The sequence below is a fragment of the Hordeum vulgare genome, chromosome 3H, assembly GCF_904849725.1.
Source record: "Hordeum vulgare subsp. vulgare chromosome 3H, MorexV3_pseudomolecules_assembly, whole genome shotgun sequence".
NCBI classification, from domain to species: Eukaryota; Viridiplantae; Streptophyta; class Magnoliopsida; order Poales; family Poaceae; genus Hordeum; species Hordeum vulgare.
The window spans coordinates 72,788,372-72,860,460 of NC_058520.1; the positions used below are offsets into that span (position 1 = coordinate 72,788,372).

Genomic DNA, 72,089 nt, shown 5'->3' on the forward strand with positions numbered 1-72,089 from the left:
GTGCATACCGGGCATTTATCCATATTCTCGTACTTCTCACCGCGGTAGAGGATGCAGTCATTAGGGCATGCATGTATCTTCTGCACGTCTAACCCTAGAGGACAGACAATCTTCTTTGCTTCGTACGTGCTGGCGGGCAATTCGTTCTTTCTTGGAAGCATCTTCTTCATCAGTACCAGCAACTTTTCGAATGACGAGTCAGTCACACCGGTCTCTGCCTTCCACTTCAGCAATTCCAGTGTGCTACCCAGCTTCTTCTGGCCATCTTCACAAGTTGGGTACAACAATTTGTTGTGGTCCTGTAACATCTGCTCGAACTGCAACCTCTCCTTTTCTGTGTCGCAACTCGCCGTGCATCAGAAATGACCCGGCCAAGATCATCAGCGGGCTCATCCGGTTCCCGTTCTTCATCCTGATCTTCTTCTTCATTGTCTTCCATTGCGGTATCAGCATACTCAGGGAACATAGATCGGTAGTTGTCATCATCGTTCTCTTCTTCTTCATCGTCGTCTTCCATCATAACCCCTCTTTCTCCGTGCTTGGTCCAAACATTATAGCCCGACATAAAACCGGACCGAAGCAGGTGGCTCTGAATGACTCTTGAGGAAGTGTAATCCTTCTCATTCCGACATTCAACACATGGACAAAACATAAAGCCACCACCATGCTTGTTCGCATCGGCTGCATCTCGAAAAGAATGCACGCCTTCTCTGTAAGCGGCTGTGCATCGATCACCGTACATCCATGGATGGCTCATCTGCGTTATAAGACAGTATATCAAATACAATCACGATCCTAAAAATTAGTACTGCACGGTCTAAACGAGGAAATATAGTTGCTAACCTTTTAGAATAAGTAGAAATAAAGAGGAAGAGGTTTAAGCGTGGCTCAGGCATCTCATATCGTAGTTGTGTTCGGTGAACTGAAGCGGCATCGCTCTAACACACATTTCAACAAACACCTCTAGTGCATGAAAAAAATAGAGAGCTAGCACACACCCACACTCTTCCATCCAAGAAAAATGCAAGGAAGAGGGGAGAGGGGGGCTGTGCTATATATAGGCAGAGGACTTTAGTCCCGGTTTGAGACACAAACCGGGACTAAAGGTGGCGCACATACGGGATGCACACCGCGTAGCCCTTCAGTCTCGGTTTGGGACACAAACCGGGACTAAAGGCTCCTTACGAGCCGGGACCAAAGCCTCGTGGGAGGCAATGCGATTTGGGACGACGTGGCCGGGCCTTTAGTCCCGGCCCAGAGGAAGGCCGGGACTAAAGGGTCCAGGCCAAAGGCCCGTTTTCCACTAGTGTGTGTAGACACGGGATGCAGCCAATACGTACATCTTACATCAGAGAAACGCATGGAAATGCCGCTGGCCAGTACTCACTATCGGCTCATCGAGCAAGGGTGCCCTCATCGACTCATCGACTAATTAAGCCTACGCAGTCCGGTCTTCTTTTGCATCCAATGTACATGTTACATCAAAGAAGCTAATGGATCTTCCTCCGGCCAGTAGTCACCATCGGCTCCTCGGCCAATGACACTTTCATCGGAGCATCACCTCAGCCAACACAGTCCCGTCCTCTTTCGCATCCAATCTGTAGGTTTTTCCAATCGTCGATGCACTATACGTACACCTCTCGTTTCTTGATGGAAAAGTACTATACGTATAATCATTACAGTTTATTTCCTTATAACTTTTATTATTGCCGTGAGGAACACGATAATAAGCAATTGAATCAGAATGGAAAGGAAAAGTTATGATAGAAAGACAATGAAAAAAAATCTCCATAAAATAATGTGCGAAATGAACCAGCTGATGTAGATAATGAAAACAAATTTGGAGGAAATAAGCCCCTTTGCCCATGCCAGATCCATGCCTTAACTTCTTTGCATCAGTTTGAGAGAGTCCGTGGCATTGATTTCCATGAGGGAAAGCGAGATTTCCATCAGCTATCCAAAAATCATACGTGAGTAAATTTTGGGATTCAATCTGAATCTAACAAATAAATACCTAATTAGGCCACGTAAAATTTATGCCCTAACGTCTTTGCATCAGTTTGAGAATGACCATGGCATTGCTTTTCAAGCGGGGAGAGAGAAAGAACCCATGCGGGAGAGAGATTGGAGAGAGGACAGACGATGGAATAATTTTATTGGGAGGAGAGAGAAAAGATAGGGAGGTGTGATTTGTGATGGAATGATATGGCGGTTAGGATCAATCTATTCTGTCACAAATTTAAGAAAGTCACGTCAGCCTTTAAAGGAAAAATCTCTTCGTAGAATTGAACAAACAGAAGGTTATATTGGTTGATCTACACCTATTAACATGGTCCTACCTGATAAATCTCTTTTATTTTTTGAATAAATATGGATATTTTATCAGCTGATCTAAACCATAATAACTCGGTCCCACCATATTGACGGCTCCTATTTTCTGATTAACGTGATAATTTCTCGGAAGTCTCTAATTAGTATACGTATAGATAGATTGTATGTGTCCAAACAAGAATATGCAATGAAACAGACCAAGTAGTGGTTGGTTGTTCAATGTATGAGATATCATATTAACTGGAGTACTACATACATTGAATGGACTAATATCCAAACAAGAACTATAGTGGTAAAGAGGCAGATCCACGAGGTAGTTCTCCACTGTCGACTCACGTACAGTTTCTTGTCATGTACAAGACCGCCAAGACGCCGATCATGTTCATGCTGTCTATGTACATTTGTATGGCAGCACACATGCAACGGGGGAGCTGAGCCTAGATGAGGGGAAAATTAGCCTTTTCCACACATGTACTCGCCGCGACTATACATCTTCACCATCTTCTTTGTGTCATCCACCAAAAAAACACACAACACGACCGTGGAGATGCAAGCGAATAAGGTGCTGCCAATTGTCCCAATCTATCAGGTGATGTCCATCCCTAGTTAGAATTAAAATGGATATATCAAATTTGAAACACAAAACGGGCGGAGCTTCACTAGGGACGAGGGGGGCTATGCCACCCTACCCTAGAGAAATTATGTGAAATATCATTAGTTCTTAAGCTAATTCTTTGAAGATTATCAAAGTTTAAGCAGAATTTGTCCCTTTGGCACCTCAACCCTGCTTTGCCCGTTCGACAATTTCTGTTAATCTCAGCCACTGGTAATGGTGCAACAATGTTCTGTCAATTGCTTGGTAGTAAATGTGGGTAAGAGAAGGTTTGTCGAAGCTCTAATCTTTGGTGTGTACTGCATAGTGAAACCAGGTTTGTTCTATTTCCTGCAGTTTACAACTTTCATATGTTCGACCCCGTACCCTAGTTAATATTTGAATTTGACGAACTTAACATTGAGCTACTTCTAATATTGATGACCATGCTTGTTCATGATTGTTCAGTAAGTCTCGACACTTCTTATGAAACATCCATTTTGTTTATGTGCTTTTATTACACCATGGTTTGTTTGAAGTTATTCATACCTCTTTGTGCCTCCACTTGCTAAGATAAACATACATTTATCCGGAAAATTAGTTTAGAAGATAAAAATGCATATTTGGATGGATTTTGGCAGCTAGGGGCACTAGCCAGCACATTCAAAACAATATATTTTCCTCACTACTCTTGAGTTTGACCCTTTAGCTATTTTTCATATAAACAGGACAAGACAACCTTGTTGTACTATAGGCTCTTTCCCTTTATGTTCACACTGGAAAAGATATCTTATAACCATCTGTATCAAGCATGTACATCCGTCTTGTTTCCCATTTCTTGAATCAATAGCCTTGTGTTGTTATATGAAGAACCTTCCTCATCGAAAGCCCTCCTTGCCTTAATGGCACACTCTTTTGCTCTCACCCTCAACTCCTTTGCAGTCTCCCCCTCATCCATCAGGGTGTTCACTCCACGGCATCTCTTGTAACCATAACCTCTTGGTTTTCACTTCCCCACTGTGTAACTCCTTGCACTCCAACCTCCACCCCGATTTTTAGCACATCCACCACTAACTTCTCATTCACAAACTGCTCCGCAAAGTGCGGCCATGTGATCATGGGCACACCTGCGCAACTGCCCTCTATTGTTGAGTTCCACCCACAGGCCACAGTGCGTAACAAATCCTCCAATGGCTTGGTGCCACAGGATCATCACTTGTGGCGCCCAGCCCCTTAGGATCATGCCTCTGTTTTTGACACGCTCCTCAAACCCATTTGCGAGCCATTCCTCGACTTCTGGAAGCTTAGCTCCTGCTTTTTGTTAGACGACATGTGTTTGTATCATACATGACTTGTATAACACGTATAGGTGTACGTGTATGTTAGGATCTCTCTCTATCCCATTGTGTTTAAACTGTAGATAGATAAGAGTAGATTGATCTTAAACCACCCTTGATGTATATCTCTTCGGCTTATGCCGCCTATATAAACATGCACGCGTCCCTGCTAAGAGCATACGCTTCCAGCCTTTTCCACATGGTATAAGAGCCTACCTCTTGCCATCGACATGTCTTCTTACTCCTCGAGCTCCACCATGGCTGCTTCCCTTGCTGCGCTAGGCCACACCATCACCGAAAAGCTAGCTAGGGACAATTTTTTGGTGTGGAAGGCACAAGTTCTTCCACATATGCGCGCTGATGGTCTCATGGGCTACCTTGATGGCACCATGGCCGAGCCGCCCGCTGTTTTAACCACCGAGACTGATGTTGCAGGGAAGAAGGAGATCTCGTCGACTCCAAACCCTGCCCATGTCCTCTGGTACACGCAGGATCAACATGTCCTCACTTTTCTCCTTGCTTCCATGTCCCGTGATGTTCTCCTTCACGTGCACTCCCTGGTCTCTGCAACCGGCGTCTGGACAGTGATTCAGCAAATGTTAGCGTCCCACTCCAGGGCGCGCCACATCCAGCTCCGGGGGCAACTCGGCAACACCAAGAAGGGGGACTCACCCGTCGCCCTCTACTTCACCAAGATGAAGGGGTTTGCGGATGAGATGGCGGCAGCAGGGAAACCCATCGACGACGACGAGTTGGTCTCCTATATCCGGCAAGGACTGGACTCCGACTACAACTCGTACGTTGCCGCCCTCTCTTCTCGTCCCGAGGCTGATCAAAAGATCGGCCTTACGGAACTATTTTATCTGCTCAACACGGCGGAGGCGCGCATCGAAGCACAAAACGACAACATCACCAACTCCTTCTCCATCAACCTCGCCTCCAAGGGGGGCTCCCGCAACAACACCGATGCCCACTCGTCTGGCCACGAGGGTGGAAACAACCCTGGTTCCGTCTACCGTGGTGGCGGCGGTGGCTTCTTTCCCAACGCTGGTGCTCCTCCTCCTTCCGGCGGAAGGGATGAGACGTGCCAGATCTGCAAGCACCAGGGGCATGCTGCCTGGCGTTGTTTCAAGCGCTATGACAAGAACTTCAACCCTCCTCCCAAGCGTCAGGGTGGTGGTGGTGGAAACAGCGGCGGTGGTGGAAACAACGGCGGCGGTGGCACCAAATCCACCAATACCGTCTCTGCTGCCTACGGTGTCGATACCAATTGGTATCTCGACACCGGAGCTACGGATCATGTGACCGGTGAGTTGGAGAAGCTTGTTGTTCATGATCGCTACACTGAACCGGAGCAAATCCACACCGCAAGTGGTCAAGGCATGGAGATTAAACATGTTGGTCATTCGCTGCTTCCTACTCCACATAAACCTTTACACTTAATCAACATCCTTCATGTTCCCAAGTCCAAGAATCTTCTCTCTGGTTTTCAACTCACAAAAGATAATGATGCTTATCTTGTTGTTTACCCGGAATTCTTTTCTATTCACGATCAGGAAACGGGGGGCACAATTCTTCATGGGCCGAGTAAGGATGGGTTGTACCCTGTTGCTACTGGCCAACCGGTTGCTCATGGACGTCATATCCTTGGAGCAATCAAGCCATCCACGTCTAGGTGGCATAGACGCCTAGGCCATCCCTCCTTTCCTGTGGTGCAGCAGATTCTTCGCAATAATAGTCTTCAAGTGTCAAATAAAGTAGATCATCATCTTGTGTGTGATGCTTGTCAAATGGCTAAAAGCCATCAATTACCTTACTCTCGTTCAACTAGTGTTTCTCAAGCTCCTTTAGAGCTCATTTATTCTGATGTTTGGGGCCTTGGGCCTCTTTCAGTTGGTAGAAAAAAACACTATGTCAGCTTCACCGATGATTTCAGCAAATTTAGTTGGCTTTATCTTATCAAACAAAAATTAGATGTCTTCCAAAAATTTCATCTTTTTCAAGCACTTGTTGAACGTTTGTTTGCCCGCAAAATCATTGCTATGCAAACCGACTGGGGTGGTGAGTATCAAAAGTTGAATCAATTCTTTCAACGTCTTGGCATTACACACCATGTATCATGCCCTCATGCTCACCAACAAAATGGTTCTGCCGAACGTAAGCATCGCCACATTGTAGAAGTTGGTCTTTGCCTCCTTGCTCATGCATCCATGCCTCTAAAATTTTGGGATGAGCCCTTCTCTACGGCGGTCTATCTTATAAATCGTGTTCCTAGTCGTGTTATTCACAATCAAACTCCTTTGGAACGTCTTTTTGGTCTCACACCAAACTACACCTTTCTTCGTATATTTGGCTGTTCTGTTTGGCCTAATTTGCGTCCTTTCAATAAACATAAACTTGAGTGTCATTCAAAACAATGTGTTTTCATTGGCTACAGTGATCTAGATAAAGGATATAAATGCCTTGATGTCTCAACAGGGCGGGTCTATGTGTCTCGGGATGTTATTTTTGATGAGCACATTTTTCCCTTTGCATCTTTACATCCCAATGTCGGAGCTCAACTCCGTGCTGAACTCGTGCTTCTTCCACCCACCCTTCTAAATCCATCAAGTCATCTTACACCTCCAGCAGTCCAGAATGACCCCATGGCAATTTCCAATACTTATGCACCCACCTCTACTAACAATCTGCAGGATTCGGTAGGTGCTTCTCATGATTTTATGCACACTAACCCTCCTGCAGATATGGTGGCCGCAGAAAATCCAGTGTTGCAGGTCTCGGGATCGTCAGCCGCAGCACCTGTATCAGAAAATCCGGGGCTACCGGCCTCGGGATCGGCTGCTGCAGCACCTGGATCCACTCCGGGTTTCGTGCGCCAATCTGGTGCGGGTGCCGACCGGTCCCCCACGTCGACAACGCGTCAGGACTCGACGCGTTCGTCACGCGCCGCAGCAGCGGGGCCAGCGCTGTCCCCTGCCTCGGGCTCGGGCGACTCCTCCAGACGTGGCGAACCGATGCTGGCCGACACGGCCGATTCTTGTGCGGGGCCCGCTATCTCGCCTGGCGCGTCGCCTGTGCACTCCGAGATGGATTCTCCCGCGCCCGCTGTCTCCTCTGGATCGCTGCCTGCCTCCGATTTGCCATCCGACGCGGTATCCTCTGATTCTGCGCTGGCACATCGTGTCCGGCAACACATGCAACTAACGCCACCAGCGCCTCGACCTCCTCGTGCTCACACTCGATCCCAAAGTGGTATTCTCAAACCCAAAGTTCATACCGATGGTTGTATTCGTTGGGGCTCTTTCTGTGCTACAGGTGAACCAGAAAAATCTCAAGGAGGCTATTGTTGATCCTAAGTGGAAAGCTGCTATGGATGAAGAATTTGGTGCACTCTTGTCAAATAAAACATGGCATTTGGTTCCACCACATCACGGACAGAATATCATTGACTGCAAATGGGTTTATAAGGTAAAAAGGCATTATGATGGTACCATTGATAGATATAAAGCTCGTCTAGTTGCAAAAGGTTTTAAGCAACGCTATTGAAAGGATCGATATGGTTGACTAGAGGGGGGGGGGGGTGAATAGGCAACAACCACTTTTTAATTAATCTTAACAAGTTAGGGTAAGCAACATAAGGGTTCACTAAAATGACAACAAAGAGGTGAACCTAGATGATGTTAACAACAAAGATAACTAAGACAAGTAAGAGATACACAACAACATAAGCATACACAATGTAAAGGTTAGAGATAACCACAAGTGGAACCAATGAAGACGAGGATGTGTTACCGAAGTTCCTCCCCTTTGACAGGAAGTACGTCTCCGTTGGAGCGGTGTGGAGGCACAATGCTCCCCAATAAGCCACTAGGGCCACCGTATTCTCCTCACGCCCTCACACGATGCGAGGTACCATGATTCCACTATAGGTGCCCTTGAAGGCGGCGACCGAACCTTTACAAACAAGGTTGGGGCAAACTCCACACAAAGCTTGGAGGCTCCCAACAAGACCACGAAGCTTCAGCACAATGGAATGTGGCTCCGAGGTGACCTCAACCGTCTAGGGTGCTCAAACACCCAGGAGTAACAAGATACGCAAGGGATTGGTGGGGGAATCAACTTTTCTCTTGGTGGAAGTGTAGATCTAGGCCTTCTCAACCAATCCCTAGAGAATCAACAAGTTTGATTGGCTAGGGAGAGAGATCGAGCACTTTTGAGCTTAGGGAGCAACAATGGAGCTTGGGAGGGTAAAAGGTGGGGTTCTAGAGCAAGAAGAACCCCTTATATAGTGGGGGGGAAATCCAACCATTTTCCCACTCACAGCCCGAGCCTAGTGGTACTACCGCTGGCAGCAGCGGTACTACCACTAGGCCCATGGTAGTGTAGATGCACTACCGGGCCAACCACCGCCAAGAAAGTCTTCGCAAAAAGTCCGACGAAGTACAGCCGCTAGGAAGGCGGTACTAAGTTCCTGGAGCGGTACTACCGCCAGCACAGGGGTACTACCGCCAGCTCCAGCGGTACTACCGCTGAGAGACCTTTTTGCTTAGAGGAGATAAACAGAGGCGGGAACCATTCCAAAGTTGCAGGGAAAGGGAAAGGAGGTAAAGTGTGTGCGTGCAAAATTGATTCCACCCAAACCTTTCCACTACGGGTCCCCTCTTAATAGTACGATGTTCCTATGACTCAAAGCACGAGAATCGTAGAGAACACCGTGCTTCTGTTCCACGGAGGGGGGGCGAGTCGTCTTGTGCCGTTGACATGTGTTATCTGAAATCTCAACACACACGATTAGTCCTTTGCGGTAGTGTCATCAATCACCAAAATTACTTAGGCATAAATATGCCCTAACAATCTCCCCTTTTTTGGTGGATTGATGACAATACCGGATTTGCACAGTAAATAGCATGTGAACATAAAGATAGTGATAGAGAAAATTAAAGAGCATATGACTCACAACATATGATATAAATAAGTCTCACACTAGTCCAATACTCACATCACACAAAGCAAAGATAGCAGATAAGATCAAACCAAGTTCAATGCAAACATGATGAATATAAGCAAAGCTAAAGCAAAGCGCAAATCCAGCTCCTAGAAGCTAAAGCAAAGCGCTAATCTAGCTCCTAGACTCTCTCCCCCTTTGTCACAAGACACAAAAAAGGGGCACACCTAACGACACAGGTGGTCACTCCGCATCCTCATCATCCCCAGACTCGTCCGTGGCATCCGGATCGTCCTGCTCCTCCTCATTGTCCTCCTCAGACGCCTCCTCCTCTGCATCAGACCACTGATAACCTTGAGCCCACTTCCAATCAGACTCTGGAGTGATGTCGTCCTCTGAGCCGTTGGAGATATCAACATCAAGGGTCCTCAAGACACGCTTGTGCCTCTGACGGTTCTCCTTCTGGGCCACATGAGACTGATATTGTCCCTTGGCCTGCATACAGAAGAGAGCCTTCATTTTATCCTTCAGTTTCACTGGCCAAGATGGCATAACAGAAGAGCAGGACTGAGAAGTGGGGCCTCCTTCAGCAGCAGTCTCTGTGTCAGTGTCCATGTGATGAGACGAAGTGGATGGGTTGGCCCATTTGTCTTTGATACAGAGCTTGATAGGATCATGCACAAAGTAATCAGCCTGAATCGGGAACTCATTGATCAGATAGACTTCGTGCCACCTCTGGCGAATATAGGCAAACAAGTAGGGCCCGTAGATGGGAACCTTGCGGTTCATGATGCAGTTCCAGAGCTCATTGAACATCACGTGGGCAATATCGAGAGGGGCAGATTCCTTAGTCTTAGCCTCCTCACAGAGCAGAAGCATCTCAGCTAGATGACCATGCACCTCGTCAAAGTTGCCAATGCGAGGAAAGAGAGTGTTGCGGAAGATCCGATGCATGATATCCAGATGCTTGGGGAGCACACCTTTCTTCACATAAAGTTGTTGCAGCCTGTCCTTGGGGTGGCAGCAGATGAAGATGGAGCATGAGGACGCAACCCAAGAGGAGTTTCATCTCCGTGAAAGTCGACCTTGAGAAGCTTCATGAATTCTGACCAGGAACCTGTCATCTTCTGAGTACCGGTCATCCAAGTCATGGTGCGTTCGTCATCAGGTGCAAAGTGAACAGTGACATAGAATTGGGCCACAACATCTGGATCAAAGTCGCGCTTGAAGGTGATGATCTCTTTAATGCCAAGCTTGTCAATCAAAGAGAGAGCCTCACCAAAGTAATCCGGGTTCCGCTGAAGGTGAGCAAAGTCAATCCACTGCACTGGAACAAACATCTTCTTGAAGTGCTTGATGATGTCGTGATAGATCATGCAGTGATCCCGTGACCAAACATGCTCGACATTCTTGATCTGAGCCTTCTCTTCTAGATAGTGATTGCGGGTGCGGAACCGCAAAAAATCCCTAGGGGCATATTGCGAACGTTGATCCCCTTGGTCTTGTGAGCTGCCTTCTTGAAAGACTTCTTTTTGGGATTCAGACCGGAAGTGGCGGAGCCCTCTGGAGCATCTGGAGTGCGATACTGCTACGGTTGGGTCTCCCGTGGGGGATTCGAGCGGCGAGCACCACCTGTGACACACAATACACACACCGAAAAAAGAGCGATAGGAGGAGTCAAGGCAATGATCAAAAAGAAACAAAAGAATAAAAACACATTGCCAAACAAAACGGAAAATACCCTCGTGGCGGTAGTACCGCTACCCCTGGCGGTAGTACCGCTGGGGTCCTAGCGGTAGTACCACTACCCGTGGCGGTAGTACCGCTGGGGTCCTAGCGGTAGTACCGTCAGGCTGGCGATAGTACCGCTAGGGGGTTGACTTTCAGATCTGAATATAGAAAGACTCATAAGAACGACTAGATTGGATTTACGAGGGCCATGGCTACTACATAGAATCACTACAAGAACCACCATAGCCCTAATCGCATGGGGACCTCAGGAACATCTAGATAGAGGCATGCCTAGTCAAGAGGATTCAAGTTTTAGATCTAATCCAAAATAAGAGAAAAAGTACTTGATCTAAAACATGAAGAACCTAGGGCATGTCAAGATAAAAGCAATGAATCATAGGGCCTAAACTCCCCTAGAATATCTCCTTCATTCCATCCAAGAACAAAGCACAAACCATACCCATGGATCCAAATCACCAAGCTCCTAACCCTAGAACAAGAAAACACCAATCAAGAGAATAAAGGTAGGAGCTTTACCGGTGTCCATGGCACTTGATGGAGGAAGGAGGAGTGGAGCAAATCCTCCACTCAAGGGAGAGAAGGGGCTCCGCAGATAGAGATCCAAACGGGGGGACTTCGGGGTAGAGGGAGGAAGAGCCACGAGGAAGAAGATAGAGGGCAAAGAAAATGGGCTCCCCCTCCTTTATATAGCCGAAGGGGTACGGGCCAGCGGTAGTACCGCTGGGGACCTAGCGGTAGTACCGCTGACCTAGCGGTGCTACCGCTAGCCCTAGCTGTAGTACCGCTGGGGTCCTGGCGGTAGTACCGCTCCCCCTTGTGACAGCCCTAATAGCCCTAGTCAAGTCGTGGTAGACTGGGGTCCTGGCGGTAGAACCGCTATCCCTAGCGGTAGTACCGCTGGGGTCCTGGCGGTAGTACCGCTACCCTAGTGGTAGTACTGCTACCCCTGGCGGTAGTACCGCTCAAAATGGCACAACGAGACATATGATTCCATGGAAAAGACGTGGGCAACTACTAGTTAGTGTAATAAAAAGATAGCACCAGCAAGGTATACCGACTAGTCATTTTGTATCCTTTCTTCCATATGAGAGAAAGGTGGGGGTGGTGGCCGAGGCCACCTATGTTTGAGGCAAAGGTATGACACCGCGAAGAATTATCCTTGGGTTCATGACCAACGCTCGTCTTTGAAGCACAAGTGCCACTTAGTAATGGCCAACATGAAAGACTTGATCAATTTATGCATAATGGGTGCGAGGGAAAGTTCATTGAGAGAACAACACTCCCCCTATGTCCGTGCCTACATATAGATCAAGATCTAATGCATAGTGAGGTGCAAAGTGCCTAGTTTCAATCCACATTACTTGAATCAATGATATTTAGCTCATGCCTTAACTCCCAGAACCTTGCTTCATCTAGGGCTTAGTGAAAATATCTGCAACTTGCTCTTCAGTGTGGATGAAGTGAACCTCAATATCACCAAGCTTGATATGTTCACAAATGAAGTGATGGCGAATATCAATATGCTTGGTCTTGCTATGTTGCACCGGGTTGAGGGAAATCTTGATAGCACGTTGATTGTCACATAGAAGAGGCACTTTCTCACAAGTGACACCGTAATCCTTTAAAGTTTGCCTCATCCATAGCAACTGTGCACAACAACTTGCATCTGCCACATACTCAGCTTCGATAGATGATAGTGAGACATAATTCTGCTTCTTTGAAGACCAACTTACCAGTAAGTGACCAAGGAATTGGCATCCTCCAGAAGTTGACTTCCTCTCCACACAATATCCTGCCCAATCTGAGTCAGAATAGCCCACTAGGTTGAAGTTTGCTCCTTTGGGAAACCATAGACTAAAGTTGGGGGTATGAGCCAAATATCAAAAGATTCGCTTAACAGCCATATAATGACTTTCTTTTGGTGCGGATTGAAACCGTGCACAAATCCCTACACTCAACATAATATCTAGTCTAGATGCACAAAGCTAAAGGAGGGATCCAATCATGGAGCGATATACCTTTTGATCCACTGCTTTACCATTGGGATCACTGTCAAGCTTGCATCATGTTGGCATGAGAACTTGACCGGCTTGACATCTTCGAGCTCGAACCTTTTGAGCATGTCTTGAGTGTACTTGGCTTGTTTGATGAAGGTCCCTTCTAAGCCTTGTTTAATCTCGAATCCGAGGAAAAAGTTCAACTCTCCCATCATGGACATCTCAAATTTCTCGGTCATTAGTGCAGCAAATTCTTCATTGAAAGAAATGTTAGGAGAACCAAAAATGATATCATCAACATATAGTTGGCATATGAACAAATCCCCTTTAACCCTCTTAGTAAAAAGAGTGGGATCTATCTTCCCAATTTCAAACCCACGATCTTGTAACAACTCAGTAAGATACTCATACCACGCACGTGGGGCTTGTTTAAGGACATAGAGTGCCTTATTAAGTTTGTACACATGATTGGGGAGCTTGGGATGTTCGAATCCCGAGGGTTGTTTGACATAGACCAACTCATTTAAAGGACCATTAAGAAAAACACTGTTCACATCCATTTGCCGTAATTTGAAATTATGATGAGAAGCAAATGCAAGTAGCATGCAAATAGATTCTAGATGAGCAACAGGGGCAAAGGTTTCACCGTAGTCGATACCCTCGACTTGGGAGTAGCCTTGAGCCACCAATCTTGCCTTGTTTCGAATCACAATCCCATTGGCATCTTGCTTGTTTTTGAAAATCCATTTGGTCCCGATGACATTATGTTCCTCCTTTGTTCTTGGCACTAAATCCCAGACTTGATTACGCTCGAATTTGTTGAGTTCTTCATGCATGGCCATAAGCCAATCCTCATCATCGAGCGCTTCCTGTATCTATTGAGGTTCACAATACGAAACAAGTGCGTGATGCTCACAATAATTCCAAATCTGTTAACGGGTGGATAGTCCCTTTTTTAAACTGCCAAGTACATTCTTCATAAGATGTGACTTGACTCTCAGCTTGTTCGCAATCTTGGCTGCTCGACGCTCCAAGAGTTCTTCATTGGATAACTGGGGGGCATCGACTTGTTTACTTTGCTTGCCCTTGCGTCTTGGACCTCCCTTGGCACCAGCTTTTGGTGCTGCAGAAGGGAATTGCGAGACAGTATCCTGATCAACTTGATTTTTGACTTGAGCAGGTTCACTTGTTTGTCCTTGTACTTGTGGTTGCTCTTGATCTTGATCTTGTGCTTCTATTTGGTATGGATCTTGTAGTTGCACTTGATCTTGATCTTGATCTTGAGCAGGTTCGGAACCTTGGGGAAGTGCTTGTACATCATGGGACACATCACTATCGTTGGGCAATTGATCTTGACCTTGAGCTTGTTCAACTTGTTGAGGGTCTTCTCTTTGTTCATCGGAAGCGTGTGGGGCTTGTGAGGGTGATGGCTCCACTTGAGTAGAGCATTGTCCTTCTCCTTCGGCCACAAGGGGTTCCTCAATGGGGGGTATTTGACCAATCCCCATTCTTCTTATGGCTTGTGGAGGAATTTCATCACCTACATCACAAAGACCACTTTGCTCCACTTGGGAGCCATTATTTTCATCAAACTCCACGTTACACGTCTCCTCAATGAGTCCGGTGGACTTGTTGAGGACACGGTAAGCATGAGAGTTTGTAGCATAACCAACAAAGATGCCCTCTTGTGCTCTAGAATCAAATTTAGCTAAACGTGCACCTTTCTTGAGAATGAAACACTTACAACCAATTACTCAGAAGTACTTGAGATTGGGTTTGTTTCCGGTGAGAATCTCATATGGAGTCTTGTTCAAGCCTTTGCGGATATAGAGCCGATTGGACGCGTGACATGCTATGTTGATGGCCTCAGCCCAAAAGTTATATGGAGATTTGAATTCCGCCATCATTGTTCTTGCAGCATCCATCAAAGTCCGGTTCTTCCTTTCTGCCACGCCATTTTGCTGAGGGGTATATGGTGGTGAATATTGATGTTTTATTCCCTCATCACCTAGAAACTCGTCCAAGGTGTAGTTCTCGAACTCGGTGGCGTTGTCACTTCTAATCATCAAAATCTTTGCTTCATGTTGACGTTGAGCTTCATTAGCAAAGTTGATGACAGTTTGTTGAGTCTCACTCTTCCTCTTGAAGAAATATAACCAGGTGTATCTTGAGTAGTCATCAACAATCACCAAGCAGTACTTTCTACCTCCAAGACTATCAAATGATGGAGGATCGAAAAGATCCATATGGAGGAGCTCCAATGGCCTCTTAGTGTAAATGAGAGTCGTTGGACGATGAGAAATTTCATGAATCTTTCCTTCAATGCAGGAACTGCAAGCACGATCTCTAGCAAAACTCACATTTGTTAGTCCACGAATATGGTCCCCTTTGAGAAGACTTTGCAAACATCTCATATTGACATGGGCTAGTCGGCGATGCCAAAGCCAGCCCACATCAAATTTAGCCATTAGACAAGTCACAGTCTTAGTGGGTCGCTTTGAAAAGTTCACCACATAAAGACCATTTTCGACATATCCAACATAGGCTACTTTAAGAGTCTTGATTAAAGAAAGTGGAAAAACCCATAATTGCAAGTTGACGAACCGAAAGTAAATTGTAGGCAAGAGACTCAACAAGCATGACCTTCTCAATAGATAACTCTTGAGAGATGACCACCTTACCAAATCCCAATACCTTTGACGAGGATGCATCAGCGAGTTGGACATGGGTGGGCATGGATGGAGAAGGATGCACATCCACCACTAAGTCCTTGCTTCCGGTCATATGATTTGTTGCTCCACTATCGAGCAACCATGACACCCCACCGGAAGCAAACTCCTGCAATAGATCAAGGCTTGGTTTTAGGTACCCATTTTTGAATGGGTCCTTTAATGTTAGAGACAAGGGTCTTAGGAACCCAAATAGCCCATTCAATGGACTCATAGTAAGAACCAACAAATCTGGCATAAACATGCCCATCACCAGCACGACATAAAACATAGGAAGGATTGAGTTTGCCGGCTGTGTTAGTAGGAATGGTTTTGCCCTTCTTGACGTTACCATCGTCCACCTTGTTCCTGTTCACCTCCTGAGTCCCTTCGCCCTCTTTGACAAAGATGTCCATGAGGGTAGGGGATCGTTTGTTCCTGTTCCTCCGTTTTCCTTTTGACTTGGAGGTAAGTCCAAGTCCCTCCTTTCCTACAACTGTTAGAGCATATATCTCCATATGTGGTTTTGGTAATTGATGACAATTCCTATCGACTAATGGTTGGCTTAAGTTATATTTATAGGATTTGTCCATAGGCACTTCTTGAAGTCCATCTGTTGGGTTCAAGGAGTTTATATGATGACCAAGATGGTATTCAAGGTATTATCCAAAGAATGGTCATAGAGACACTAGGTTGATCAAGATCTCAGACAAAGAGTAAATCAAGATGATCAACACACAAAACGTATAAGATGTACCGAGAGGGATCAAGAGATCCCATGGTATGGTAAGCATTGTCTATTACGTGTTTTTGTACTAACCCATGGTCTTTGTGAGACTCCTATGTGGGGGTTAGGTGTGCTTCCATGGACTTGCGTCAAAAGGAAGGTCTCATACAACTCATGAAGGATGACGTCAAGTGGTGATCGTCATCAAGATTGTGGTGTGCAAGTTCAAGTGGATCATCACGAATATATCATTGAAACTATTGTTAATGATCATGTGTTAATAAGGATAAGCTCATGTGCTAACAAGGACAAGATCAAGATAAGCATTCCTGAGCACTACATGCTTGATTCTTGTGGATGTTCACATGGTGGACAAATGAAGATGAATACATAAGCTAGGTTTTCCACATTGTGTATGGGAGAGCTACTTGAAGACTGCACCATGTCTTGCTTTCAACTTGGGCCAAGAAGGAACAACAACATCAAGCTCAAGTGAAAGGGCTAACTCAAAGGTATCAGTCCCTTTGACGTTAGTGGTGCGGAGTGATGATGAGCGAATAAAAGTATACACTCAAGTATGGATCATCGGTACCCCTTTTACAATTCTTGAGTCTTTAGGGATCCCGCACTATTAAGAGGGGATCACAGGTTTTGCGATGAACTTGCTCAAACTACATCTCCACTGTTCTGCTCAGACCACATATTCTCTACTCTGTTCCTATCTCAAAACAGGTCTATTGCCTCGGACTTCCGGCTCCCTCCGGACGTCCGAGGGCCGGACGACCGGCAGGCTTCGGAAATCCGGAGCCCTCCACCAGAAGTATTTGAGTCATATAACTCGGAATTCCGGCTCCCTTCGGACATCCGAGGGCCGGACGTCCGACCAGCTTCAGAAATCTGGAGCCCGGCACCAGAAGAACATGAGCTCTATAACTTGGATTTCCGGCTCCCTCCGGACGTCCGAGGGCCGAACGTCCGTCCCCTTTCGGAAATCCGGAACCTCCCACCAGAAGAAGTTGAGTCGAATAACTCGGATTTCCGGCTTCTCCGGACGTCCGGTCGCTGTTCAATTCACAGTGTTTCCAGTCATAGCTACAGTCCTCGGACGACCGACCCCTGTCGGACGTCCGACCCCTTGCGAACGCCCAGACTTCCGAGAACTGTTGGATGTCCGGATCCTGTGTGACTTAAAGTGTCCCCAACGGCTGTTTTTCTCTCCCCACTATAAATACCCCCCTCCCACTTCGTGAGAGCTTGCCCCAACACAGCCTTATTCTCATATGAACACATTTCTACCTCACACGCATTTGCTCACACCAAATCTTAGATCCCAAGAGCATTTGTGAGCCCCTTTGAGAGTTGTTCCAATCAAAAGATAGATCGTCTCCCTCTCCTCCTCTCAACCCAAGCTATTTGAGATTTGAGCAAGTTTTGAGCATTCCCCGTGATCTTGTTACTCTTGGAGGTTGGAGACTCCTAGGCGGTAGGAGTTCTTCGGAGAGGAATCAATCCGTGTGATTAGCCCCTGGAAAAGTTTGTGGGGGTTTGGAAGCCACCTCAAAGGCTTACCACTAGTGGTTGAGAAACGCCTTCGTGGTGTTATCTCAAAGGGAGAATAGGGTGAGCCTTCGTGGCGTTGGTGTGCCTTCGTGGTAACATCCACCTCTCTAACGGTGACTAGCTTCCCTCCAAGGAAGTGAACATCGGGATACATCTTCGTCTCAGTGACCTTGGTTATCCTTAACCCTAACTCCTTACTTGTGGTTTACTTGTGTTACTTGAGCATACATACATTGCATATTGTTTGTGCTCATTATATTGTGTTGGCTATTTCTTCTACAAGATTAATCATTCAAGCATACCTTCTATATCCACACGTTCATACTGGCAACTTTTGATATATCGTGTGATATAGTGTGATCTAGTATCTTGTGTTGTTCACCTACTTATCGTGTGATATAGCTCAAGTAAGTTTCTGTAACTTACTTGTGCTTGTTAGTAACTGTATTGTGTCCATCTTGGTAGATCATGTTGTTGATACACGTTGCAGTGCCTAGTGCATTTAGGATTTGTGCTTGACAAGTACCCTCTTAGTTTATCTCCGCATTAGTTTCAAGCCAAATCCGAAGAAGTTTTTAAATAGCCTATTCACCCCCCTCTAGGCGTCATCGAGGTCTTTTCAATTGGTATCAGAGCTAGGTATCTCTTTAATTAGGTTTCACGACCTAGAGAGTATCGATGTCAACTATTGGATTAGTGCACAATGGCACCTTTGACTTTGATGGCACAAATTATACCCTATGGAGAATCCGTATGCTTCATCACTTTCGGGCCATGGGCCCAAATACTTTACGAATTGTTCTTGTAGGGATTGCCGACAAAAAGGATGATGCATCGTCATCTACTAATGAAATGTATCTTGATTGTGAGGCTTTTCTTGCCATTCATCGAACCATAAGTCCTGAAGTGTTTAAGTCTATCTCAACTTGCAAGTCAGCTCATGAAGTTTGGACTAAACTTGAAGTTATATATGGTGGGTCCAATCTTGATGAAGACGGTATTATGATGAAGGAGTTGGTGCATGATCTCTTCACTCTTTTCGATCTTAAAGAGTCCACCACTACTTCCATATCCGATTGCTTGCACACCTCAGCATCTTCAATCTCACAAGGTAATGACATGGTGAGTGAAGAAATATATGTTGATGAAAATGTCATAGCCTCTATGGACACGAGCATATCAAGCACCACACATAGTGTAAATTATTGTGCTGATAGGTCATGCATTTCACCTAACGATCCCTCGACAAATGTCTGTGGTGATATGCCTGCTTCCTCGTGTCCTCTTGATCAAAATATCTTGTTTCTCCCTAGTTGCTCTATGACTAATAATTTAGGGGAAATCAAGAAATATGAAGTACTTTTGACTAATGAAGAATCTGATTCACCAAAAGAATCATCATCAACTCCTCCAGTTCACATGTGCCTCATGGCAAGAGGTAATAATGAGGTATCATCTTCCCTGTGCAATAACGATGATATTTGCGATGAGGATGATGATGATGACTTGACTGAAAATATCTAAGTGATCAGTAAAATTCTTCATAAAGCTAAAAATAACGCTCTTCAAAGATTCCAAGATGTTCTTGCTTACTTTGAAAATTGTAATGATTCACTTAATCATGAACAAGCTAAAAGTGAACAACTTGAACATGAACTTGAGAAGAGTCATCAAGCATGTAGAGACTTAAGATCTTCAAAAGGAGAGATTGAAGTTACTCATGATAAACTTAAAAAGGATTTTGAGGTCCTTCTCCTTGAATGCAATAATGTCAACGGAGAGCTCATCAAAACCTCTAAGATCTATGAGGAGCTTCAATCTACTCATGAGAAGTCTCTATTTGCTACTTACTCCTCTCATATTGTTGATGATACTTGTACATCTAACTCTACCTCATTTGAAGTATCAACATTGAAGGAGAATATTGAGCTACATCTCAACTTGATTTACTAACTAGCAATTATGGGAAGTTGGAAGAAAACCATGTAATGCTCACAAGCTCTCATGCCGATCTTCTAACATCCTATAATGTGCAAAGGTTAGCTCATGAGGCTATCATCACCAAGGTAACATCAAGTGAGCCTCATGTGGACAATGGCACTACTTCTAGTCAAAGTACTATATTTCCATGTGCTTGTCCTCGTAATTCGTCTACTTATAATATTGCTACCTCGTGTGATGAATTACTTTCCTTTCCTTGTTGCTCTAACATTGAAGCTTACACTTCCTCTAGTACTTGCATTGATACTAACCCTGCAGAGGAAATCGAAGAGCTCAAGGCCCAAGTCACTTCTTTGAAGAAAGACTTGGAACAATGTCATGAAGGGATGTCCACACTCAACAACGTCCTGTGTGAGCAAACATCTCTGAATGACAAAAATGATGTTGGAGTAAACTCAAACAAGAACAAGAGGGGCCTAGAACAAGTCAAGAATTCGGCCAAAATCATTTGCTTCAAGTGCAAAGTTAAAGGGCACCATGTCAGATCTTGCCCTCTAAAGACGAAGTCTCAAAGTCACAAGCAACAAGGTAAGCGGCCACAAACTCAATCACATATTCAACTACAAGTTGAAGGAAGGCCTCTTCCCAATAAGACCCAAGCCAACACTCCCCGAGGTGAGAAATCAATTGGGAAGAAAGCAAAGGGTAGATGTTGCTACTTATGTCGTGAGAAGGGTCACGTCGCTTCGTCTTGCACAAGAGGTAACTTATCCAACCCAATCACTATTGATGATATCTATTCCCTTGGGAAGGATAAGGTTGGCAATGTGTTTGCCAAGTTTGTTGGTACTCAAAATGGTGTCAAGAAAAGAACCATTTGGGTTGCCAAGCCTATTGTGATTAACCTCTTAGGACCCAACGTAGTTGGGGACCAACAAGTTCAAACTTGATCAATAGGTGACTATGGAGGACATTAGAGACTTGGATACATAATGAAGAATTAAAGGGTCTTCATCATTCATATTATCTCAAGCCAAGTCATTTGGATTATCGAGTTTCTATCTTATATCCAATGGGCCTCCTTACGGTAACTTATACTTAAACTGTTTACATTGTTAGGTGCTTGCCCCTTTGCATGTTGTGGTTTTGTACGTTGCATGCGTTTGTATATGTTGTGCTTCCAACTTGCTTATCTTGAGTAATTGAGTATGTGTATGTTGGTTTGCATATCATGTACATGTGAGTCTTGTATTGAGCCTTTTTGCGTCTTGTTTGTATTTTTGTTAGCTCTTGTGAGAGATTAATGGATTATCCCATTGTGGGGGAGTGATGTGCTTTGCACACCTCACAATCCTATAAATGTGTATACATGGGGAATACCACTTAGTTTTGATATTTCAAGATTATCTAGTTTCTATCTGGCATGTCTTACTCATGAGAAATTCAAATTCTATATGGTCCATTAAGCATCTCTTGTTGGTTTTAATTTGCCACTTGTTAATATTGATGGTTTATCACATTATGGGGGAGTAATATGCTATGTGCATATTACAAAACTAGAAAATGTGTACATTTGAGGTGTTGCCACTTAGTGTTGATATTGTAAATTATCTTGTTCCTAGGTGGCATGTTAAATCTACAAGTGTCATTTGCTTGCATTTTATGGGTAAAGATGATCTTGGATATATATTTCCGATTTACCAATGAGTATCACTTCCAAAATACTTCTTGTCCTTGACAATTGGTATTCCCATCATGTGATAGGAATTGCTAATCGTCTTTACATCGAATTTTGTGTTTCCTTTGTCTTCCTTGCCTCTTATGGATCTATTTTAACATGTCTAGTGTTTTTATAGATATAGAGAAAGTGATGATCCCATCGTGTGCATTTTGTATTTAAATGCAAATTCTATATAATGCACACCCCTTGGGGGAGCTATCCTATTTTCTTTAGAACACTCTCTTTATTCACCCATCATAAAATCTTTTCATCCCCATCAAGTGTGTGTTGATGGGAGACAAGTCTTGCTCTTTATGATGCTTTGTGCCATCATGAAAATTTGTCGAGGGCTTGGTTTGTTGGAACCTAGCTCTCTTTTGGAAATTAGATACCTCGTGTTTGTTTTCCTTCAATTGGTTTCTTGTTTCCTTTTATTTGGCATGTGTCAATGGATATCTCATTCCTTGAGGTATCTTTTAGTTGATATCCTTCAAGTGATATTTCTTTTTTTTAAGATCTTATTATCACTTGATACCTTGTCTTTTGGTGACTTATCAACTTTGTGTTGAGTTGATTCTTGAGAGTCTTGAGCATGCATATCTACTATATACAACTTCTTTTGCTTGCTTTCCTTCTTTGACCCAATATATAGGGGAAACTCCACCTTGTCATAAATTGGCTAAAGTGTGCATGAAATTCAAATTCATATCTATATGCACATATGTATGTGGAGTTTGTCCTATTATTGCTGGTTTTCTAACTCTTTGGTCCCAATGAGTTTGGGCACCATTTTGTTTGTTTTTGCTCTTCCAGGAACAACTGGAGATGCATTGGATGCTCGGCTCACCTATAAGGAAGGTGTTGAGACCATGTGATTATTGGAGCCAAGTTAGGATGATCAAAGAACAACTATCTACTACATCAATCCAATGTTGTCTCGGTAACAAGTATCCACTTCATGCATTCTTTTCTTGCAAAGGCCCCAACCTGTCTTTTCTTTTCCAGGTTGCATCATGGCATGAATCTCTTGATTCGTTCTTGTAGTACTTGTTTGCTTTCTCAAAGCATCCGAACGATGATGTCTTACTACTAGTTGGGATGTCTTTGATGTTCGTATGTTGGAAGTTCATATTGTACAATAAGAAAATATTAGGCCATGTGCTATGCTTCCAAGCAAAAGATCTCATTGATATATTTATGACTTCCTTTTGGATATCTAGTTTGTTCCTTCTTGTAACCATTTCGTGTGTACATCCTTCTTTGTGGATATATATCATCATGATTGTCTTCTACTTAGAATCTTTTACACATGAGAGAAGTTACACCTCTAATTGATATCCTCTTTTCTTTCACGTCCATCGTTGCATTTCCTTTTTCAGTTTTTGGTGGCTTCGTGAAAGGATTTGTTTTGAGTGCGTATCTTATTTTCCTACATCTTGATGCACTCTTTGGCCGTGAAGATTATTTTTCCTCATGCTTGTCTTGATGATGGTTTTGCCATTTCAGTTAGTATCCCTCCTCTTGACAAGGTTCTTACTTCCTATCTTCACAATGGGTTGTCACAAGCGTTGGTTCTTATTTTGTTTATTAGTAAGCTTGTGAACCCATTTTCTAGTATGTGTGTGTGGGAATGATATGTCTTGCACTTTGTATCGCATTTCATCAAGACTATGTTGATGAGTAATGCTCATCCTTATCTTAGTCTTCTCAAGTGCTTTGCCATGACTCACACACATTACTTTGGTAGAGCCTATTCTCAAGTTGCTTCTGTTACATGTTGCTCAACCATTTGTTTTGTGAAATTGATATGCTTATTGTCTCATCTATCTTCTTGCACTCGTTGTGTGTTTTTATAAATTCTGGGGGAGCAATGATCCTATTTTGTGCACCTGTGTCAAATACAAAAATCTCGTATTAGTGCACAAATCATGGGGAGCTTCTCTAGTTTTTGATAAAACACTCTGTTGCCTTTATCATAATATCTTTTATTCATGTGGTTCGAAGGACCATATGATTGTTTGTTCCATCTGGAATCTTTTGATTGCTTGCCTCTATCTTTGTATGTCTTTGTGGCATACGATCCTTTTATTTGCAATCTTTGGGTCCTCAATATAGTTTGTTTTCCTCCAACTACTTATCATTGTATTTGTGTATTTTTCTGCACTCATTTTCTGAGAAGTACACACTTTTGGAGGACCACCTACTATATTGGCTTTCTAAACTTTTCGTCCATTTTGGCAATCGATGCCAATGGGGGAGAAGTTTAGAGAGTTTACTTTGGATATGTTTAGAGGGTTTTGCTTTTATTGCGTAAGCATTTACATCTTGCACACATGCATTATTACCTTGTATGTGTGCGCTTGGTTATGCTTATTTCCTTATATAAACTCTCTTGAAGTGGTTGTCTTCAATTACCAAAATGGGGGAGATTGTTAGAGCATATATCTCCATATGTGGTTTTGGTAATTGATGACAATTCCTGTAGACTAATGGTTGCCTTAAGTTATATTTATAGGATTTGTCCATAGGCACTTCTTGAAGTCCATCTGTTGGGTTCAAGGAGTTTATATGATGACCAAGATGGTATTCAAGGTATTATCCAAAGAATGGTCATAGAGACACTAGGTTGATCAAGATCTCAGACAAAGAGTAAATCAAGATGATCAACACACAAAACGTATAAGATGTACCGAGAGGGATCAAGTGATCCCATGGTATGGTAAGCATTGTCCATTACGTGTTTGTGTACTAACCCATGGTCTTTGTGAGACTCCTATGTGGGGGTTAGGTGTGCTTCCATGGACTTGCGTCAAAAGGAAGATCTCATACAACTCATGAAGGATGACGTCAAGTGGTGATCGTCATCAAGACTGTGGTGTGCAAGTTCAAGTGGATCAGCACGAATATATCATTGAAACTATTGTTAATGATCATGTGTTAATAAGGACAAGCTCATGCGCTAACAAGGACAAGATCAAGATAAGCATTCCTGAGCACTACATGCTTGATTCTTGTGGATGTTCACATGGTGGACAAATGAAGATGAATACATAAGCTAGGCTTTCCACATTGTGTATGGGAGAGCTACTTGAAGACCGCTTCATGTCTTGCTTTCAACTTGGGCCAAGAAGGAACAACAACATCAAGCTCAAGTGAAAGGGCTAACTCAAAGGTATCAGTCCCTTTGACGTTAGTGGTGCGGAGTGATGATGAGCGAATAAAAGTATACACTCAAGTATGGATCATCGGTACCCCTTTTACAATTCTTGAGTCTTTAGGGATCCCACACTATTAAGAGGGGATCACAGGTTTTGCGATGAACTTGCTCAAACTACATCTCCACTGTTCTGCTCAGACCACATATTCTCTACTCTGTTCCTATCTCAAAACAGGTCTATTGCCTCGGACTTCCGGCTCCCTCCAGACGTCCGAGGGCCGGACGACCGGCAGGCTTCGGAAATCCGGAGCCCTCCACCAGAAGTATTTGAGTCATATAACTCGGAATTCCGGATCCCTCCGGACATCCGAGGGCCGGACGTCCGACCAGCTTCGGAAATCCGGAGCCCTGCACCAGAAGAACATGAGCTCTATAACTCGGATTTCCGGCTCCCTCCGGACATCCGAGGGCCGGACGTCCGTCCCCTTTCGGAAATCCAGAACCTCCCACCAGAAGAAGTTGAGTCGAATAACTCGGATTTCCGGCCTTCTCCGGACGTCCGGTCGCTGTTCAATTTACAGTGTTTCCAGTCATAGCTACAACCCTCGGACGACAGACCCGTGTCGAACGTCCGACCCCTTGCGAACGACCGGACTTCCGAGAACTGCCGGATGTCCGGACCCTGTGTGACTTAAAGTGTCCCCAACGGGTGTTTGTCTCTCCCCACTAAAAATACCCCCTCCCACTTCGTGAGAGCGTGCCCCAAACAGCCTTATCCTCATAAGAACACATTTCTACCTCACACACATTTGCTCACACCAAATCTTAGATCCCAAGAGAATTTGTGAGCCACTTTGAGAGTTGTTCCAATCAAAAGATAGATCGTCTCCCTCTCCTCCTCTCAACCCAAGCTATTTGAGATTTGAGCAAGTTTTGAGCATTCCCCGTGATCTTGTTACTCTTGGAGGTTGGAGACTCCTAGGCGGTAAGAGTTCTTCGGAGAGGAATCAATCCATGTGATTACCCCCGGGAAAAGTTTGTGAGGGTTTGGAAGCCACCTCAAAGGCTTACCACTAGTGGTTGAGAAACGCCTTCGTGGTGTTATCTCAAAGGGAGAATAGGGTGAGCCTTCGTGGCGTTGGTGTGCCTTCGTGATAACATCCACCTCTCTAATGGTGACTAGCTTCCCTCCAAGGAAGTGAACATCGGGATACATCTTCGTCTCAGTGACCTTGGTTATCCTTAACGCTAACTCCTTACTTGTGGTTTACTTGTGTTACTTGATCATACATACATTGCATATTGTTTGTGCTCATTATATTGTGTTGGCTATTTCTTGTACAAGATTAATCATTCAAGCATACCTTCTATATCCACACGTTCATACTTGCAGCTTTTGATATATCGTGTGATCTAGTATCTTGTGTTGTTCACCTACTTGTCGTGTGATATAGCTCAAGTAAGTTTCTGTAACTTACTTGTGCTTGTTAGTAACTGTATTGTGTCCATCTTGGTAGATCGTGTTGTTGATACACGTTGCACTGCCTAGTGCATTTAGGATTTGTGCTTGACAAGCACCCTCTTAGTTTATCTCCGCATTAGTTTCAAGCCAAATCCGAAGAAGTTTTTAAATAGCCTATTCACCCCCCCCCCGCCCTCTAGGCGTCATCGAGGTCTTTTCAACAACACCCTTTTGATTTCTCAAGAGGTCGTTCAGGCTCTTCTCGCCTTGTATGCATGACACAAGGCCCTTCTCAAGTCTCTCTTTTAACCTGGCATTTTCCTCCACAAGATGTACATGCTCACAACAAGGGTTAGTTGTATAAGCATTATCAATTAACACAAAGGGAGTACAAGTAGAGATTTCCTTGGTAAGCTTTGCTTGGAGTTGATCATGAGACTCTTTCAGAGAGAAATGAACACCTTTCAAGACCTTGCGAGCCTTGTCAAGTGTGTCAAACTCCACTTTGAGTCTGTCATGGCCAACCCCAAGAGCATACTTTTCAGACTTAAGTATACGAGTAAGAACAGTATCATGATCTAGTTTCTTTTGCATTTTAGCGCAGTCATCGTTGTATGACTCCTCAAGATCCAAACGAGGAGTGCACTCCTTTTCTAGTGCAATAGATAGTTCAGCAATCTCATCGGCATAGTCACGACTATGTCCCTGAAGCTCGGAGATGGGCTCCTCATGAGAATCGATGAGGTCATTAGCCTCACCCAGTTGTTCCAAGAGAGCAACAAAGTGCTTCTTGGATTCTCCCTTAATAGTGCACAGAAATTTGTCAAGATCATGCTCATTAAGTTCCCCAACATCACTATCATCAACACAATTCAACAATGAAGGAGCAGTAGCGATTTTGGTCTTAATGATGGGGGTTACCTGATCGGTACCTTTTTCCATGAGGCACTTGGCGATGTGGTTCTCGTTGGGGGCGTTGAAGAGAGACACCTTCTTGGGAGAGGGGGTGGCAATAGCAATAGTTGCAGTTGCCACCATATCATCATCGTCAGCATCATCGGAAGGGTACTCTTCAAGGGCCACCATACCCTTTGGGTGGGGTTTCTTCACAAAGTTGTTCTTGATTGGGAATGACTTGGTTTTGTCTTTGCGAATAAGCTTGCCCCCGTTGTCTTCCCTTTTCTCATAGGGACATTCGGCCACGAAGTGACTCACATTACCACAGTTATAGCATGTCCTCACTCGTTGCTTGGGTTTGAACCCACTTGAGTTGTTCTTGGTGAAGGTGGGTCTTGAGTTCCTCTTGTTGCCCCAGAATTGCCTTGACGCAAGAGCCATGTGCTCATGATAAGCATACTTCATGTCTTCAGGGCAACTCTCCTCTTCTTCATCCTCTTCTTCTTCTTCAAAAGCCGCTTTTGCCTTTAACACAAGGTTGGGTGAAGCTGTCTTTGAACGAACTCGAGCAAGTGCATTGTCAGCTGTCTCGTTCATGATTGACATTGCAATGAATTCATCCAATACCTCACTGGAAGACAAGGAGTGGAAATCTGGTCGTTGGCGAATGACAGATGACATGGCTTTATTGAAAGGCATGATGGCCTTGAGAAACTTGCGCTTGACCCATGTATCATCCACATCCTTGCTCCCATGGTCCTTGAGTGCCACATCAATAGCATTTACCCTTCGATAGAGATCACGAGGGTCCTCGTCTTCCTTCATCACAAACTCATCGGCCTTATCAAGTACCACTTCATAGTTGGACCGTTGAATGCTTGAGCTTCCCTTGTACAACACCATAATGTGCTCCCAACAGTCCTTGGCCAAAGTGAAGGGACGCAAGTGAGGAAGATCTTTAGGTGGCACTACGGACTGGAGAAGAAACAATGCAGAGTGATTATATTGATTGTCCGCTTCTTCTCTTGGAGTGAGGTTGCTTGGGTCATGGGGATAATAGCCTTGCTCGATGATTCTCCACAAATTTGTTGAGTTGTGATTCAAATGAGACTTAATAGAAAATACCCAGTTAGCAAAATCACCTTTTACAAGCTTAGGAGGAGGACCAACAGGATTAAGACGCGGTGTGGGAACCGGTCCTCCATAGACTAAGGGTGGTGGAACAGATGCATAAGTCCCATTCCTATCATTTTCGAGAGGAGGGGAAGGTTGCATACCTTTAGCCGTTTCCCTAAAGGAATTGGCCTCCGAATCCGTGTTGGTGGGTTTAACCACCAACGCCGGTTCGGGAGAACTTTTAATTCCCTCAATTAACTCTTTAAGCATGGTCTTGACCTCGTTCGTCAAGGACGTCTTGAGTGCGTCCATAGCCGTATTCAAGTCGTCCCTTGTGATCGAAGTCAAGTCCATGGCCTCGGTTTGCGCACGGGGAACTCCCTCATCATCTTCCATACTCTTCGGGTGGTGAAACCCTTAATAAAGTGATGTGACTCTGATACCAATTGAAAGGATCGATATGGTTGACTAGAGGGGGGGGGGGTGAATAGGCAACGACCACTTTTTAATTAATCTTAACAAGTTAGGGTAAGCAACATAAGGGTTCACTAAAATGGAAACAAAGAGGTGAACCTATATGATGCTAACAACAAAGATAACTAAGACAAGAGATACACAACAACATAAGCATACACAATGTAAAGGTTAGATATAACCACAAGTGGAAACAATGAAGACGAGGATGTGTTACCGAAGTTCCTTCCCTTTGACAGGAAGTACGTCTCCGTTGGAGCGGTGTGGAGGCACAATGCTCCCCAATAAGCCACTAGGGCCACCGTATTCTCCTCACGCCCTCACACGATGCGAGGTACCGTTATTCCACTATAGGTGCCCTTGAAGGCGGCGACCGAACCTTTACAAACAAGGTTGGGGCAAACTCCACACAAAGCTTGGAGGCTCCCAACAAGACCACGAAGCTTCACCACAATGGAATGTGGCTTCGAGGTGACCTCAACCGTCTAGGGTGCTCAAACACCCAAGAGTAACAAGATCCGCAAGGGATTGGTGGGGGAATCAACTTTTCTCTTGGTGGAAGTGTAGATCTAGGACTTCTCAACCAATACCTAGAGAATCAACAAGTTTGATTGACTAGGGAGAGAGATTGAGCACTTTTGAGCTTAGGGAGCAACAATGGAGCTTGGGAGGGTAAAAGGTGGGGTTCTAGAGCAAGAAGAACCCCTTATATAGTGGAGGGAAAAATCCAACCGTTTTCCCACTCACAGCTCGAGCCTAGCGGTACTACCGCTGGCTGCAGTGGTACTACCGCTAGCACTCCAGCGGTACTACCGCTGGCACTCCAACGGTACTACCGCTGGCAGCAGCGGTACTACCGCTGGGCCCATGGTAGTGCAGATGCACTACCAGGCCAACCACTGCCAAGAAATTCTTCGCAAAAAGTCCGACGAAGTACGACCGCTAGGAAGGCGGTACTAAGTTCCTGGAGCAGTACTACCGCTGACCAGGGGCGATACTACCGCCAGCACAGCGGTACTACCGCTAGGGCTAGCGGTACTACCGCCAGCTCCAGTGGTACTACCGCTAGGCCCAGCGGTACTACCACTAGGGACAACGGTACTACCGCTGAGAGACCTTTTTTGCTTAGAGGAGATAAACAGAGGCGGGAACCACTCCTAAGTTGCAGGGAAAGGGAAAGGAGGTAAAGTGTGTGCGTGCAAAATTGATTCCACCCAAACCTTTCCACTACGGGTCCCCTCTTAATAGTACGGCGTTCCTGTGACTCAAAGCACGAGAATCGTAGAGAACACTGTGCTTCTGTTCCACGGAGGGGGGGCAAGTCGTCTTGTGCCGTTGACATGTGTTATCTGAAATCTCAACACACACGATTAGTCCTTTGCGGTACTGTCATCAATCACCAAAATTACTTAGGCATAAATATGCCCTAACAGCTATGGTATTGATTATGAGGATACTTTTAGCCCAGTTGTCAAGGCTGCAACCATTCGTTTAATCCTGTCTATTGCTGTGTCTCGTAATTGGTATATGCGACAACTCGATGTTAAGAACGCGTTCTTACACGGTGTTCTAGAAGAGGATGTTTTTATGAGACAACCACCTAGGTATAAAAGTTCACAGTCACCTACTTTTGTTTGCAAGCTTGACAAAGCACTCTATGGCCTAAAACACGCACCTCGGGCATGGTATTCTCGTTTGTCTTCCAAACTTCAGTCACTTGGATTTCATCCTTCACACGCAGACACCTCCTTATTTTTCTATTCCAGACACGGAGTCGGAACTTTCATGCTTATCTATGTTGATGATATCATTGTTACTAGTTCCTCTGCTCAAGCAGTTGATGCTCTCTTAAAAGATCTTCGCATGGACTTTGCACTCAAGGATCTTGGTGCACTACACTACTTTCTTGGCATTGAGGTAAATCCTACTCGAGATGGTATTGTTCTGTCACAAGGCAAGTATTTGGTTGACTTACTTACACGTGTAAGCATGAAAGGCTCCAAACCTGTTCCAATTCCTCTACCAACAACAGAAAAATTATCTCTTTATGATGGTGAGCCTCTTTGTGATGAGGACTCTACAAAATACAAAAGTATTGTTGGTGCCTTGCAATATGTGACCTTAACTCGTCCTGACATTTCCTTTTCGGTCAACAAGGTTTGCCAGTTCTTACATGCTCCTACAACTGTTCATTGGTCCCTGGTTAAGCGCATTCGTCGTTATTTACAAGGAACTATGAATGATGGTCTTCGTATCAGTAAGTCAGACTCTATGCTGGTTAGTGCTTTTCCAGATGCAGATTGGGATGGTTGTCCTGATGATCGCCGCTCCACAGGAGGTTTTGCAGTTTTTCTTGGCAGTAATCTTATCTCTTGGCTTGCTCGCAAACAACCCACTGTATCTCGCTCCAGTACAGAAGCTGAATATAAAGCACTGGCCAATGCAACTGCTGAAGTTATTTGGGTACAAACTCTGTTGACAGAACTCGGTGTGCCTCATCCTCGAGCAGCATCTCTTTGGTGTGATAATTTGGGTGCTACTTACTTGTCTGCCAATCCTATCTTCCATGCGCGAACCAAGCACATTGAGGTTGATTCTCACTTTGTTCGGGAAAGGGTTGCCAACAAGTTGTTGAATATCAGTTTTATTCTTACTGGTGATCAAGTGGCGGATAGGTTCACTAAACCATTAACAGCTCGGCAACTGGATGTTTTTCGTCGCAATCTCAACTTAGGCAGTTGTGATTGAGGGGGGATGTTAGATGATATGTCTTTGTATCATACGTGACTTGTATAACACGTATAGGTGTGCGTGTAGGTTAGGATCTCTCTCTATCCCATTGTGTTTAAATTGTAGATAGATAAGAGTAGATTGATCTTAAACCACCTTTGATGTATATCTCTTCGGCTTATGCCGCCTATATAAACATGCACGCGTCCCTACTAAGAGCATACACTTCCAGCCTTTTTCACACTTTTATCACCCAAATAAACGGTTTCTGCTAGGCTTCAAGTCCCAGTCCCAGCTCAACAAGCTGTTGAGGTGTAGTGCAAGCAAGGCTGCCAAAGCTGACAAAGACCACTGAGCCTGGCTTCATTGAATCAAGCCATTGCAAGCAATGTGACTCATCCATGGACGCCTTGTTTCCTCTTACGGCCATTGTGTTGTTGTTTCGGTGGCAGAGGCACATTGGCCCGATCGTCCAAGCCTTCTTTCCTGTCACCTGCTCAAACGATTCGATATACAATGCCTCAAGCTCCTCAAAGCTGTTAATGACCTCACCATCGCATCTCAGTGCCTCTTCAAGGATCTTGTCATGGATTTTCTCCGCACCAGGAATGGAAAGGCTTCCAGGGGATTTAGCCTTTGTCAACTCTAGTGGTGTAGGGAACGCTGTGATCGTGACGAGCTCACTTTCATCTTTGACATGTTCAAATACATTGGTGTGAAAAGTGAGGTGCCTGCAAGATGGTTTTAGTTGTTTAAAATACATAGAGATGCAGCCTTCTCCGACAAACATCAACCAACTGCAAGATTGCAACATGCCTAAATAATTGCCCATGAAAATATTTGTTGTCTGTAATTCCTATGCAGTGCAAATTACACCTTTCGTTACATAGAGTAAGTACTACTAACTTTTTGAGAGTGTCTAGGTATCAGTCGATGGCGAAGTCTCAGTCAAGTAATATAATATGCAAAAAGAAAAAAAAGGAAAAAATTAATTTGCATGAATCTTAATGCAAAATCAACGGACTATAGTATCGACTGAGACTTCGCGAAGTCTCGGTCAACTGATTTTTAGCAAAGCCGTAACTTTTTTCTTTCGAGTGTAGACTTTTTTTTATCTGTTCATGTTCTTTTCTCTCTGGAAGCAATTTACACTAATTTCCCCTTATTACTGTTGAAGTAAAGCACTTAACTTTAGCAGGAAAAATATGTCCAGTAAAAAATAAACTAGTACTGAAAATTTGCCTCTCATGGTTGTACCTGATTAGGGACGAGAAGGCACAAAATCCAATAAAGGCGAGCCTCGGGATGCCGAGCTCCCTTGCGATGTCAGCTGTCCACCAGTTTATCATGTCAGATATGATGCAGCTCGGAGGCGAGCGCTGCAGCTGCTGCTCACGGAGGTACGCCATGAGGGGCTCCTGAAGCGCGCCGATGGCCTTCAGGAATTTCGAGAGCAGGTCCGTGGTAGGCCGAACTCAGCGGCCGGGAAGCGGAGCTCCACGAGCTGAACCGCCAGGCCCGCCTCCTTCACGTTGGCTGCAAATCCTGCTAGCCTGGAGGCGTTCCCTGGCGTGGTGATGAAGCTGACCTGCGCGCCGCGCTCTGCCAGCAGGCGCGCCATGTCGGTCATGGGGATGGTGTGGCCCTGCGCCAACAGCGGCACCATAACGAAGTGCGCCCTTGTTGAGCTGCTCTGGCCATCGCCGCTGTGGGCGGAGGTCATGGCCAGAATCGGCTGCGGCGGGAGAAGCGCTGGGGGAGTCAGTCAAGCTGGGAGGACAGTGGCACCTTGAAGATACCACAATCTGTTGGAAGCAATGCAATGTCATTGACTGTAGTGTGCATGTAGCACCTGGTGACAGCCGCATGTGCTGACACGTCAGTCATGATCTCGTGGATGAAGCTTCTTCGGTTCTGGACCGTGGGAAAGGCGGTGTCCGGGCGGTCAGATTGAGCAATGGATGGCTCAGATCAACTTCCCCGACTGCCTGCCACACTCGAGGTTTATAGCCAGTTGAATTCTGCGAGTGATGCAGCCTGGGTTGCCTGCCAGTATTCTCGTATGGAAGATTCAATGGAACGGTGACAGCCGTAGAATTTTCTTGGACGGCATGTTGTTTGTGCGTGCCACAGTCGGTATCCTGACTTTTGGCTGCTCGAGATGCTGATCTTTTGCAACATATGGTTCACGTGCTTGTCAATCCGTAGCCAACTGAATTCTGCCAATGATGTGCGTGTCTTGCCTGCATTACTATTTCTGTGTGTACGAAGATTCAACGGAATTCTCTTGTCAGTCTCTGGACTGGACGCATGTACGAGTCAAAGATCACTGGATATGGTCAAGCTTCTGCAGGTAAAATGTTGACATCAATCAATCTGGGAAAAAGAAGCCCATTTCTTGAGCGACTCTGCATTATTGGATGGTGCCGTTGAGGCGGCGTCTTTCCTCTTTGTGCGAATCTTCTCCCTTATAATCAGGCAGAAAGAAAGACGTACCTACAAAACGACGAGGCATTTTGCCTCCTGGACTCATTTGCACCCATACACCTCATGCATCAAATTATCTAACTTGCATAATTTTTTTTTTAAATAACTTTTTGAATTTATTATGATTTTTTTTATCGGGTGGAGATGAGCCCAGATTCAAAATTGGATATTCGTGATCACATACCCAAGCAAGTGATGCGTTTCTCTCCATGCTTATTGATCTTTCATGTACTTGGCCAAAAAAGAAAAACAATTTTCCTCTCGTGCCTGGTGGTTGGAACCCTAACCATCGCCAGGAGAGGCCAACCTTTAGGCGCCGCCCTCCAGTGGCTCTCCTTCGCCGGATCTTTTGTTTCATAGTCCATCGAAACTCTATTCAAAACTTAAAAACTTCACAACATAAAACTTAACGGAACTTCGTGAGATGGGTTAGTATCATAACGAGCAAATCAATCACTTGGGTACTGTCAAAACAAGACTCATAATTATTTTCACACAATGCCTACTGTATCTTACTATTTTCACAAGATATATTACTCAATATAATCTATGGAAACACCAAAACAAGCAAACTATGCATTGAAAACAGAATCTGTCAAGAACAGAACAGTCTGTAATGATTTGAATGCTAACCATACTTCTGCACCTCCGAAAATTCTGAAAAAATTATGACAATTAAGGCAATTTGTATATCAATCAGGAGCAAAAATAATCAGCTCAATATCTCTCTCAGGATAGGAATGAAAAATAATTTCGTGAGCACAAAGTTTCTGTCTTTTTCAGCATGATCAAACAACTATCACCCAAACTAATCATAAAGGCTTTACTTGGCACTTTATTGAAACTAAGGCAATAAAACATGATTAATACAATAGCTTAATCATGTGAACAGACAAAACAGTAAGGATACATATTGGGTTGTCTCCCAACAAGCACTTTTCTTTAATGCCTTTCAAGCTAGGCATGATGATTTCCATGATGCTCACATAGAAGATAAGAATTGAAACATAACGGGAGCATCATGAAGCATATGACTAACACATTTAAGTGTAACCCACTTCCTATGCATAGGGATTTTGTGAAAAAACAACTTATTGGAGCAAGAATCATCTAGCATAGGAAGGCAAAACAAGCATAGCTTCAAAAATTTCAACACATGGAGAGGAAGCTTGATATTATTGCAATATGTAGAAGCATATGATCCTCTCTCATAATAATTTTCAGTAGCATCATGAATGAATTCAACAATATAACCAGCACCTAAAGCATTCTATTCATGATCTACAAGCATAGAAATTTTACTACTCTCCACATAAGGAAATTTATTCTCATCAATAGTAGTGGAAGTATCGTAAAAGACTTGAACACTACGAATTGTTTCCACATTAAAAGAGTAATGTTCAGTAAGAGGATACTCATAATTGTGACAAGTTTTATCATCTTTCTTCTTTATAGCATAAGTATCATCACAATAATCATCATAGATAGGGGGCATGCTTTCATCATAATAATTTTGATCATTCAAAGTGGGGGAACTAAAAAGATCATCTTCATCAAACATAGCATCCCCAAGCTTGTGGCTTTGCATATCATTAGCATCATGGGTATTCAAAGAATTCATACTAACAAAATTGCAATCATGCTCATCATTCACATATTTTATGCCAAGCATTCTATGTAATTCTTCTTCTAGCACTTGAGCACAATTTTCCTTCCCATCATTTTCACGAAAGACATTAAAAAGATGAAGTATATGAGGCAACCTTAATTCCATTTTTTGTAGTTTTCTTTTATAGACTAAACTAGTGATAAAACAAGAAACTCAAAGATTTGATTGCAAGATCTAAAGATATACCTTCAAGCGCTAACCTCCCCGGCACCGGCGCCAGAAAAGAGCTTGATGTCTACTACGCAACCTTCTCCTTGTAGACGTTGTTGGGCCTCCAAGTGCAGAGGTTTGTAGGACAGTAGCAATTTCCCCTCAAGTGGGTGACCTAAGGTTTATCAATCCGTGGGAGGCGTAGGATGAAGATGGTCTCTCTCAAGCAACCCCGCAACCAAATAACAAGGAGTCTCTTGTGTCCCCAACACACCCAATACAATGGTAAATTGTATAGGTGCACTAGTTCGGCGAAGAGATGGTGATACAAGTGCAATATGGATGGTAGATATAGGTTTTTGTAATCTGAAACTACAAAAAATTTCCTACGCCATACAAGGATCTATCTATGAAGAGACTAGCAACGAGAGAGGTTGTAGAGCATCTTCATACCTTTGAAGATCGTTAAGCGGAAGCGTTACTATGAACGCGGTCGATGGAGTCTGATGTCTACTACACAACCTTCTCCTTGTAGATGTTGTTGGGCCTCCCAGTGCAGAGGTTTGTAGGACAGTAGAAATTTTCCCTCAAGTGGGTGACCTAAGGTTTATCAATCCGTGGGAGGCATAGGATGAAGATGATCTCTCTCAAGCAACCCTACAACCAAATAACAAAGAGTCTCTTGTGTCCCCAACACACCCAATACAATGGTAAATTGTATAGGTGCACTAGTTTGGCGAAGAGATGGTGATACAAGTGCAATATGGATGGTAGATATAGGTTTTTGTAATCTGAAACTACAAAAACAGCAAGGTAACTAATAGTAAAAGCGAGCACGAACGGTATTGCAATGTGTGGAAACAAGGCCTAGGGTTCATACTTTCACTAGTGAAGTTCTCTCAACAATGATAACATAATTGGATCATATAACTAGCCCTCAACATGCAACAAAGAGTCACTCCAAAGTCACTAATAGCAGAGAACAAACGAAGAGATTATTGTCGGGTACGAAACCACCACAAAGTTATTCTTTCTGATCGATCTATTCAAGAGTCTGTAGTAAAATAACACGAAGCTATTCTTTCCGTTCAATCTATCCTAGAGTTCGTACTAGAATAACACCTTAAGACACACATCAACCAAGACCCTAATGTCACCTAGATACTCCATTGTCACCTCAAGTATCCGTGGGCATGATTATACGATATGCATCACACAATCTCAGAATCATCTATTCAACCAACACATAGAACTTCAAAGAGTGCCCCAAAGTTTCTACCGGAGAGCCAAAACGTGCGCCAACCCATATGCATAGGTACCCGATGTCACGAAACCCGCAAGTTGATCACAAAAACATACATCAAGTACTCACATGAATATCCCATTGTCACCACAGATAGACACGTGCAAGACATACATCAAGTGTTCTTAAAGACTCAATCCGATAAGATAACTTCAAAGGGGAAACTCAATTCATTACAAGAAGGGAGAGGGGGAAGAACATCATAGGATCCAACTATAGTAGCAAAGCCCGCGGTACTTCGAGATCATGACATCTCAAGAACACGAGAGGGAGAGATCAAACACATATCTACTGGTACATACCCTCAGCCCCGAGGGAGAACTACTCCCTCCTCGTCATGGAGATCGCCGGGATGATGAAGATGGCCACCGGAGATGGATTCCCCCTCCGGCAGGGTGCCGTAACGGGCTCCAGATTGGTTTTTGGTGGCTACAGAGGCTTGCGACGGCGGAACTCCCGATCTAGGCTTATTTTGGGGGGTTTCTGTATTTATAGGAATTTATGGCGGTGGAATTACATCGGTTGGGCCCACGAGGAGGTCACAAGCCTGCTAGGTGCGGTCTAGGGGGCGCGCCTCCTGGGCTTGTGACTCCCTCGTGGCTCTTCTGGCCTTCTTCCAAAGCTTTGGGGGTCTCTTTTGGTCTAAAAAAAAATCATCGCGAAAGTTTTATTCCATTTGGACTCGGTTCTAAAAAAGGTCAAAAACTCAGAAAAAACAAAACTCGCACTAGGCACTGAGTTAATAGGTTAGTCCCAAAAAAGATATAAATATCATATTCATGCACATAAAACATCCAATGTTGACAAGATAATAGCATGAAACCATAAAAAATTATAGATACGTTGGAGACGTATCAGAGTCGTACTCGCAGCAATTCAGATCACGGTCGGTTCCGATCTATGTGCCGAATCACGGTACCTCCGCGTTCAACACATGTACAGCCCGGTTACGTCTCCCGCGTCTTGATTCAGCAAGGAGGAGGGAGAGGTTGAGGGAGAACTCCGAGATCACGACGGCGTGGTGGCTGTGGAGCTACGTCGAATTCTGGCAGGGCTTCGCCAAGCACGGCGGAGGACGAGGAAGGAGAGAGGTAGGGCTGCGCCGAGAGAGAGAGATTTGTGTGTCTCAAAACAGGCCCAAACCTCAACTATATATAGGGGGAGAGGGAGGGGGAGCAGCCCTTAGGGTTCCCACCCCCAAGGGGTGCGGCAGCCCCCATCTGCGCCAGGAGGTGGCGGCAAGGAGGGGAGGAGGGGTGTGGCGCACCCCTGGTGGGCCTTAGGCCCACCTGGCTTAGGGTTTGCCCCCTTCCCTCTCCCCTGTGCCTTGGGACCCTGGTGGGAGGCGCACCAGCCCACACCGGGCTGGTTCACTTCCACCTTTTGGCCCATGTCACCTTTTTTGGGGCTGGTGGCCCCTCCCGGTGGACCTCCGGAACCCTTCCCGGTGGTCCCGGTGGCACCGGTACGCTACCGGTGACGCTCGAAAAATTTTCGATATGCAAAACCTTTCATCCTATATATTAATCATTACCTCCGAACCATTCCAGATCTCCTCGTGATGTCCGAGATCACATCCGAGACTCCGGACAACCTTCGGTAACCACATACACTATTTCCCTTTAACCCTAGCGTCATCGAACCTTAAGTGTGTAGACCCTACGGGTTCGGGAGACATGCAGACATGACCGAGAGATCTCTCCGGCCAATAACCAACAGCTGGGTCTGGATATCCATGTTGGTTCCCATACGTTCCACGATGATCTCATCGGATGAACCACGATGTCAAGGATTCAATCAATCCCGTACGCAATTCCCTTTGTCTATCGGTATGATACTTGCCCGAGATTCGATCGTTCGGTATCCCTATACCTTGTTCAATCTCGTTACTGGCAAGTCTCTTTACTCGTTCCATAGCACATCATCTCGTGGCTAACTCCTTAGTCACACTGAGATCATTATGATGATGTTCTACCGAGTGGGCCCGGAGATACCTCTCCGTCATACGGAGTGACAAATCCCGGTCTGGATTCGTACCAACTCAAGAGACACTTTCGGAGATACCCATAGTGGACCTTTATAGTCACCCAGTTACGTTGTGACGTTTGATACACCCAAAGCACTCCTAGAGTATCCGGGAGTTGCACAATCTCACGGTCGAAAGAAAAAATACTTGACATTAGAAAAGCTTTAGCATACGAACAACACGATCTAGTGCTATGCTTAGGATTGGGTCTTGTCCATCACATCATTATCCTAATGATGTGATCCCGTTATCAATGACATCCAATGTCCATGATCAGGAAACCATGATCATCTATTGATCAACGAGCTAGCCAACTAGAGGCTTACTAGGGACACATTGTGATCTATATATTCACACATGTATTAGAGTTTCTGGTTAATACAATTATAGCATGAACAATAGACAATTATCATGAACTAGGAAATATAATAATAACCAATTTATTATTGCCTCTAGGGCATATTTCCAACAGTCTCACACTTGCACTAGAGTCAATAATCTAGTTCACATCACTATGTGATTGCAATGAATCCAACACCCATACAGTTCTGGGGTTTGATCATGTCTTGCTTGTGACACAGGTTTATTAGTCAACGGGTCTGAACCTTTCAGATCCGTGTCTGCTTTACAAATCTCCATGTCTTCATATAGATACTGCTACCATGCACCATTTGGTACTATTCCAATTGACCGCTCCACTATACGAATCCGGTTTACTACTCATAGTCATTCGGATTAGTGACAAAGCTTGCATCAACGTAACCCCTCTACGACGAACTCTTTAATCACCTCCATAATCGAGAAAATTTCCTTAGTCCATTAGTTACTAAGGATAACTTCGACTATTGTCCAGTGATCCATTCATGGATCACTCTTGTACCCCATGACTGACTCATGGCAAGGCACGCTTTAGGTGCGGTACACAACATAGCATACTTATAGAGCCTACGGCTGATGCATAGGGGATGACATTCGTCCTTTCTCTTTCTTCTTCCGTGGTCGGGCTTTGAGTCCTACTCAAATTTACACCTTACAACATAGCCAAGAACTCCTTCTTTGCTGATCTATTTTGAACTCCTTCAAAAACTTATCAAGGCATGCATTTTGTTGAAAGCTCTATTAAGCACTTTGATCTATCTTTATAGATCTTGATGCTCAACTCTCAAGTAGCTACATCTAGGTTTTCCTTTGAAAAAACTCCTTTCAAACAACCCTTTATGCTTTGTAGAAATTCTACATTATTTCCGATCGACAATATGTCAACCACATATATTCATCGGAAATTCTATAGTGCTCCCACTCACTTCTTTGGAAATACAAGTTTCTCATAAACTTCGTATAGAACCAAAAACTTTGATCATCTCATCAAAGTGTATATTCCAACTCCGAGATGCTTACTCCAGTCCATAGAAGGATCGCTGGAGCTTTGCATACTTGTTAGCACCCTTTAGGATCGACAAAGTCTTCTGGTTGTATCACATACAACCTTTCCTTAAGGAAACCGTCGAGGAAACGATATTTGGACATCCTATCTGTAAGAATTCATAAATGATGCAGCAACTGCTAACATAATTCCACCAGACTTTCAGCATCTCTACGAGTGAGAAAGTCTCATCGTAGTCAACTCTTTGAACTTTGTCGGAAACTTAATGGTGACTTTTCACCATCACCGTCTGCCTTCCTTTTAAATATCCATTCACAGTTAATAGTCTTATGACCATCAAGTGGTTCTTTCAAAGTCTATACTTTGTTTTCATACATGGATCCTCTCTTCGGATTTCATGGCCTCCAGCCATTTGTCGGAATTCGGGCCCACCATCACTTCTCCATAGCTCGTAGGTTCATTGTTGTCCAACAACATGACTTTCAAGATAGGGTTACTGCACCACTCTGTAGCAGCAGTACGTGACCTTGTCGACCTACGAGGTTTCTAGTAACTTGATCTGAAGTCTTCATGATCACTATCATTAGCTTCCACTTCAATTGGTGTAGGTGCCACAGGAACAACTTCCTACGCCCAGCTACACACACACTGGTTGAAGTGATGGTTCACATAACCTCATCAAGTTTCCATCAAAAGTCCCACTCAATTCTTTCGAGAGAAACTTTTCCTCGAGAAAGGACCCGTTTCTTGAAACAAACACATTTGCTTCCGGATCTGAGATAGGAGGTATACCCAACTGTTTTGGGTGTCCTATGAAGATGCATTGATCCGCTTTGGGTTTGAGCTTATCCGGCTGAAACTCTTTCAAATAAGCATCGCAGTCCCAAACTTTTAAGAAATTACAGCTTAGGTTTCTCTAAACCATAGTTCATATGGTGTCATCTCAACGGAATTGAGTGGTGCCCTATTTAAAGTGAATGCGGTTGTCTCTAACGCCTAACCCATAAATGATAGTGGTAATTTGATAAGAAATATCATAGCATGCACTATATCTAATAGTGCACGATTATTACATACGGGCACACCATCAGACTATGGTGTTCTAGGTGGCATGAGTTGTGAAATATTTTTCACGTGAAACAATTTTCACCTTGTCTTAAACGTTTACCAAAATCGTAGCTCAGATATATATGTTTACCTCAACGATCACATCGTAGACATATTATCCTCTTGTCACGATGATATTCAACTTCACTCTGAAATTACTTGAACCTTTTCAATAATTCAGACTTGTGTTTCATCAAGTAAATACACTAGTATCTACTCAAATCATTTGTGAAGTATGAACATAATGATATCCACTGCGTGCCTCATTACTCATTGGATTGCACACATCAAAATGTATTACTTCCAACAAGTTACATTCTTGTTCCATCTCACTGGAAAAAGGAGGTCTTCAGTCATCTCGCCCATGTGGCATGATTTGCATGTCTTGAGTGATTCAAAAATCAAGTGAGTCAAACGATCCATCTGCATGGAGTTTCTTCATGAGTTTATACCAACAGGCATGGTTTGCATGTATCAAATGTTTTAAAAATGAGTGAGTACAAAGATCCATCAGCATGGAGCTTCTTCATGCATTCTATACCAATATGACTCAAGCAGCAGTGCCACAAGTAATTAATTGGTACTATCATTTCTACTTTGTATCTTCTGGTAACAATATTATGAACATGTGTATCACTACGATCAAGATTCAATAAACCATTCATTCTAGGTGCAAGACCATTGAAGGTATCATTCAAGTAAACATAATAACCATTATTCTCTTTAGATGCATAATGGTATTTGCCATTAACATAATCCAATCATGTCTATGCTCAACGCGAACACCAAATAGCAATTATTTAGGTTTAACACTAATCTCGATGGTAGAGGGAGCGTGCGATGTTTGATCATATCAACCTTGGAAACACTTCCAGCACACATCGTCACCTCGCCTTTAGCTAGTCTTCGTTTAGTCTGTAGCTTTCATTTCGAGTTGCTAACACTTAGCAATCGAACCGGTATCTAATACCCTGGTGCTACTAGGAGTACTAGTAAAGTACACACCAATATCATGTATATCCATTATTCTTCTTGTTGACTTTGCCATCCTTCTTATCTACCAAGTGTGTAGGGTTGTTCCTCTTGAGTGACTGTTCCCCTCATTACAGAAGCACTTAGTCTCGGGTTTTGGTTCAACCTTGGGTCTCTTCACTATTGCAGCAACTAGTTTGCGTTTAATGAAGTATCCCTTCACGCCCTTTCCCTTCATGAAACTAGCGGTTTCACAAACCATCAACAATTGATGCTCCTATTCAATTTCTACTTCTGCGGTGTCAAACATCACGAATGGCTCAAGGATCATCATATCCATCATTGATATGCTATAGTTCATCACGAAGCTCTAGTAGCTGGTGTCAGTGACTTTGGAGAACTATCACTGTCTCATCTGGAAGATCAACTCCCACTCGATTCAAGCGATTGTAGTACTTAGACAATCTGAGCACATGCTCAACGATTGAGCTCTTCTCCTTTACTTTGCAGACAAAGAATCTTGCCGGAGGTCTCATACCTCTCAACAAGGGCACGAGCATGAAATCCCAATTTCATCTCTTGGATCATCACGCATGTCCCGCGACGTTCGAAACGTCTTTAATGCCTTTAATTCTAAGTCATTCAAGCAATATGCACTGAACTATCATGTAATTATCAAAAAGGTGTATGTCGGATGTTTGCAACATCCACAGATCACGCTTGGGATTCAGCACATCGAGCGTTGCATTAAGGACATAAGCCTTCTGTTTAGCAATGAGGACAATCCTCAGTTAACAGACCGAGTCCACATAGTTGCTACTTCTATCTTTCAACCATATTTTCTCTAGGAGCGTATCAAATATCGTAGAGCTATAGCGTAAATTACAACATAATTTGCAAAGACCTATTTGACTATGTTCATGATAATTAGGTTCATCTAATGAACTCCCACTTAGATCAACACCCCTCTAGTCATCCAAGTGTTACACGATCCACGTTAACTAGCCCATGTCCGATCATCACGTGAGACGAACTAGTCATCAATGGTGAGCATCTCCATGCTGATCGTATCAACCATACGACTCATGTTCGACCTTTCAGTATCCCGTATTCGAGGCCATGTCTGTACATGCTAGGCTCGTCGAGTCAACCTAAGTGTTCTACGTGTGTAAACTGGCTTACACCCGTTGTATGCGAACGTTAGAATCTATCGCACCTGATCATCACGTGGTGCTTTGAGACAACGATCCTTCACAATGGTGCACACTTATGGGAATACTTTCTTGAAATTTTCATGAGGGATCATCTTATCTTTGCTACCGTCGTTCTAAGCAATAAGATGTAAAACATTATAAACATCACATGCAATCATATAGTGACATGATATGGCCATTATCATCTTGCTCCTTTGATCACCATCTTCGGGGCACCATGATCATCATCGTCACCGGCATGACACAATGATATCCATCATCATGATCTCCATCATTGTGTCTCCGTGAAGTCCTCACGCCAATCTATTACTTCTACTACTATAGCTAACGTTTAGCAACAAAGTAAAGTAATCAACATGGCGTTGCATCTCATACAATAAATTAAGACCACTCCTATGGCTCCTGCCGGTTGTCATACTCATCGACATACAAGTCGTGAATCCTATTACAAGAACATGATCAATCTCATACATCACATATGCAACATCACATCCTTTTCGCCATATCACATCACATAGCATACCCTGCAAAAACAAGTTAGACGTCCTCTAATTGTTGTTGCAAGTTTTACGTGGCTGATTTGGGTTTCTAGCAAGAATGTTTCTTACCTACGTGACAGCCACAACTTTGATATGCCAATGCTATTTACCCTTCATAAGGACCCTCTTCATCGAATCCGATCCGAATAAAGTGGGAGAGACACGCACCCGCTAGCCACCTTATGCAACTGGTGCATGTCTGTCGGTGGAACCATTCTCACGTAAGAGTACGTGTAAAGTCGGCCCGGGCCGCTTCATCCCATGATGCCACCGAATCAAGATAAGACTAGTAATGGCAAGCCATTGATAAAATCAGCACCCACAACTTTTGTGTTCTACTCGTGTATAGAATCTACACATAGAACCTAGGCTCAGATGCCACTGTTGGGTAACGTAGTAAATTCAAAAAAAATCCTACGCCATACAAGGATCTATCTATGGAGAGACCAGCAACGAGAGAGGTTGTAGAGTACCTTCATACCTTTTAAGATCGCTAAGCGGAAGCGTTACTATGAACACAGTCGATGGAGTCGTACTTGCAGCGATCCAGATCGCGGTCGGTTCCGATCTATGTGCTGAATCACGGCACCTCCGCGTTCAACACACGTACAACCCGGTGACGTCTCCCGCGCCTTGATCCAGCAAGGAGGAGGGAGAGGTTGAGGGAGATCTCAGGCATCACGATGGCATGGTGGCGGTGGAGCTACGTGGAATTCCGGCAGGGCTTCGCCAAGCACCGCGGAGGACGAGGAAGGAGAAAGGTAGGGCTGCGCTGAGAGAGAGAGATTCGTGTGTCTCAAAACAGCCCCAAACCTCAACTATATATAGGGGGAGAGGGACGGGGCGCAACCCTTAGGGTTCCCACCCCCAAGGGGTGCGGCAGCCCTCATCTGCGCCAGGAGGTGGCGACGAGGAGGGGAGGAGGGGTGTGGCGCACCCCTGGTGGGCCTTAGGCCCACCTGGCTTAGGGTTTGCCCCCCTTCCCTCCCCCCTGCGCCTTGGGCCCCTGGTGGGAGGCGCACCAGCCCACACTGGGTTGGTTCCCTTACAGCTTTTGTCCCATGTCACCTTTTGGGGCTGATGGCCCCTCCCGGTGGACCTCCGGAACCCTTTCCGGTGGTCCCGGTGGCACCGGTACGCTACCGGTGACGCCCGAAACATTTTTGATGTCCAAAACCTTTCATCCTATATACTAATCTTTACCTTTGAACCATTCCAGATCTCCTCGTGACGTCCGAGATCACATCCGAGACTCCGAACAACCTTCGGTAACCACATACACTATTTCCCTTTAACCTAGCGTCATCGAACCTTAAGTGTGTAGACCCTACGGGTTCGGGAGACGTGCAGACATGACCGAGACATCTCTCCGACCAATAACCAACAGCGGGGTCTGGATATCCATGTTGGTTCCCATACGTTCCACGATGATCTCATCGGATGAACCACGATGTCAAGGATTCAATCAATCCCATACGCAATTCCCTTTGTCTATCGGTATGATACTTGCCCGAGATTCGATCGTCGGTATCCCTATACCTTGTTCAATCTCGTTACTGGCAAGTCTCTTTACTCGTTGCATAGCACATCATATCGTGGCTAACTCCTTAGTCACACTGAGCTCATTATGATGATGTTCTACCGAGTGGGCCCAGAGATACCTCTTCGTCATACTGAGTGACAAATCCCGGTCTGGATTCGTACCAACTCAACTGATACTTTCGGAGATACCCTTAGTGCACCTTTATAGTCACCCAGTTACGTTGTGACGTTTGATATACCCAAAGCACTCCTACGGTATCCGGGAGTTGCACAATCTCACGGTCGAAAGAAAAGATACTTGACATTAGAAAAGCTTTAGCATACGAACAACACGATCTAGTGCTATGCTTAGGATTGGGTCTTGTCCATCACATCATTCTCCTAATGATGTGATCCCGTTATCAATGACATCCAATTTCCATGATCAGGAAACCATGATCATCTATTGATCAACGAGCTAGCCAACTAGAGGCTTACTAGGGACACATTGTGATCTATATATTCACACATGTATTACAGTTTCCGGTTAATAAAATTATAGCATGAACAATAGACAATTATCATGAACTAGGAAATATAATAATAACCAATTTATTATTGCCTCTAGGGCATATTTCCAACAGTTTCCGAGTGCTGCCACAATTCGATGACGAGGCCCCGAAGCCCGCATCCCCTAAGCGTACATATTACGACCAACCTGACTGCCCGCCTCGAGGGCGCGACAGGTTGGCGGCGAAAGCCGAATACTATCCCGGTCCTCCCTGCGGAAAGGGGAAGGAAAAAGTGCACCCTTAGGGCACACACGACCTGTGATACAACCTGGATAACAAGACATGTCGCAACAAGTCCATTTACGGGTCCAGAAGGTGCTGCCACACTAGATGGGATGGAGTGCCACCTCAGGTCTCCTACTACGCCAGAGACCGGGAATCATACCGGGCTCAAACCAAAGCCGACCTTCGGCACAAGATAGCCCGGACTAGAGGCGCCGCACACCCACTATGCTTCACAGACAAAGTAATGCAACATCAATTTCCGGAGGGATTCAAACCCGTCAACATAGAGAAGTACGACGGGACTACGGATTCCGCCGTGTGGATAGAAGACTTCCTTCTCCACATTCATATGGCGAGATGATATGATCTCCAGGCCATTAAATATTTCCCCAAGTTGAAAGGGCTAGAGCAGCACTGGTTAAAACAGCCTGCTCGAGGACTCGATCGGAAGCTGGGAAGAGCTCGAAGAAGCCTTCCTATCCAATTTCCAAGGGACCTATGTCCGACCCCCGGATTCCTTCGACCTAAGCAATGTCATACAAAAGGCAAGTGAGTCTGCCAGAGAGTTCTGGAACCGGTTCTTAACTAAGAGAAATCAAATTGTGGACTGCTCGGACGCCAAAGAAATAGCCTCTTTTAGGCAAAACATTCAAGACGAGTGGTTGGTTCGCCAGCTCGGACAGGAGAGGCCGATGATAATGGCTGCCCTCACTTACCTCATGACCCGCTTTTGCATGGGCGAGGACAACTGGCTAGTTCTGCGTAGCCAACACAAGGATGACCCTAGAACCTCCGAGGTTCAGGACAGAAATGACAAGCCAAGGAAAAAACAAGAACAAGTGTCGCCTCCGCGCCGACGATGCCAAAGACATAACAGTAAATGCTGGACTCCAAAGCTCCAAGCCAGGATAGCAGAAGAAAACCTTCAAAGGGAACAAAGACGGGCCAACCCAATGGAAAAAATTATAGAAAGACCCTGTCATATCCACGGCACCGAAGACAAGCCAGCCACTCACACCAACCATAGCTGTTGGGTATTCAAGTAGGCTGGCAAAGTAGCTGCCGAAGAACTAGGCAGGAGCCCTCGAAGCGAAGATGACGAGGAGCCCCGTGGCCCGAACAACGGGGGGCCAAAAGCGGTTCCTTCCCGAGGTAAAAACCGTAAACATGATTTATGTGACTAACATACCCAAGAAGGAGCGGAAGTGAGCCCTTCGGGAGGTCTCGCCGTCGCAACTGTAGCTCCAAAGTATAATCCATGGTCGGCTTGCCCGATCACATTCGTCTATAGGGATCATCCGACCAGTATCCGTCACGGAGGTTGGGCTCCCTTGTTCTAGATCCCATCATAGATGGGTACCACCTCACTAGAGTCCTCATGGATAGAGGAAGAAGCCTTAAACTGATTTACTCAGATACAGTGAAAAAGATGGGAATTGACCCATCCAGAATAAAACCAAGCAAAACTACCTTTAAAGGTGTGATTCCAGGCGTTCAAGCCTGTTGCTCTGGTACTATAATGTTGGAAGTCGTGCTTGGATCACCCGGTAACTTCCGTAGAGAATACTTGATCTTCGACATTGTCCCCTTTTGTAGCGGGTACCACGCACTGCTCGGCCGCACGACCTTCGCCTGATTCAACGTTGTGCCTCACTATGCCTATCTCAAGCTCAAGATGCCCGGACCCCGAGGAGTCATCACCGTCAACGACAATACAGAACACTCTCTCTGGACCGAAGAACACACCGCAACCTTAGTGGCCAAACGCAAGCACGACGACAAAACGTCAAGTCACAAGCTGATCAAGCCGTGACAAACAGGTGAGCGATCCCGAGCTCAATCAGGTCCCCTGGAGTGTTCCTCGGCTCCGAGTACATAGGGGAACGCCACCCACAACATGTCCCGAGCACCTTCAAGGTATGTACCTCGTGTACACAATTTCATTCTTCGAATAACATGGGAGGCTGTGGGGGCCTTAGAACAAGTACCGTATGCTTGGCTAGACCAAACCATGGTACCAACTTCTTCCCGGACACATAAGGGATACCGTAAACAAACTCACAAACATCAAGCTCTATGTCATCGGCAGCTTCTCATGGCTCTTCGTTGAAAGCCCGTCTTCCATCTACAACAATCTTTTAAGGACCTAACCCCTCACCTTTAATGGTTCAGAGAGTTAATGCAGCCAGGAGCCAAGTGTACGTCAAGTCACTTGCAAAAAGGTTGGACGGGAGGCGTTGCTTAATCATGTTGCTCAGAATTATGTACTTTTAAAAAACTCAATCTTTTAAGGACCTAACCCCTGACCTTTAATGGTTCAGAGAGTTAATGTAGCCAGGAGCCAAGTGTACGTCAAGTCACTTGCAAAAAGGTTGCACGGGAGGTGTTGCTTAATCATGTTGCTCAGAATTATGTAGTTTTAAAAAACTCAATAGTTTCCTGTAGACAACAGCCTTGGTGCCGAGAATTATAAAAATTCCTCGCTCATATCTGTCACAGATGCTCCTCTTTCCCTTCTAATTTACTTATTTTTATGCATGTTTCTCTACTGCGTGGTGCTGACAGGACAAATTTATTCCATAATTACTAAAAAAGTGCGACCAACTACTAAACCGGGGGCTGGGATAAATTTACCGCCCCGAGCACTATACCGCCACTCTTTCTTTTACATATGTGTTCGATTTCTCAAGATTTTGCCTTATATGCACCAGTTCCGAATTATGTCTTGGGTCTACAGTTGGATTGCCTTGCTCCTGTGCTTTCCCCCTTACATTCATCTAGTTCGGCTAAAGGGGTAAAGGGAGAACCACTGCGATTGTATTCCCAGCTTACCTGGTTTTGAAATACCTCAGTGGAGAAAGCCAAAAACCGACTGTCATAATGAGGGAGATTATTCACAGAGTCGATAGAGGCTATTCCATGTCACACGAATGGGTTCGAAACATGGCCTCGAGCCGCGGTTCGAGTCGACCTTTTGTCAGAAAAACCTGCCAATTGAGGGACTATTCACACATGGGCTTTTAAAATGCCTTTGCTAAAAAAGACGCCAGTTTTAAAGACGTGCAGGTTACTGGAGCAGTCAAATCACAGTGAGCCGAGCATGAGGGGAACTCACCTTTCAAGCCGATTACTATCGATATGTGGGGCAGCCGAAGACTGAACACACTGCCGTTGAAGGCTAGTTCGGGGGCTACTAAGGGAGTTCGGGATTCTGGGGTCCTCGGGCGGCGAGCTAGTCTATGTTGGCCTGGCCCATTGGTCCATGCTATTGAAGATCGAGACGTATGATGACCTCTACTCTGGAAGGAATGTTCCGAGGATTGGCGTGTACTTCAAACTTAGAAGAACTAGGTCATCTCACCCACCCTTGACTATAGTCGGTAACTTGTAAACCCTAGGGTCCCTCGTGTCTATATAAATTAGAGGGCCCTATCCGTGTAGAAGAGGCTGAGTCATCTAGGGTTTATCATATATGATCTCGAGGTAGATCTACTCTGTAATCATCTTCATTAATACAATCAAGCAGGACTTAGGGTATTACCTCCATAGAAGGGCCCGAACCTGGGTAAACTGTTGTCTCCCCCTTCTCCCTACAACCCATCGGCCGAATGTCCATAGTTCGGGACCCCCTACCCGAGATCTGCCAATTTTGACACCAACACCGGTGCTCGATGAAGACAATGATTTGATGACCCATCTCCAACTATTGTGACAGTCCTACGTCTGGTTTGGAGCGGCTTGGTATTCAAACCAAAGGACACACAGTCCTTACCGTATTCTCCTTGAGCTAAGGACACACAGTCCTCGCCCACCCCTTGTGGTAAGTCTTCAGGGCAGACTTCCAAACGCTCGCAAACTTGGTCACCCGACGATCGACAATTCACTGATGGCTAATCTAGATCATGACGCCTAACCGTCTGGAGGATGCACAATCCTCAGAGGTAACAAGCGTTGGTTCGACACAGGAACAATATCTTCAGTGAGGCTCAATCACTTTGGGGTTTTGGGTTTTGGTTTCGGTGTTTGGGGTTTTTCCCCACTATTGATTTTCTCTCAAAGTCTTCGAGGATTTGGGTTGCTCTCAAATGACAAGTGTTAGTTTCTCTCGCGGAGCAGCCAACCAACTAGTGGTTATGGGGGGTGGCTATTTATAGTGAGCGAGGAATACCGACATGAATTAACATTAATGCCCCAATGATATGACCGTTAGGTGGATAAGGTTGGGGACAGCTGACGCACAACACAACAACTGTCGTAACCTTTAAACTGTGAAAGTCGTCATGTCACTCATGTTCCTCACAGGTTGGTGTTTCCCACTAGCAAAGACCTAACTCCTCAGTTAGAGAAAATTCCTGAGAGACCAGAAGATCTTCGTCTCTGTCACTGAAGAATTTGACTAAGTTGTTGAAGATTTCCAAAGGCTTCATCTCAAGGGTTTGAATGTGTAGCCTTTGAGATGAGCATCACTTGGAAACTTTTCCTTTGTTTTACCTCGACCCCCTTTAACAGTACGGTGGTCGTATGACACAGAATATAGAAAATGAAACTATGAAAATGAAAGTCTTCACACTTCACAGTCTTCACATCAATTTCTTCACGGACACACCAATTTCCTTACTTTCAAAGTCTTCAGAGGAAATATCGAAGTCTTCAGCCGAAGACATACATTTTTAGGGGTCGATATTCTTCGAATAACTCAAACTCCTCACCGACTTATAGAGCGTGTGTACACTCACAAACATATCAGTCTTTTAACCTATAAGTCTTCAATACACCAAAATCATTAAAGGGCACTAGATGCACTTACACCGCCACAAGCCCTTCATCATCCAAGCACAAATCATCCAATGAAGAAATGAGGTTGTGAAAGATCAACTCGTTGCCGCTATCCATGATACCTTGTGAGAAATTGTCGAGCACCTTGCGGTCGTGGAGGAGACGCAACCAGAAAGAGCGAATTGAGTACGTGGAGCAAGGTTGGTGTTGGTGGGTATGCGCCCTGCGGGAATGCACCGGCTGCCTGAATTTGTTTGGGTCGACGTTGGCACCGACGACCATAGCTTCTCTCCCACCGGCAGCATGGAACCACGAACGCTGGTAAAAATCTCTACCGAAACGAGGGTGTTGACCGTCTATGACACGACATGGTTGTGGGGTGGACGACCTCGATGGAAGGCAACGCGTCCTGGTACGGGGATGTCGGCAATGGGCGGAGGGTGGAGTGGGCGGGCCAAGGGAAAGAGAAGGACGCGTGTCCCGTTCATCTGCGCGTATCTGTTCGGCCGCAAACATGATCCAAAGTTGAGCTGAAAATGAATCAAAAACGGACCAGAAACGGACATTAATCTGTTTGCTCCCGCACGTTCGATGGCCTATGTTGTCCGTTTACTTCAAACGGAGACGACCAGACCATCTGAAGTCGTGCATTGAAATTGGCCTAAAAACCTGAGTGTTACTGGCCATGAATCTCGTTTTATGTACTTGACAAACAAAAACAAAATGCTCCTTCGCGAGCCCGGCTTTTCTACCATGCATGCAAGGGAGATATCGTACGTGCTGAGCAGTTAATGCATTGTGGGATCCATGCCACTTTTTCCACTAAGATGTTTGATATTATTTCTGTATCTCCCTACTTTCATATACACATTTGAGTGTTGTGTCAAAAATGCTATAGGTATTTCGTAAAAAAATGATATAGATATGTGGGTCATCATTAAACTTGTAGAGTGCACTATTCATCTGCTCCCTCTCCTTCCATAAACACATACATTACAATATAAACATACTAAAAAAATTCAAATGTTTTATTATGTTTCAAAAGGAAAAACAATCATATTATTTCAATGTGGTTCATTCAGTGTCAATACACTTAAAACTTATTAGGTTTCATTAGGTTTTTCGTGTTTTAGATTGTATCCTTATGTTTCATAGAGTTTTATCATGTTTTGAAATACAAACTTTAGAACCACTTAAAATATATTCACAAGTGGTCTTGTTTCAAAGTCCTATTCGCAAGGGACTCAAATATATAAGCGAATTAAATTGGAAATTTGATTCAAAAAATAAATAGATTGAAGCTTTGAAATTATATGAAAATGTATGGATGGGTGAGGTATTATTGTGTGTCACGGATATAGAAGAGAGGTTCTAAATGGTCATGGCATAATTTGTGACTGATTGATGTGACACATTGCTGGAACATGAAATTTTACTATGGAATGGCTTGAATCGGAACCGCCATACATGCATCCCAATCTCCACGAGAATGCACGGGATCCTCTGTGTTCCTTCGCATGCTATACTACTCTCTTCGTTTTTAAATATAAGTATTAAACTTTTTTACTGTATCCTGAAATAGATATGGACCGTCTATTATTAAAATTCAAGGGTGGTGATCGATATATACTGCTCATCTGGGCCAGTACAATCGCCTCGAGTATCGATGCCACCGACCACTATACGCATCCAGCAGTATACTCAATGTGAGGGTAATTTAGGAAGTGAAAGACAATTAGGCCACCTCCCGACCAAGCCGACCCCGTTTGTTCTCTTCCCTTCCAGCTCGGTTGCATGCACGCGCCTGTTGGCTATGATTCCGGTTGCCGCCTCGTCGCCTCCACACAGTCAATCGTGGTCGTCGACCGATGCTGCTACGCCGCCGTCCTCTTCCTCGACACAGTCGACGTCGCTCGTCGATCGCGCGCGCTCACACCATCTTCCTCGACGAGGCCTCTTTTTCCTCCCTCCCTCTGTGTCGGGCGCCGCCGCCCCATCTCGGCTTCATCTGCATCCCCCTCATTGGCCATGCTCGTGGACCGGGCGCTCAACAGTACAGTTGACCAAGCTCACCTAGGGCGCCGGCTAGGGAAATCAGACATAGTATTTCAGAAGCTATCAATCGATGGACTCCATCGATCAACCAAATTACAACAACATCACCATCGATCGAGTTGTTTGATTAATCACCATGGTACGAAAGACAGAGAAGAAGGTCGAAGAGGGTGCAATATGTACTCTCTTTTCTATGGCGGGAAGCGGCATGTACTACTATACTGACTATGACGTGGACATGTGAGAGGCGAGAGGGATGCGTGTGACCCTGCGGTAGGCGTGGCCGGAGGTGCGTGCGAGGACGAGGCAGGCCGACGGCTAGGACGACGGTCGTCCGACGGTCTATGTCAAGCACTGGCGAAGGGTGGTTGCCGGAGCACAATGGAAAATAGGGACGCGGTGGCCAGTTCGACGACAGCGGAGCTACGTCGAGTTGGCGGCTGCGAACAGGGTGACGGCACAACCATGGCAAACAGACCGGCCGATTACTCATGGACTAGCGTTATTTTGGAAAACCAAAAAATGACCATAGATACCCTCACGAATTCTACGGTGGATGATTGTATGCTGGTACCTTTATCTTTAACAGGGTAGCATAAAAAAGCTCATAAGTATTTTAAATATTTCATTAAAAGACTACATATAAAATAAAATTAATAAATTTATATTTTAGAATATGTTTATATATCCATATGTTATCCTTTATGAAAACCTGTAAAAGAACTTATAACGGGAGCTCTTTTACTGTACCCTGTCACCAATATGAGCCGTCCATTCTCGAAATTCAATGGTGATGATCGATCTATACTGCTCAATTGGGCTAGTCCCGTCGTCAACAGTATCGATGACACTGTCCGCTCTCCGCACAGCGGTATATGTGATGTGAGGGTAATTTAGAAAGAGAGAAAGAATTAGCCCTCCTCGCGTTTAAGCCCACCCGACCGTTTTCTTCCTTCTTTCAGCACGGACGTACGCAAACACCAATCGGCTTGGATTCCGATGGCCACCTCGTTGCCTCCCCGATTATCGGTCGTGTTCGTGGTTCAACGTTGCTACGTCCCTAAATTCCGACGGCGCTACCAGCCATATTCGTGGTGTCGCACGCACCGGCAACGTCATCCTCGACGAGGCCTCCTCCCCATCCTCTTCCGCCGGCCGCTGTTGCATCTCGTCTTCATACGCATCCCCTTCCACGACATGCTCATGTATCAGGCGCTCGACAGTATGCCCTGTCCGATCCCAACAAGCGCCTGTTATTTGGCAACCCTTGGTTAGGGAAATTAGATGTAGTGCCTATTTCAGAAGCTGTCAATGGAAGGACGCTATAGATGAACGAACAAAAAAAAGATAAGTGATGAACCACCATGGTACCAAAGACAAATAACCTGCACTCTAATTTTTGGCGAGATCCAGCCTGTACTGACGGACATAGACGTGCGTGAGAGGATGACCCGCGCCACGCCAGGAGGCACGGCTAGAGGTGTGAGGACACCGCGGTGAAGCCGAGGAGTGACTGACAGTCTAGGCCAAGCATGCAGGCGAAGGGTTGTGGCAGGAGCACGCCGGGATGAAGAGTTCAACTACGGCTCAGGTTGCAGAACAATAGAGGGACCGCGATTGTTGATGGGTTGACGTTACAATGCAAAACAGAAAATGATGAGCATACTACCCTCACGAAATCAACGATGGACAATTGTATACTGCTCCATCCGATCTGTAATAGTACAGGGTACCATAAAAATGCTCTATAACGGGGGGAATACATTTGAACATGTGTTACCTAAGAGAATCGGATATTTGCCACTTGGGATATTTGGCTTCGCAAAAATGGCACTATCAAGATAGGCTTCGCAAAATTACCATCCAGACCGTGGACAGTTTGATTACCATGCCATTATCCCTTTTCGACTGATTTCTGTTTTCCTTTTCCATTTACAAGCAGTGAAAAAGACCATAGTGCCCATAGCTATGTACATGTACTGGTTTTAGGGACTAGCATACATGTACTTGATCGCATACTGTAGGCAGTACAGTTGGCGTTTTGCAGCCAGCCGAGGACACCATGCGCAGCTGCCAATCGCCTGGATGCCAGTTTGATGCTGGTTGCCTCTACGCCGCATGCGTCCGACCGACACACCCATACACGCACGACGGGATTACATGGGACGACTCTGTACAACTGATCTCCCAAACAGTCGGTGCCGCAGACATGGATAATTTGTTGATGCATAACACCACAAACTCTGTGCACTAGCCTGTTATTAGAACTCCGGCTAGCCGCCGACAGCTTCTTCACGGACGCCAGTTAGAGGAACTCTGGCTAGCCGATGGCAGCTTCTCCATGGCCACGTAGAACTGGCTAGCCGATGGCAGCTTCTCCATGGCCACGTAGAACGAGCGCATGCCAGTTTTATTGGGGAAGTTCAGAATCCACCTCAAGGTTTCATCTCTTAATTATGTATCCCTTGCTCCTTCAAATCTAGCAGCATGAATTTCATATATTTTGATTCAGAAGGAATGTAGTATTCCCATTCTAACGACGGAGTGCGGCGTGAGCGGCGATGCGAGCATGTAGCCCTCATCCCGATACATAATAAGCTAGCTACAAGGGCATTGCAGTCCTTTTCATTACTTCTAAATTGGAATAGAAGACGAAAATTAGTCCAAGAAGGATAATGGCATGGTAATCAACGTGTCTACGGTCTGGGTGACAATTTTGCGAAGTGATGATGACATTTTTACGAAGCCAGATATTCAAAGTGGTAAATATCCAATTTTCTCGTTACCTAAAATACTAGCTTTGCAATCCGATAATGAGTTATACTAGAGCTTAGGACTGTAGTGACAATGCAGCACCGGCTTCGATCTTCTCGCCGTCGTTGCTTCGGAGCTCTGCCGCCGCGAAAGGCAGGGTCATCGAGCTTCCGTCCCTCTCGTGCCTCCCTTTCCTCGACAGCTCCGAGACGTAGCGGATCATGTCTACCAGGTCGGAGTTGGACGACCCGCCTTCCCCCATGGCCGCTCTCGCCTCCGCAGCGACCTCCTTGGCTCTGGACCTCCTCGCCATCCCCTCGGCCCCGCCGTCCATCAGCTGGGCAATGGCCTCTTGTACGTCGCCGCTCCGCACCTGGACGCCGGGGACGTTCTTGGCGGGCACCTTGACGCCGGACCTGACGCCTATGCGGAGCACGTCCACGAGCAACCGCTCGCTGCAGAACTGGTCGGCGAAGCAGGGCCACGTCAGCGCCGGCACGCCGTGGGAGATGGCCTCCAGCGTCGCGTTCCAGCCGCAGTGCGTGAGAAAGCCGCCCACCGCCGGGTGCGACAGGATGGTCACCTGCGGCGCCCACCCGCGCACGAGGAGGCCCCTTCCCTCGACGCGCGACACGAACCCCTCGTCGTCGAGCAGCGCCTTCACGGCGAGGTCGGTCTTGGCCCTTTTGATGGCCCAGACGAACGGCCGCCCCGACGCCTCGATGCCGCTCGCGAGCTCGGCGAGCTGCTTCGCTGGCAGCTGTGCGATGCTGCCGAAGCTGATGTACAGCACGGACGCCGGTGGCCGGGCGTCGAGCCATGAGACGACGTGGCTGACATCGACGTCGGCGCGGTTGCCGCGGCTGGCCATGGCGTCGGCGTCTTTATCCAAGATGCCGGAGGCGCACGTCGGCCCGATGGCCCACGTCCTCTTGCCGAGCGCCGCCGCGTACGCGTCGACGAAGATGCCCTCGACGCCGCGGAACGTGTTGAGCAGCAGGCCATCGGCGGTGGCCTCGGCGTCGAGAACGTCGCGCTGCTCCTTCTCCGCGCCGGGGTGCTGGAAGAAGCCCCGGAACGTGGCCGTGTTCCCGACGGCCCGCACTGGGAAGTCCGGCACCTCGAACGGCTCCATCTCGTCGTCGCCGACGCGGTCGTACACGCCGTGCGTGGACAGGTTGTGCACGGCGAGGAGGAAATAGGCGGATGGGCAGTGCAGTACCAGCCTCGGGATGCCGAGCTCCGTGCAAACGCCCGCCGTCCACGGGTTGCACGAGTCGGCGATGAGGCCGTCCGGCCGGCACGGCAGCGCACGGACGTACTCCTGCAGCGGCTCCGCCATCTTCCAGATGGCCTTGAAGAAGGCGAGGTACATGGTACTGCTGACGTTGTCTAGTAGCTGGTCGAGGTTCTCCAGCCCCTCCGGCAGCCCCAGCTGCCGGGCGGGGAAGGGGAGCTCCACGAGCTCGACGGCAAGGCCCGCCCTCCTGGCGCCGTCGACCGTGGCCCTGTTCCGCGCGGCGTTGACAGGCGTGGTGACGACGGTGACGCGCGGCCCCAGAGCGGCGAGGAGGCGTGCCAGGTCCACCATGGGGATGATGTGGCCCTGCGCCACCAGCGGCACCAGCAAGAAGTGTAGCTCCGACGCCGCCATGTCTTCCCGCTCTTCGCACTGGCCAACAATGACAGCAGCAAGAGGGAGCGGTTCAGGCTTATCCATCGAGCTGGTCAGTGTGACGCGTCCGGCATGTCGAGGAGTGGAGCTGCCTAGAATTCTTTGGGTTGCCTGCAGCCAAACACCGACAACACTGGTGCGCCCCGCCTATCTATCTCTCTCTCTTTCCATGTACATTGGTTTAGACACCTGCTGTCTATACCAAACCCCCAATCATCTACTTCCTCTGTATCATAATATTTGTTGTTAGAAAAATATAGTCTAGTTTTTTCCAACAACAAGTATTTAGAAACAGATGAAGTATAAACATATGTAAAAACATTCTTTACAGTCGGTTATCTTTTAGACTACCTGTAACATTATAAAGTACTCCTACTGTAAATTAATATAAAACGTTTATATCATTAACAAAGGGAGTACCAAATTAATATGGTCAGTTAATAATTATCTAAAGTAGACCATCTTCGTGCTCCGGCTGCCCTGAACGTGACGTCCACCAGTCACGACATTATTATGACAGTTCGGAACAAAGCTCATCCTGAAGACGCAAGTGATTGAGCTGAACTCGAGAAATTATCCTAGTTAATAGGCACGTACATACGGATTGCTCCTGAACGCTCAAATCGATCCTTTTATATGTGCAACTTTCACGTAAGCTAGGCAACTAGATAGACCATTATCGCTTGATTGATGGCCCGAATCCCTACTCTAGCCCCTGCTGCTCACCGGCTTACCGAGTTGCAGAGGATTGGAAGGCTGGATCCACGTACAAAGGAGTTACTTGCAGACGACCACGATACAACGCTAGAAAGCCGTCGGTAGCGACCAAAAATTAAGCGCTGCAGACGATCTATAATTCTACCGACATGCTTCCTCTTTTTCTCCATTCTCTCTCCTCCATGTCGTAAAAAATCTGAGTTGGCGATTCTTGTAGACAACTGAATCAGTATCAATGTACATGCGAGGAGTAGAGATTGTCATGGTAGGTAGGTACGGTGACCGTTTTAAGGAAGATATAATAATGCTTATGTACAATAGAGTGTATCATGTCATGGGGTTCCCCTTCGTCTTGCTGTTCGATAGTTTCTTTTGCACTCAACAATCCGAATGACATCTTTCTTGATTGGAAAAAGCTTGAAATCACCCGATTCATATTAACATGCACGTCAGCCGCCCGCTCGACCGTCCGATGACGCTGATCGTAATTTTTCTGGACGTGCACTGCACTATGTTTGGCAAAATTGATAAAAATGACCCCTGGGACGAAAGAACTCACGGATTGACCCCTCGAGGGAAATAATTCACCGGCCTGACCCTTTTGTGTGGTGCCCGACACCTAGGCGCCACACTGTACTGTGTGACGCCTAGAGGTTCGGCGCCACACAACCGACCACGTGGCATGTAGGGGCCCACCCCCAGGCAGTGTGACGCCTAAGCCTCAGGCGTCACACATTGTAATGTGTGGCGCCTGACCCTTAGGCGCCACACATTGACAGGCGCCACACATTGACTTATACAGCCACGGGCCAGCCCCCCTCCCCACCCCTCCCTCATTCCCCTCCCCCAGCCCCTCCCCCAGCCCCTCTCCCAGCCACTGCCCCCTCCCTCAAATCTTTCTCTAAATCACCAAATCTGAAGGTTTGGACCGGGCATTTGTTGTCCAATCACTCCCCTAAGGTAATCCCCACCTCTCCCCTCATTCTCATCCAAAGGAAAATCTTTTGTGTTCTTTTTTTTGCAAATTTGACGAAACCCTAGTTTTTCATGAAATATGGGATGTATATGATATTGTTGGTTTTGTTTGTATGTTAGGATAAGGGGTATGATGGGGTTAGGATTAGGGTTGTTTGGATGTGTGCATTATGATTATTTTAGGGTTAGGCTATGGTTAGGCTAGGGTTAGGGATGTTTGGTTGTGTTAGGGTTATGATGGGGTTAGGGTTATTTGGAAGTTAGGCTATTGTTATTGTAATTGTATGATTGCTCATAAAAAGGTTCTATGTTTTGTTGTTTAGGTATGGGAAGAACATGTGTTTATGTTCATCACGTGGACAAGGATGCCTTTTTAAAAGGCAATATTGATCCAGACCCGGATGAGCTTGACATGGTGTTCGATTTGTGTCCTAGCTATGGTGAATTGTTGGAACAAGTCCGAAAGGATTTGAATTGGATGGACCCTAGTGATGTAGTTGAGTTTGCTGGTAGGCATAATGTGGGATTCGGAATGCACATTCGTTGGAAGACCATGCGTGTCAACTCCGAGCAACGTTGGCTTGCATACAAGGATACGGTGGACGAATCACTAGACAAGGCTCTAGAGTTATTTGCCATGAAAACAAATGTTCCTAACTTGTTGGATTTGAAGCGGGTTGCCTCTTCGATTGTTGAAGCTATTCCTGCAACCATCAACGAAGAGGCCAACATTGAACCTCTTTCTTGTGTGTATGAGGCTAACGAAGAGGTCAACATTGAACATGAACCATTGGTAGAGGCTAATTATGAGCACTATGATGATGGTAATGTTCTTCATGACAACAATCTTGGTGATTTGGACAAATATAATTTGCAAGATACAATGGACCATTCCATTCCGTACTCACGTGGGTATGCCTCTGAGTCTGACGATGAGGGTCCTGATGAAGAAGTTGATGAGGAAGGGTTCACGGCAAAGGAGGCTGAAGCTTTCACGAAGGTATTAAAGCGTGATCACCAGACACCATTGTTCGAGGATCTTAGCCTTGCGGATGAAGCCGTGGTTGACGGAGGTGAAGGCATATTGTTTGGAGTTAGGCCACCTTCTCATCGGGACACACATGGGAAGAATATTATTTTGCCTGGGTCAAAGTTCGAAACATTCTTTGAACTGAAGATGTGGTTGGATGAATATTCTGTTACGCATTATAGACCACACAAAGTTGTTCATTCAAACATGAAGCTGCGCTACACGGTTGCATGTGAGGATAGAGGTTGTCCTTGGATTGTCCGTGCAAGACCATGGAAAGGAGGGCCAGGATGGAACATTGTCAGTTGTATGCCTCACATGTGTCAAGGCAAGAGGGTTGATGGTGCCCTATCGTCGCAAAGCCATAGACAACTAACCTCCGAGTTCATCGCTTATAGGCTTTCCAACTCCATCTCCTCTCTTCCTACAATGAGCATAAAAAGCATACAAGACCTTGTGAAAGCCCTGTTTCACTATGAGGTGAAATATGGTAAGGCATGGAAAGCAAAGCAAGCCGCATTCAAGATGTTGTATGGTGATTGGGAGGAAGCATACAACCGCATACCTAGGTTGTTGGGAGCTATTGCCCACACTAACCCGGGCATGGTTCATGTGGTCGAGCCGTATGGGGAGAAAACAAGGATTAAGAATGGAAATAGGGTTCGCGTATTTGGCCGTGCATTTTGGGCATTTGAGCAATGTGTGAGGGCTTTCCAGCACTGCCGTCCTGTCATCTCCATCGATGGCACGTTTTTGACCGGACAATTCAAGGGCACTTTGTTGGTTGCAATGGCAAGTGATGCCAATAACCGGTTGATGCCTTTGGCTTTTGCTTTGGTTGAGGCAGAGAACAATGTTAACTGGGAATGGTTCTTGCATATTTTGAGAACCAAAGTATTACCGTTTGAGAGGGAAATATGTGTCATATCGGATCGTCATCAAGGCATACTTAACGCGGTTGACATTGTCATTCCCGGCCATGCTCCTTTGCATCATCGATGGTGCATGAGGCATTTCTGTGCAAACTTCTACCGGGCATGTGGTAGCAAGGAGTTGGCGGATGATCTTCAAGATTGTTGTCAAGCATTTTCTGACAAACGATTTGCAAGATTGTACAATGCTTTGCTTGTAAACAAAAAACTTGATGCAGGTGGGCTTGAGTTTCTTAACAGGCACATTGAACTTCGGGCCAAGTGGGCACGAGCTTATGACGAAGATGGCCGAAGATATGGTCAAATGACCAGTAACATGGCAGAATGCTTCAACCGGGTGTTGAAGGGTGTCCGTGCGTTGCCGGTGACGGCAATAGTTCAATACACATTCGACAAGTTGAGAGCATACTTTCTAAAGTACTCACAAGAAACAGATGATCAGATTGCGGGAGAGAACAAGAAAAAGTATAAGTACCAGTTTCCACCAAAGGTTGACAAATGGATGGTATTTCAATCACGGAAGGCTGACTCCCAAACGGCTACCCTGTACAACAACGAGGATTGGACATACGAAGTGAATGAGCCCGGAGGAACGACAAACGATGGCCAGCAATACGGAAACAGGGCGTTCAAGGTTTCTTTATCCTTGTGTGATTGCTCTTGTGGGAGGCCAAGGTTGCTTCATCTCGCATGCTCACATTTGTACACGGCAGCTCGCAGTAGGAATGTGGACGTCAACCATCCACTAACCGTGAGGGAGTCCGAGTTCTCGATAATGACCACGAAGCATACATGGGCTCCTAGATTTGAACCATACTTTGACCAATCACAATGGCCGGAGTATCATGGAGTACAACTATGGCCCGACCCAGAGTGGAAGGTTGTGAAACTGGGAAGACGAAAGACAAAGCATTTTAGAGGAGACATGGATGGATGGGGCCATGGTGGTGGCAGAGAAATGGGGAACAACCAATTCCAAGAGCCTACTGAGAGATCACAATGTGGAGATTGCGGTGTAACAGGGCACAACAGAAGAAGGTGTACGATGCGAATGAAGAAGTCCAAAAACAATGATTCCAGGTCAAGCCAACCAAGTCCTAGCCAACCAAGTTCAAGCCAACAAGGGACGGGTCAAGGAAGCACGAGCCAACAAGGGACGGGTCAAGCAAGCACGACCCAACAAGTTCCTACTCAACATGTTCCTAGCCGACTTGGGCTTACAAGAGGACGTGGTACTAGAGGAAGTGGTGGTGGTAGAGGCAGGGGTGCTGCTAGAGGCAGGGGTGGGATAGGTCGTGGTGGTGCTAGAGGCAGTGGTGGGATAGGTGGTGGACTTACTAGGATTGGTATGCGTGGATACCTACAAGGACCATTTCCGTATGTCACATATTTCACTTATCTTTATCATGTTGTTTTTGATGCTCCTTTGTGTGTTATTTTACTAACTATGAGCTTTGATGCCTGTTTTGTAGGTATGGCCGCTTTTCAGCCGAACAAGGCAAAAGCGGAGTGGGGGGAGGAGAAGGATGCAGCCAGTGAGGAGCAGCTGTTGATGGAGAGGGCTGCAAAGAAGTTGAGAGAGGAGGATGCAGCGGAAGCGCGAAAGAAGAAGGATGAGGAGGATAAGGCAAAGAGGGATGAGGAGTGGCAAATGTTCCTTGAGCATAAGCGGTATGAGGCTAGGATAAAGGAGAATGACAGGAAGACGCTAGAGAAACGTAAAAAAGAATATGAAGCTAACTTTAAGAAGATGTTGGCAGAGGCCGCAACAAAGAGAGAGCGGGAGCATCAGCGCTTCATGGAGAGGGTTAAGGAAGAGGCTTCAAAACTGCGCAAAAGGGAAGAGGAAGAGGAAGAAGAGAGGAAGAAGAAGAATGGTAAGGGGCCTTGCTCGACCCAATAGAGCCGGATGCTTGTAATCTATGTGTTGTTGAACCTTGTTTGGTTCCGCGCTTTATTACTATGAAACTCCACTATGTATGCACTTTTGGACGTAAGTTACTTCAAGAACCGTATGTATGTTTGAACTCCACCACCACTACTATGTTCTTTGTGTTGTATATTTTAACGTATGTATCTGAACTCCTCCAGCACTACTATGTGTTGTATATTTGAACTCCTCCTCCATTAATATGCAGTTCTTGGCATGACAGAGTGTGTGGCGCCTAAGCCTTAGGCGCCACACCACACATGTGTGGCGCCTAAGCCTTAGGTGCCACACATGTGAAAACCTGCTGGAACTGAATTTAGACATCAAAACAACATTTTTGACAGCAATAAAGATCTTTTGACAGGAATAAAGCAATTTGAACAGCAATAAAGCAATTTTGACAGCAATCATATATGTGATAGCCAAGGAATCATGAAGTGCAACAATATATGTGATAGGCAACAACTAAATGGTTCACAACAACTGCAACAACAACTAAATGGTTCACAACTCGAAATAGTTCACAACTAAAGTAAATAGTTCAGCTCGACAAGTGCAACACCAACTCCAAATCACTTGGGGCCTCGTCCCCTCTTGGATACTAGCTTCTTCCTTCTCGCAACCACAAATTGCTCCGGGTCATCCGACTCATCGTCATCGTCATCCTCAACCTCATCGTCCATGCTTCTCATCCTTGACAAACGAGAGCCCCCGGCCACCGGATTCTTTCCTTTCGCATAATCATCCGGTGAGTAGCGCTTAAATTCCTTCCTGGGCTTCAACATGTAAGTGGAGCGTTGGAAAGCCTTCAACGTCATGTCGTCCGCAGCCTAATACATATGAAGGTTGAAAGTTCAAATTTGAAGGTTCAAGGCTGAAGGTTGAAAGTGCAAACTGTATGGCTATGTCATACCTGAGGAGTGTCAACATCATCCTCCTGAGTATTTCTTTGGGTATTAGCCGCCGAGGTAATGTCACCATCATCCATACGAGCGCCCGAAGAAGCTGAATCGTCAAGAGTATTTCTTTCGGATGAACCGGATCTCGAAGGTGAAACATATTCAGGGTCACGGCAACCTAAAATGTTGGATAGGCGCCGTAACTTCTTGCCCTGTTCCTGTTAGATTCAAATATAAATGACATATATTAGGTAACCTATAATGTTGCATTCGTGGGCAAAATAATAATAATGACACAACACCTTTATGAATAGACGAAGTGCAGATTCTCCCTTTTTTCCTCCAGGTGTGTTATCTAGAATATCTTCGGACTCGTCAGCTTGTTTCTTGACCTCTTTGCGCTATGATCACAAGACAATGACAACAAATAAGTGCAAGTGAATAGGTCCACTAGAATTCATAATTTACATAGGGGAGCACACTTACCACAAAGTTCAGGACAGGGGCGAAGGAAGTTTGGTACCCTTCGCGAATCAACTTGCTGTAACCGCCTTGGGCAAGTTCATCGTACTGAGTGGGTTCTTCCAATATGTCCTCCTCGTAAGCCGGCGGACAAATCTCGACACGAGCACTCTCCTGAAACCATCTTAGGTAGTTGCTGAACGCAAGAGCACAATGCTGATGGTACTGGGTTCGTTGTATGATCGAAGTTGCCTGCACACTTTGCTCGAACATAAGGACATAGCTCTTATGATGCTTCTGCCAGTCCTTGATTTTTCGCTGCCTCCTCCTATCCAACCTGCTTTGAACAAAACACATCAGTAGCTCGCTCAACACTAAGAACAAAACTAATCACTAATTATTTTTTGTTACCTGTGAAGCTGTGTGTCCGTGTCCACCCACTCCGGCGGGTGTGGCTGAAAGTAACCAAATTGACGGAGCACACGATGCGGGAGATGCCACTCAACCGCCCAATTGCATATTAGGGGACAACGCATTAGCCAAAGATGTCTTTCCTGCACGCATAGTGGATTCAGCTCGAACGTGTGTGCATCACCAAAGTTTGTCCCGACACCATATGGCTCCCATTCAACCTACAACATAAGATGAATACCACAATTCATTTCACTCACAACATAGAAGCTGGAAGTCAACTCTGAAACCATCTTACCTGCTCGGGGGTAAGCGAATCCATCTCGTTGGTGTATTGCTTATACAATAGGTTCACTTCGCTTGCCACCTCCGATACCAAGTCCCACTTGTAAGCCCATGTAGGTTGCCATACAGGGTTGCCGTGGTCATTCCAGGTATTCCACTTTGAGCTTTTAGGGCGTCCAACAGGTAGGCGTTCCCAGCTCCATACTGAAAGTAGGAGCATACAACCACCAACTCCACCGTCCTTTGTCGTCCTGCGACAAGCATCGTCCAACTACAAGTAACAACAAACATGCATCAGTTTAGCAGAAAAAGATAACACAGAGTACTTAATACTAACAATTTATTACCTGCCGATACAAGTAAGCCAGTGCGGCCGAGCCCCAGCTGAACTTGTTGTCCAAAACAGTCAACGCCTTCAGCCACATCCATGGAGCATTCTTGCCTGTGCCGTCCGCAAAGATAGTCCTAGAGATGACGTACCACATGTAGACGCGAGCATACCTCTGGATCACCTCATCATCTGCGTCCTCTGGACAATGAGAAAAGTTGGCGGCAATCCAAGTGAAAGTGGCGCTGGCAGGGACTCTATCTTTCTTCCCTCCATCTTCCACCTCCGGCTCCTGCGGCGACATACCAATAAGAGCCTCCATTTGATGCCGCCATCCCTCAGAATCAGTGCTCATACATAGTGGCTTCCCCTCGATGGGAAGAGCGGTGATCATGGAAACATCTTGAAGAGTAACCGTCATCTCTCCGGTCCGGAGGTGAAAACTTTGTGTCTCCGACCTCCAACGATCAATGAGTGCTGTGACTGCCGCAGCGTTCAGATTGGGAGTTGACCGACTCACAAGCTGCACGAATGGAAGGAGTCCCGTCATCTCGATGTACGGGGTGTACCGCTCATCGTAATGCATTACAGAGGATGCCCCATGAGACCGGATCTTCAAGGGCGTAAGCTCCTGCAAACATATAGGAGAAGAAGATATCAAGTGCTTATTACATTTTCAAAAAATTACTAATCTACTAATCATTTTCTACTTACCATCTTCTTCTCCGACATGAAATAGGCCCGGTGTTCAACGTCATAAACATCATTCAGAAGCCACACCATCCTACAAATCACAAAAAATTACTCATTTACTCATATTCAAATAAGACTCATATACTCATATGAACTACTACTAATACTAACTACTACCACTAACTACAAACCAAAACCTAAAGCAATTCCTATACCTACTACTACTAACTACTACTACTACTAACTACTAACTAGTCATATACTCAACCAAATCCTAACTCATATACTAACTAGTCAAATCCTAACTCATATCCTAACTAGTCAAAACCTAATACAATTCCTATACCTACCACTACTACTAACTACTACTAATACTAAGTACTACTACTAACTACTACTACTACTAACTACTACTACTACTCACTATTCATATACTCAACCAAAACCAAAACCTAATGCAATTCCTATACCTACTACTACTACTAGCTACTAACTACTCATATACTCAACCAAATCCTAACTAGTCAAATCCTAAGAACCTACTCAAATCAATCTACTAAAATCAATCTACTCAACCAAAACATAATAAAATTGGATAGAAGGATGGGAAAGGGAAGGGATGGGGGAGGGCATTACCTTGGGGGATCAATCCAAGGAAGAAATCCTCAGATCTGAAGGAGATGGGGGAGGGGATTAGGGAGGGGATGAGAGCCAGCCGCCGCCGCAATGGAAGTTTCTGTTTGAATGAGGGAGGGGGTGGGGAGGGGGCTGGCCCGTGGCTGTATAAGTCAATGTGTGGCGCCTAAGGGTCAGGCGCCACACATTACAATGTGTGACGCCTGAGGCTTAGGCTTCACACTGCCTGGGGGTGGGCCCCTACATGCCACGTGGTCGGTTGTGTGGCGCCGAACCTCTAGGAGTCACACAGTACAGTGTGGCACCTAGGTGTCGGGCGCCACACAAAAGGGTCAGGCCGGTGAATAATTTCCCCCGAGGGGTCAATCCGTGAGTTCTTTCGCCCCACGGGTCATTTTTGTCAATTTTGCCACTATGTTTACACTTGGTTGTTTGTCTTTTGCAGTTTCGTGGTCCGTGAGCTCATCGTTCACGCGGACACATTGCTTTGACGTTTCAACAGCACCCTCGTAAGTTAGCTAGTAGCTACTCACCTACTCACGCTTAAAGCAAAAAAGTGTTAGCGTTGTTGCTGCCGTTAACACAACAAAGGAAGGTGTAAATAGGAAACAACATTTGGCAACAAAATCAATCATTTTGAAGCATTTGCAATATTTAGACCCACCTGTTGGAATTATGCCCTAGAGGCAATAATAAATGTATAGTTATTATTATAATTCCTGTATCAAGATAATAGTTTATTATCCATGCTATAATTGTATTGAATGAAGACTCATTTACATGTGTGGATACATAGACAAAACACCGTCCCTAGCATGCCTCTAGTTGGCTAGCCAGTTGATCGATGATAGTCAGTGTCTTCTGATTATGAACAAGGTGTTGTTGCTTGATAACTGGATCACGTCATTGGGAGAATCACGTGATGGACTAGACCCAAACTAATAGACGTAGCATGTTGATCGTGTCATTTTGTTGCTACTGTTTTCTGCGTGTCAAGTATTTATTCCTATGACCATGAGATCATATAACTCACTGACACCGGAGGAATGCTTTGTGTGTATCAAACGTCGCAACGTAACTGGGTGACTATAAAGATGCTCTACAGGTATCTCCGAAGGTGTTAGTTGAGTTAGTATGGATCAAGACTGGGATTTGTCACTCCGTGTGACGGAGAGGTATCTCAGGGCCCACTCGGTAATACAACATCATACACAAGCCTTGCAAGCAATGTAACTTAGTGTAAGTTGCGGGATCTTGTATTACGGAACGAGTAAAGAGACTTGCCGGTAAACGAGATTGAAATAGGTATGCGGATACTGACGATCGAATCTCGGGCAAGTAACATACCGAAGGACAAAGGGAATGACATACGGGATTATACGAATCCTTGGCACTGAGGTTCAAACGATAAGATCTTCGTAGAATATGTAGGATCCAATATGGGCATCCAGGTCCCGCTATTGGATATTGACCGAGGAGTCTCTCGGGTCATGTCTACATAGTTCTCGAACCCGCAGGGTCTGCACACTTAAGGTTCGACGTTGTTTTATGCGTATTTGAGTTATATGGTTGGTTACCGAATGTTGTTCGGAGTCCCGGATGAGATCACGGACGTCACGAGGGTTTCCGGAATGGTCCGGAAACGAAGATTGATATATAGGATGACCTCATTTGATTACCGGAAGGTTTTCGGAGTTACCGGGAATGTACCGGGAATGACGAATGGGTTCCGGGGGTTCACCGGAGGGGGGCAACCCACTCCGGGGAAGCCCATAGGTATTTGGGGGGGGTCACACCAGCCCTTAGTGGGCTGGTGGGACAGCCCACCAAATCCTATGCGCCAAGGAAGAAAAATCAAAGAAAGAAAAAAAGGAGGTGAAGTGGGAAGGGGGAAGGACTCCCTCCCACCAAACCAAGTAGGACTCGGTTTGGGGGGGGGGGTAGAGTCCTCCCCCCTGGCTCGGCCGACCCCTTGGGGATCCCTTGGACCCCAAGGCAAGGTCCCCCTCCCTCCTCCTATATATATGGGGCTTTTAGGGCAGATTTGAGACGACTTTCTCACGGCTGCCCGACCACATACCTCCATAGTTTTTCCTCTAGATCGTGTTTCTGCGGAGCTCGGGCGGAGCCCTGCTGAGACAAGATCATCACCAACCTCCGGAGCGCCGTCACGCTGCCGGAGAACTCTTCTACCTCTCCGTCTCTCTTGCTGGATCAAGAAGGCCGAGATCATCGTCGAGCTGCACGTGTGCTGAACGCGGAGGTGCCGTCCGTTCGGTACTAGATCGTGGGACTGATCGCGGGATTGTTCGCGGGGCGGATCGAGGGACGTGAGGACGTTCCACTACATCAACCGCGATCTCTAATCGCTTCTGCTGTACGATCTACAAGGGTACGTAGATCACTCATCCCCTCTCGTAGATGGACATCACCATGATAGGTCTTCGTGCGCGTAGGAAATTTTTTGTTTCCCATGCGACGTTCCCCAACACCACCAACTAATTTCTAGCTCGCATCAATGGTCTCTCTTATGCAACCTATTTCCGGTTCCGAACTTATCTTGAGTCGAATGCTCCAATCTACATGGTTTCTCCCCGTCCTTTGCCTTTTTCTACGTTGCCCGACGCCCGCTGCTCCTAAGACAGTGGCCCCTACTGCGAGTGGCGCCACCACAGGGGTCGATGACACTTCTAGGGTTATTGCGTTGTGAGGCCACCTAGATGAGTGCTACTAGGTGGCACCAGCTGCTTTTCCAAGCTTGTCGGAGTTGTTACGAGAAGTGTTGCAATGGATGGAAGTGTCTTTGCGGGCCGGTGTTGCGGCAGGACACCGGCATATTGCTAGCTAGTGATGTGAGGGCGCCACAATGCTACAAGGGCCCATCATTCTACTGCGAGGCATGTCGTAGCCAATGTTGCGGGAGCACTGCCATGTTTCAGGCGTGCTATGAGGAGCCTCGCCATGCTGCGGGAGCATCGTCGGGGCGTGGGGAGTGACACTCGTGTTGCGACGCGATGGTGCGACGAGCGGCATCGTGTTAAGGGGTTGCGTCGGCGTGCTACAAGCCGGTGTTACAAGCTATGAGAGCGCTACCAGTACGACGAGGCGGTGTTGCGATGGGTGGTGTCTTTATGCGTGTACGGCGCGGCGTGGGAGGGGGGCTATTGTGCTATGAGGCGTGCTACAAGCCGGTGTTGCGAGCCATGCATGTTGCAATCGATGTTGTGAGCGGCGACTGCATGTGCTACGAGGGGGAAGCATGGGTTGGAGGGGTCGTGTGATGTATTGAGAACGAGACACACCGTAGTTATCATGTGATCCTATAGGTGGTCATGCTGCAAGGGGTGGTCGTTCCTACAAAAAGTCATGTGCATTGCAAGGACCGATCGGGGACCATCGTTGCAAAGCCCTAATACATAACGTTGCAAGGGTCGAACACCATTATTGCAAAGCCCATTACGCAATGCTGCAATGGGTGTGGTCGTCGCTACTATAAACTGGACATGTAACATTGCAAACACCAGCCACCGATGCTGCAAAACCACCGCCATTGCGGCAAGCTGAGTGCTACAAAGGTTGGTTGTCGTTGTTGCAATGCTCGCCGCGCTGCAAAAAGTATGAACAAGTTTGTGCTTCAGAGATTATAAACAAGTTTGTGCATGTCCACTTGGCTTCATGTCAACGTACTGCATGTGGATGAAAACGATGGAAGGGTGAAACAGTGAAAGCGATGGGTAGGTGGGCCAATACGCCTCACCCGTGATGAGTTTGCGTGTTCACCCATCAAGTCGTACAAAAATCTAACGGTTGGGCTTGATCCTATCACATGGCTATGGAGGAGGCTGAAAATTTATACTCCCTCCGTTTCAAAATATAAGACCTTTTAAAGATTCTACTAGAAGACTACATACGGAGCAAAATGAGTGAATCTATACTCTAAAATATGTCTATGTACAATTGTATGTAGTTCATATTTCAATCTCTAAAAGGTCTTATATTTAGGAACGGAAGGAGTAATTATCATCCGACTGATCCCTAGCGCATAGGCCTTCTTGATTTACCATGGTGACTCCAGGGCTATAGCCAAGTGCTTGCTCGTGTATCTCAATCACTCAGAAAAAACGTGCTATAGCGTGTAGAGAACAGTTTCATTGAACGCGTTATAGCACGCTATAACATTTCTAACATCACATTTTCAGGGATGACGTTACTTTATATGGCGCATTATTTTTTTCTTGATCTCGATCTCTTGGATACAGAGCATGTTACACTTTGCCTTAGTGCATATGATCCAAGTACGGAAAGTGTGTTAGTGTATGTCTCTCCCTCATTGCACATGATAAGTATCTATCATGTTATATTCAATTGTCTATGGACAATCTTTTTCTTGCATTACACAAAAAGCTTTCTACTAAACATCCCCTAACTTTTATTTCCACGCTTTTTTATTTTCTTGCAAAACAACACCTATCTATTACACCTACTAAGTACTTCTAGTTTTATACTTGTTTTAGGTAAAGAAAATGTTAAGTGTGCGTAAAGTTGTATCGGCGGTCTATAAAACTTGAGGAAACATTTGTTCTACCTTTAGCTCCTTATTGGGTTCGGCACTCTTATTTATCGAAAAGGGCTACAAACGACCCCCTATACTTGTAGGTTATCACGCATCAATGATGAATTTGTTCCTCAAGTGCTTAGAGACAGCCACCAAAAATACTGAGCAATTCTCTCACAAAATCTCTGTCCAAAGCCTATGCATTAAAAATCGGTGCCACCAAGAATTCCATTTCGGCCCTACCTATTTTCTAGAGACAGAACCTTTGCCAAACTCTAATATCTCGGTACCACCAACTTTCACTTTGATGCCACCGAAAGTCAGTGAGCAACTTTCTGGCCTGTCGATTTCAAGAATCAGA

General features: G+C 45.6%; 1 protein-coding gene and 1 pseudogene across 2 annotated transcripts; both read right to left on the reverse strand.

Moving 5' to 3' along the window:
• Positions 1-3,694: 3,694 nt before the first annotated feature.
• Positions 3,695-33,506, reverse strand: LOC123439552 (annotated as a pseudogene).
• Positions 33,507-56,199: 22,693 nt separating this feature from the next.
• LOC123443020 (UDP-glycosyltransferase 73C1-like) lies at positions 56,200-58,175 on the reverse strand. 2 transcript variants are annotated; one of them, XM_045119237.1, is made up of 2 exons: positions 56,582-58,175; positions 56,200-56,549 (listed from the first exon to the last, which is right to left on the reverse strand). In XM_045119237.1, the coding sequence occupies exons 1-2, from the start codon at positions 57,918-57,920 to the stop codon at positions 56,233-56,235; spliced, it is 1,656 nt and encodes a 551-aa protein (XP_044975172.1). In that variant the 5' UTR covers positions 57,921-58,175; the 3' UTR covers positions 56,200-56,232. The 2 variants fall into 2 exon arrangements, with proteins under 2 accessions (XP_044975172.1, XP_044975174.1); XM_045119239.1 differs by having other exon boundaries at positions 56,200-58,169.
• Between the last annotated feature and the right edge of the window lie 13,914 nt (positions 58,176-72,089).

What these genes read in the sequence shown, in the direction of transcription:
- LOC123443020 (XM_045119237.1), bottom strand. Translation starts at nt 57,920, where the DNA reads ATGGATAAGCCTGAACCGCTCCCTCTTGCTGCTGTCATTGTTGGCCAG. An exon ending in GCCCGCCAAGAACGTCCCCG is followed by an intron (nt 56,550 to 56,581) that starts GCGTCCAGGTGC and finishes GACGTACAAGAG; the next exon opens with GCCATTGCCCAGCTGATGGA.